This window comes from Blennius ocellaris, assembly GCF_963422515.1.
Source record: "Blennius ocellaris genome assembly, chromosome: 12".
In the NCBI taxonomy this organism is placed as follows: Eukaryota; Metazoa; Chordata; class Actinopteri; order Blenniiformes; family Blenniidae; genus Blennius; species Blennius ocellaris.
The window spans coordinates 6,000,716-6,072,804 of record NC_137661.1 but is presented as its reverse complement, the minus strand read 5'-3'; the positions used below and the strand labels follow the sequence as shown (position 1 = coordinate 6,072,804).

Here is a 72,089-nt window from a genome sequence, read left to right as displayed (position 1 = left end):
CAGTGGAGGGTGCACATCCTGAGGGTTCGGTCCGTAACTACAGCCAAAATAACCTCAACTGCAAATGCCAGTGAGAGTTAACATTGAGAGAATTGAGCTTCTGGCCTGAGGAGGTGTTTAAACTTAATTTAGAAAGTCGAAACATCGAGTTGCACAAGATACTTTTTTTCTTCTGAGAAAAAAAAAAGGATAATACTGCAAATATATAATAATTAAATTAGAGATCACATGATGATGCTGAAAGGTTTCAAGTGTACATTTGAATTAAAGCCTAAGTTATGCAAATAAACACCACCTAAAGACTGCAATCCAATATAACTGAACTCAAAATCAGCTTCTCTGAATCCAAGCAGATAGATTACCCCGATTGCAAAAATGATGTGTAACGTGCAAACAAACACATGATGCAATTAAATGTAATTCTCATGCAGCCATATTTTATTCACAATGGGACACTGAAAATGAAAGAAAAAAAATCTAACATTTCTGGAAAACATATGAGCTCATTTTGAATTTGAACTCAGTGAGACTTACAATAAGACCATGTTAACCATTGTGAAGCATTGCAGTATGTGCAAATACAAACCAGTAAACTGAAATCACTGCTTCTTCTTTACATGGAACCCGGACATAATGATTGTTGTGACCCATGGATGCAGCAGTAAATCTATCTTTTTAGTTGGTTTCCCAGGTTGAACAACAGCTTCAAGAACTTTCACATTTATACTGCTTATCCATGGTGGTTGTTGAGGTAAAATGGTAAATTTTCTGTGGTTGTAATTCTTGTTGTTACTGTTAAAAATAGGAAAAAAATGTGTCCTACGTAATAAACTCCTTTTACCCATCATTAGACACAACTTTCAGCATGCAAGTACTCAAAACATACTTTACAGATTTTATAAACCTGTATGCTTCACTGTTTACATTATTTAGTGAGCACTTGTATAGTCACACAAAACCGTAAACTTCATTTTTTATGCAGTTGTTATGTTTCCAATTATTCAAATATTGGGCGCAATAAAACAACTAAGAATTAAACTATTCATGTTTTTAAATCAATGATTTTATCTCAACAATTATTAGATATTTTTATTTGTTCAAATTCAAATTATTATTGTATGAAGTTTAATTTGTATATGCCATTAAATGTCCATTTAATGGCATTTTGTTAAATGATTCACATGATGATTCATTTATATGATGGTTTGAGAATATGTAAGTTTATCAGTAAAATGCATCCTGTGACATTATTTAATAATGTAATTAGTTGCTATACTATAGAACCTGTGAGATACTCAAACCCTGACTGTTTATTTCAATTAAAACAGAGAACAGAATTATGTATAAAATTAAATTAATGAATATAAAATGTCACATTTTGTTACAGATTTTCCATGGGGAAAACAAAGGGAAATTCAGTAATCTTCCATGTAAAATTTATTTTTGTGTCATCAAAACCATTATATGAGGTGCAGGTGCTGCTTCATTTCAACTCGGTAGCGTGCCAGGAGAAGCGGTGCGTCCTGTGCTTTGCTGTGTCTGAGCACGTCTTCCAACTGTCTGCCATGCCTCTCAGCCTATGTGATGGTTTTTATCACATCATACGAGACCACTGAAGCATGTGTGGTAGGAGGTGTGCTTGTATAGTTGTTGTCGAGCATGTCTAGATTTTTATTTTTTTTCCCCCCTTCAAACCTGCCGCTAATCCTGTTTTCTGCTCCCGTCAGGCTGGGATGGTGTTCATATGTCAACACAGCATAAACACGCTCTCTGAAGACACGCACACTTTTTTTTGCAGCTGAGTATGAAAACATGAAAACCACCAGAAATGTGACCACACACAGTCTCATTTCCAAACACACGCGCACACACACACGCGCACACACACATGCACGCACGCACGCATGCACACACACACACACACACACACATCGAGCAGTCCTCAGTCAGGTGTCGACAAAACCAGCTGAGCGTGGGAATAGTGAAGCATGTGCAGTTAAAGATACTCGAGGTGAGAATACATCAGAACAAAATTCAAACTGAGCGTTCCACTTGGTTGTGATAGAAGATTGACTGCAATAAAAACACGTCTTTCTGAAAATCACTGGCTTTGTAATTAAAGTTTTCTCTGTAATTGCTCACCGATATAGTGCGAGGATCAAGTGTGGGATGAGTAGGAGAGACGTTAAGCGCACAATTGATGAGCAGAACATATCTTCCATTAAAACGCTGTTGTAGCAATTTCCCCATAACGGCTGACAGATTCTTTGTCTTCTATCAACACTTGCAACATAACACTAGATAATACTGTTTCACAAATTAGCACATTCTGATCTTATTATAGAAGCTGAGTTTTATGGGCTGCCTTTGATGTGTTGAGCATTGCTTTTATTTCACATTTTCCATGTGTTCAATATGACATGCTCAAACGATCTGGGAAGTAATGAGAGGTAATTGCCAGCTCTAACTATCCCTCCATCGAAAGGCTTTATTGTTCTTTATTGGAGACCATTTACACCCAGATAGTGCACTCTGCTAAATTAGGCTTGATGCAAATCTTTGTTAATGAGCAATATGTGAGCACAGTGTGTTCAGTTGTGTCTCGATACAGCGATTAACCACTGCGCTTACTGGTGTAGCGCGACAACAACGGCTATCCTTGAAGCCGGAACGTCCGATTAGTTCATTTAAATCCGTGTCAAGTTTAACAGAACGATGGCTTCTCTGTTTACCAGCTGTCCTACATTTTTTCCTGTCACAACTGTCCTCCTCATCCTTCTTTGAAAAAGAGGACACGCTTTACCCAAGGTGCATCACGATCTGGCCTGTGTTTGACCCCATCCGCCATGTTGCGATGTCTGGCTGTTAAAGTGGGAGGGGGGTTGTTGTTGTTCACGTATCAGTCATTTTTATCCAATCAGAATCCTCCACGACAACTGTTCCCGCTCCTGAGACGCCATAGCTCAGTGGCGCGATCGGAGTCGCGTCGCGAAACAAACTCAACAAAACATCACAGAAAAGGCGTCTCCGAAATGGAAAAAAAAAATCAGACGATGTCCCACTTTTCAGAATACTTTTTTTTTTGTCCCCTCCACTGGCACATCGACATTTTTTCTGCGTTTAGTCCACATTCAACCAGCCCTTCTTTCTTCTTTCACTCTCCGCCTTTGTTTCGTGACAACTCTCACTGTTTACAGGTCACTGGCGTTCCAGTGAGTTTGTAATGAGTTGACACTTGGTTCCTCAAAAAAACACTTTGCTGGCCTTCGAACTCACACAGCTGCAAGAATGTTAGCACATTTTCCAACACCCCCCGCCGGCTCACCTTTGTCCGCCTGCCACCTGACATTAGACTGCCTCGCAATGGTCTTGTTAGAAGGCCACAGTGAGGTCAAGGAGTAAGACTGGACACCTGATGGTAGATAAGAATGGCTAAAGTTTATGTGTGAACAAGAAATTAATTTGCTTCTTTGATCTAATTTTTACGGCTCGTTTTAGTTCTGCATCGACACAATGTTCTCTGACTGTTTCTAAAGTAATTTTGGTAAATTAATATATACTGTTTCTATTAACGCAAACATTTTATTCATTTGTTTGAGCTACAACATTTTAAGTTTAACCATTGTGTTCAGGAAATATAACTTTGACATTAACTTTTATAATTCTTCCCTTTAATTTGTATCATATTTTACATCCTCTCTTTGTCTGGATCCCTGTGGTCAGTCTGGCCTCTAAAATAGTTCAGTCGTTTATTTGTCATTCCTGAACCCCTAAAAATCCTGCATGACCCACCGGACAACTCATGCGAACAATTATTGTCTTAAAAGAACAACAGAGAACAAGTCACAAAAGGAACAGATGAAAAATACAATATAAAATTCTTGCGGCATTTTGTTTAGAATTAACTATTGGTTGTTTCTGTGATCGTTTTCATAAAAATTTAAAATAAAAAATGGATAAAAAGGGTATAAAATGTACCCTTCAGTGGAACAGAAAATGCAGATAATAATAATAATAATAATAATAATAATAATAATAATAATAATAATAATGATAATGATAACAATAATAATAATAATAATAATAATAATAATAATAATAATAATAATAATAATAATCTAATTGCATGGGGCCCTTTTGTTTTCCAAACCCATGTCTATGGTGTTTTGAGCTTCATGTTTTTTTAGTTTAGTTTTTTTTTCCATTTGTTTTTTGTTTTTTCAAAAGAGAACACAAATGGAATGTTTTTTGTTTTTCTTTCCGAGTATGGATACCAATGTGTTCGGTCTTGAACAGTATGTTTGCAGTACTAGAGATAAGGCAGAAGCTTTGAATGTGTGCGCTCTTCAATTCATCCTTTTTTCTTTTTTTTTTTCTTACACAGCTCTCAAACTTCTTCAACCATGCCAGGCTGTTTTTCCCTCCATAAATCAAGGACAGTGGGGAGGACGAGGTGTGATTGCTTTCACACCCAGGAAGTAATCACACCAGACCTGCCACAGCTCTGATTAAGACTGATAAATATCGACGACCAGTTAATGAGATGTCAGGCAAGAACAAGGCCCTTCCCTTCATGCCTTCCGATGACACCAATGGAGAGGAAAAATGACCTCGACAATGTCATGGTGTCTTTCATGACTACAACTCAAAAGCTATAACTTATATTTAGTTGGTGCGCGACATCATTGATGGCTCCAGCAAGATTATGAATGTGAAAGAAAGAGCACTGACCAGCAGATGTTTGTGGGGAAAAACTGTATTTATAATTACATCAAGCAATCATTCAGTAGAGCAAGTTTTTATTCCTTCTGCTAACAGATCAAGACAGACGTGTCGATAACAAAAAGTCACAATTTGCCGGTTGTGAACCTGCTACAGTGGCCACTGCACAGCTCATACAAGGTGATTACCATAACTATGACTAGTTCTTATTTCAGTATGAGAAAAATCTATTGAAATGTCTCATTAAAAAATGTAATTCTAACTATGCACTACAATAAACTCCCACAAATTGTCACAAATAAACCTCCCCCTATACACTGGGGACATTAAGTTTGCAGGAGACTAGGAACAAGTAAATTCATTATCTCACCAAACACTGCGAATGCACCGCGTTATCTGTGAACATAATTCCCCTGAGTAGCAGGCCCACGTCAAGGCTTTTTTTTTTTTCACCATGTGATTTATGCATCATAGAAGTAGTATTATGCTCTGTTTACAGTAAATTAGGGCTCGATCTTGATAACCGCAGCAGTGAGGACATCTTATCTCCTCACAGTGGCGTTTTGATGTGCATGTTCAATGGCCTTGCAATACCTGAAGGTTGCCATACCTCTCGCATGTGACAGATTCCCACCAATTGTCCAGCTTTGACCGTGAACTCCAGGTGACCTCATGGTCCCTGGGTGAAGTTCTGTTGAATATTGTTTCACTGGCAGACATGCTCAACCCATCAGACGGAGCGACCATGCAGCTGCACCCGATCCCCCAACAATAGGATGCTTGTTCAGTGCCAGGGAAAAAAAGGTGGGGTACTCTCTTTAGGGATGGGGCAATGTGAGCTGGTGGTCAAATACTTCAGGGGTGAGCCATCACGTAATCCTTTGTGATGTCTCTTTATTCAAAAGCAATTGTCTTCAGGTCAGAGGAATAGTCAATGACGTGAAAAGAAGTATTTATTTTGTGCTGCTTTTAAAGATGATTTCCATGTTCATTGAAAGACATCATTATTATGATAAATGTTTCTGGAATTGCCCTTGTGCGATTTATTGATTTGTCGACATAGTAAATAAAAGAATACAATGACAACAAAGCTGCTATAATTAAACATGAATACATGTCCTTATATATTTTTGGTATTTCGGAATCCTGGGTTCTTCTTTTGACACAGGTGCACCCACATGAATTGTTTTCTTTTTTGGAAGTGTTTCCCAATTAGTGAGTTGTTGGGCTGTAATGGTAATTAGTCTTTCCAGTCGACTGGTGTCTGTGTACAGCTCGGCTGAGACAGCTAAACGCCTCGCTATTTGTCCAGCAATTATGTCAGGTCCCCATGTCACCATACAGACGTGACCAATTAGCTGTGCCAAGCTGAAGTGAAAGAGAAGGATTATGGCAGAAAAGATGGGAGAGGATGAAAAAGTAGACAGAGACCGGGTGTGCGAGTGTTAGTGTGGAGCTAATAGGGCAGGGGGATGGGAGTGGGAAGTCTGTAGGGGCGAAAAAAGAATAAAGACAGAGTCTGGCTTTTGAAATAAGGGTAAGGATTGGGTTAGGAGGTTTTAATGCATTAATTCTCATTTACATTTTTTTTTTTCATCTGTTGCCTTGTGATCATGTTTTCATTGATCCTTTCCCTGACCGACATGTGGCTAAGACATGTAAATACGTCGTTATATTCATGCTAATTCTGCCTGCCTGACTGAGGAGGGATAAAAAATTAATCTTTATTGACATCCTAATAATTCCCCTGTGCATTTTAAGACATGTTTTGATGAAACTGTACTGCTGACAATCAATTTTCTCCGGCTAAAAGTAATGTGACACTATGTCAATACTGATTTTTAGTTCATCTTGGCATTGGCTTATATTTATATTAATCCGACAAGTTATCAGTCGCCTATTTGGGATAAGGGATTGATGTAATATTAAAACATTTTGGCAGTAATGGACGAGTATTTAATACTACTGTGAATTAATACAGCTACAGTTACTGATGTTTCTGTGAGCTTGTTACTCATTCCTTTTTTTAAACAGTTGGAGCTCTCTCTCTCTCTCTCTCTCTCTCTCTCTCTCTCTCTCTCTCTCTCTCTCTCTCTCTCTCTCTCTCTCTCTCTCTCTCTCTCTCTCTCGGCCCCCATCAGTTCCCCTTCAGCACCGTGCTGTGTGGCTGCCAATTGATGGGTCCAGTCTGTGAAGAAATTTCCCCTGTAAAGTATGATTCTTGTTTTTGTTTATGAAAACAATGTAAAATTACTGTGGGCTTAAAGTGTAAACATTTAAGGACAATGTATAACAAATATCAGTAATATTCTACAAGAGGTATCGTGAGCTCTTAGTAAAGTAACAACTCTGTGATACATTATTATTTTTATGTACTGTATATTATAATACAATTTTGAGGTTATGAACAGTATCCGCTTGCTGTAAGTAAATTGTCAGGGGATGATCAAGTTACAGCATCTCAACTGATTATTTGCACAATCAAGCAGCCACTGTGGCTTGATATATTTCTGGCAAAGTTACTTGATTTAATTTGAAATCAATCCAGTAGGTAAGATGATAAACAACCCGTACCTTCAGATTCTTCTTCTTTGCCATGGGCTTATGTAGATTATGCAGATGAGCGTAAGACACATTACACCTGCCATCTATAATCCTTTATGAATCTTATTATAAATTATAATTTATAGACATGCCCATTTGTAGCGTGTTTGAAAAGTATTGTAAATGCATTATGCATTAGACCTCCATAAAGTGTCTAATATAAATACATTTTAGCTTGTGAAGTACATCACTACTTTTTATAAGAAGTAAATATTGATTAGGATACAGTAGGCAAATTATCAAGTTACACTACATGGTGAGAACTGAAAAAAATAGAAAAACAAAACTTCCTTTATTGGGTGTATTGAAATTATATAGATTAATTTGAATAAATGATATGTCACAGGGTCTATTCTGTGATGGATGCATGATTTTATTTGATTTATTATTATCTTTTGTTATAATAATAATAATAAAAATCTCACTAGTGCCACAATGGCAAAGTAAAAGTGCATGATTTAAATACATTTGAACTGGAAGAAGATTATTTTCAGGCGCTGTTGAATCTCCAAGAAATTGCAATAAATCCATCATCTGACTACAACAGTTTAAAACCCAAGACGTTGAGGTGATAAAAATCATTATGCCTACTGCAACATAAAAAATATCCCACATAATCCTCTGCTGAAATTTATCTGAGTGACTTCAGTGGTGGAGCATTTTGAAAATATCTTCGCTTTGCAGAAAACAAGAGAGATGGGTGCAGGATTTATTTAATTGCACGCGGAAAGGGGGAGTCAAGGGACGAGACAGGGATCAGATAAGGTAGAATCTATGATCTGAGCATTTTTATCCTTTCCACAGGAAAATAAGACCGTTGGCTCAGTGCCGGCAGAGATGAATTTGTGGGCTTGAAAAAGAATTATGAGAAGTTATTGGCATGTCTCCACTGCGACAACAAGCATATATGACCACACACTCACAAGGAAACACACGCCAGAATCAGAAACCGCGACAGTAAATGATGGTGATGCTGACGGAGTGTTTGTTTTCTCAATTGGAACGACTTCATCAAAGAAAACATGTTGCTGGGATATCTGATTAAAGATACATGAAGGAAAGAGTATGAATAATAATAACTGGCAGTAACTGACAACCAGAGCTGTGACACGAACAAAAAATAAATACTTTGTTCCTTTTGTTGGTACTTTTATACCTTTTACTTTTATTCGACACAGTTAAACAGAAAGACTTACGGTTTCTACACCTTGTTTCATTAAAACTGGCTTCCCACTTGTTGTCGAGAGGATAATTTGATGGGAGAGACGCAAGGACTCAAAGAGAGGAAATCGTTTTTGATTGATGAAAATGTGATACATCATGAAATTAAAAGCCCTTAAAATGAAATGTTAGTCATTTATATACAGTCCAATTAGGTTAGGTTCTTTTTTGTGTGTGTGTGTTGATAGAAATCCATTACATGAATTCAGTAATCATTTATGCCATTGCTGATGGGTGCCGTTTAATCCATGAGGATATCCGTAGTATTACATACAACAATGTGCATGTGGGAACCCATATGTGTGCAAATAAGCATGGATTGAAAATCATCCAGAGAGATGTTGTTTATCACTGAATTTTAAAATCCAATGCTACTTTTTGTTCCTTTTTTTTCTTCAGCAAGGTCCAGAACCTCCACTCCCTTGCTTTTAATGAAGTAAAGGAATTGACTCAAGGTAATGCTAATATTTTTGATAAAAATGGGAGTGCCTTTGCCACCTTTCATAATAAGTGGAGCTATTGAACGACACGAGTGGGATAATCAACCGTAACACAACACAAAAGACTCAGTCAGGACCTCGGTTCACATTTCTTAAATAATTTAATTGCAAAAGGGTCTTTAAAAAATATTTCTACAAGAATGCATCACCATTTTTAGTAGTTTGTATCGTATGTTTGCACCATTAAATACATCTCAATGCTTTTCAGGGACTTCAAAAAAATGTCATTTCCTGGATCTATAGTCGCTCAGTTTTAAGAAGACTGGTTTTTAAAAGTGACCAAAAATGTTTGTGTTCTAAGTTTGTTATAAGACAGAAGAAAAGACAGTACTGTATATATTCAATTAAAACAGACAACTAAAACAACAACAGCACAAGAGCTGGAAGTGAGGAGATTTCCAGGAGGGTGAATGTGTGTGATCTGTCAATCTGTTGAGGACGCAAAACATGGAAACTGAATTATAAAGAATGTTTGGATATTTCAAAACTTATTGGCACACACATTAATAACAACATCTGGCAGCTAAAACACAGCTGATCACACTGATTCAGTACAAAACAATGTTTTTGTTTAATTCCATACACTCCAGCCTCTCGCTCTCTCTCTCTTTCTTGCAGGCACACACACACACACACACACACACACACACACACACACACACACACACACACACACACACACACACACACACACGCACACAAAAAGGAAAGCACACAAGAGCACGTTTCTTTCCCCTCTCTGACTTGGAAAATATAAAACATTCTCATGAATGTGTGAAAAATCCACTTAAAGATTAATCGTTTGCAGTTGCAGTTGCGGTGGTGTAATCTTTTAAATATGTGCAACAGTGCCAGTTGAGCTCATCGCTCATGGCTGGTCGACTTTGGTGAGCACAACTCCGGATCCCTGAGCACCATGTGCACCTCATCAATAGTTCATCCAAGCTCCAAACTGCCATTTTTCATGAGCAGGCATGTCTGCCATCTGATTGTGTTTAGACCCATTCATCCTCCCCCCTTTCTGTGTTTGTATGCCATCAACTGTGTCCTATTTGGTGCCACATGCAAGCTTGCAACCATGGGGCTTAGCTGATGGGATGATTGAGCTGAGACGAGGAACAAGGAGTAACATTCTGTATTCATGAGAAACTTTAAATAGAAAGGATTTTTGATGATATCAATTCTGAGTCTGACTTTTTCAAATGTGTTCTCTGTCATTGTTTTACAATTAAAGGGGCCATATTATTCTAAATTCTCTTTCTATTGGTTTTTCAACAGTAACATACCTCCCCATACCTGGAATAACACCCCAGAAGTGCAGAAAGTCCATCCTCTCTCTCCCTGGCTTGTTTCAATTTTTGAAAATGTGTTGCTCCAACGAGCCTATATGGCGTTATAGGGGTTTTAGCTCATCCTAATTAAGGTAGGCCCTCCCTTTGACCCTCCCACAATTCAAAGAGTCAAAGTACTTCCTCCTCTTCCCAAGATGGGCATGTGTGGGCGGAGCCAGTCCAACTCACACAGACACAGCAGATTCTGAATGCGGCTCCTATGATCCAATATTCAAGTGGATGAAAACGAAGGAAAAGCTGGATTAGGGGAAATAATCTTTGAATACAATGTTTTTGGACCAACGAGACCCATGTGAAAGTGTTGAAAAGCTGCATCATGCAACTCCTTAAAAACTAAGGGTTGTTTTGGAGAAAGAAATAAAAGTCCACCAGAAAAAGAATCGTCCTGGGTTTTTCACACATCTGCATTATGTTAGGAAAACAAAGTGTTGCTTATGCAAACATTTCTTACACCGAGGCATTATTTCCTCATTCAATAAAAACTATGAAACTATTTTTACTCATGTATTGTTCTTTTTAAAAATATGGGTTAAATTTTCACTGAATTGACTACTACGTTTATTACGCCTGGGGTGTAGTCAAAGGGATTAAATCAACTGAAGTTGACGTTGAATAAGAAAATACAAGCTAGGAAAAACATTTTGTTTTGCATAATGTTGCCCATGATAGCTTAAGGAACTTAATCGAGGCTGCCAAACTTGTGAAACACATAGTAAGGCCATTGCCATCATCAGTATAGACTTAAAACAATATATTCACATATTGCATTGATCAGCTCCTGACCAAATATTGTTTAAACTCTCTGGAAGACCACACCAGTGATGCAGCCCCACTCCTCAAACCCACTATCATCAAACACTGCTTTGTAAGTAGCACAAAATGTCTGGGCACAGTGATGCAGCTGCTATCATTTAAAAAAAAAAAAAGCGAGGCTCCACGCTGTCCGCATGACACAGCTGTTGATCCTACCCTGTACTAATCAGGCACAGCAGCCCATGCTGGGGACGATCACAAACCAGACAGGAAATGAAGAGAGACGGTGATGGGTTGACCTGCCTTATGCCTCTCTTCGTATCATTGCAGTGTCAGATTAACAGCTGCATGAATTGACCTGACAAGACAAAGAGCAATAGGTTCCTCTTCTGACATCTCTGAGCGCTCTGATGAGGATCCTGTTGCGAAGAGGGAAACTGCAGGTGCTGTGATGAAGCCCCACCTCTCGGGTGACTGAAATGACTGGCAGTTGTGCCGACTAATTAACGCCGGATCTTCTCACCAGTGAGCTTTTTAACAGTCACACATCAGATGGGCCCGGCTATATTTGAGTAGGTAAACATTGAAAATAATGTGCCTGATAGACAATTAAGAACAGATCTGTGCGTCATACTTGCTGTTTGTATGAAATTCTGAATAGATATGGGGAAAGTCTAATGTCTGGTTGGGGCGGTGGACACACAACTTCAACATACTCACTCTAAGTTAACACTCAGACAACGATGTATGTAGGATAAAGGGACACATTTTTTTGTTATACTATGATTTAAATAAGGGTGTTCATCGCTTTCACTCAACCTCCAGCCTTTCAGTCTTCTTTCTTGTCATCCATTGCCACCTGGTAAATTCACGCCGAATCAAACATTTCACAACAACACTGCATTTTTGTCAAAACACAATTTTTCTTTTGTTATCTCATTTTTGTTACAAAACATGTACAGGCTGTTTAGAACAACAACAAAAATACAATATCCAATTTATATGTACTTTTTTTTTTTTAATAATCATCAATTCATTAGGTGAATCCTCATGGAGTTTCTCTTCCTTCTGATTGTTCCAGTCCACTGCACCAATTGGCCTGAAGTCCTTCTGGGTATTCGTAGGGGAGGGGTGTGGTGGGAAGGAGGGGTTTGAGTGTGAGGTACAAATAAATACATAGAGCAGAATGTCAAGAAATTAAAAGAAGGACTTTGATTATTTCTAAATCCAGATAAGAGTAATTAAAAATAAGGTGTCCATCGTGACTTGTGTCTGTGTGTGTGTGTGTGTGTGTGTGTGTGTGTGTGTGTGTGTGTGTGTGTGTGTGTGTGTGTGTGTGTGTGTGTGTGTGTGTGTGTGTGTGTGTGTGTGTGTGTGTCCAAAGTCCTATCAGGGATTCATTAAAAAAGAATGTTTAACAGTTGTCCACATAATATAGCATAATTGTTTCAGATATATTTGCTCCTTATCACAATTCAGTTCATGCGTTAATTCTCCACGGTGGCAAATAGCGGAAGCTGTATTGTACAGTATAATTGTGTGCAACTTGACTCACCCACACAACCAGGCACACAAAATCACACATGCACACGCATACATACCTGCACACAAAAATACAAAAATGCACACAAAAGGCCAAGTTTTCTTCCCATATTGTTGCCCAGTCCTCATCTACCCCTCCCGTCCTCCAATCACGTGAAGCGTCCAGTAGGAAGGAGGAGGGGGTACTTCAGTTTGACCGGCCAATTGAATCCACAATTTCTCCAACAGGTGTAACAAAGCCAAAAAAAAAAAAAGAATGAAAAAAACAAAAACAAACAAAAAAAAAAATATTTGTGTGGACAAACAAAAATAAAAATATTTGTATGTGTACAGACACAATTGATGAACAGGGGTTCCCAAGCTGTGAAACTATCCTGAGTCACTTCAAGTCAGAATGAAGAGTCTGGATATCTACTGAGGATCCAGCAGCCAAAACAAGTGTCCACAACTGGGGCTGGCTTCCTTAGTCCTCTTTGACCTTGTGTCATCCTCTTGACCTTTGAACGCAGCCCATTATATGTCCTTCTTCAACCACATTAACCTTTTCTAGTGAGTGCCCTTTTAAATGACACACCTTCAATATGAAGATGGAGAACAACACACGTGCACAATAATACTACTTCTGTCAGGGGAGACGTCGCTCCTCTCTCTTGTGGTCTGATACACATCTGAATTTTTTGATGTGTGTGAAACTTTTAAGTTCTCCTAGTTTGTGTATCCAGCAGAGCTGGCCTAAGGGGTCAAGGAGAAGGGCTCTTGAACGGGCATCAGAGAGTGACGACTCAGTTACAGGACTAAGGCCAACTTTACTCAAAAACACTCGTGCATGCAGACATCAACTCACTCCAGAGCTGGTGAGGCACGCATGGGAAATAACTCTCCTCTTTCTTTCAAAACACACATTGTTTTTGAGGTGGGGTGAGAAACATGACACATTTAAAAAAAAGGCAGGAAGAGGAAATGTAAGTGGTAATGAAATAAAGAAAAAAAAAATATTCAGAGGCACTGCAAGCCAGTTTCATACTGTTCGATCAGCAGAGATGGGTCAGGCAGCAAGGGTTTTCCAGTGGCCCTCTCTAGCAGTTTCTCCCCCTTTTCCTGTCTGGCTGTCCTTCAACTGCATCGGTTTGTATATCCTGCTGCTCACACCTGGACAGGAAGTGTTTGGTTCATCTGTAGTCTCATGTCCTGAATGCTACCCAGAATCTTCTTTTGGTGACCAGCCAATGTTACCCCTATCCGCAGCAAGTCCCTGTGTAGTGAGAAGAAAACGGAAAAAGGTGAGAACAGATGGCAAAGTTGTAAAATCAAATAATTAAAACATAAATGTAGACAAGCATCACACATTCAAAGCAGAAGTTTAAATTTCCCTTTCCATCACAGGTGAGCACACACTACCAGGTGGGTGGGAACTGGAACAAAGGCATCACCATGGCAATAACCCATAAAATAATCCCCTGAGAGCAAGTCAACAAAATATTCTGTTAAAGCCAGTGTAATTTTTAATGCAACGTACTGCTGTTACCCAGCAGGTGGGTAAGAGGACTTGGAGTCAAAAAGCCATAACGGTAGTTAATGATTGAACAGCAAACTGAGCTACTGTTTACAGCTGGAAAATCTCACAGGGAAGCAACAGTTTTCCCCATTCTTGGAGTGTTGGGGGAGGGCGGAGGGGGGGTGCATTGGTAAATCCATTTTAGGTTATCCTCTACTGGATAAAATCGGTTTCCCAGTAGTGTACAAACACGAACAAGCACAGACACAAATACACACACACACACTCACGCAGAGTTTCACAGTATATTCTGTCAAGTCTTAGGTCTCCATGGGTTGTTTACCCACTGTGTTGTCATTTTGCTTTTCATCCTCATGGTTCCTTGTATTCCTTGACATTTTGTCATGCCTCGAACCTTGTCTGTATTCATGTGCTTTACTGTTTTTTCCGAGTCCAGTTATTGCAAGTCTGGTTCTATGTAGTTTCTGTCTGATTTATCAATTGTGCTTAAATCTGTGACTTGGTCTTCTCCACCTGTCCAACTTTTAATTGCTCAGCTGGTAACAGCACCTGCCTGACTACACCGCAGACAAAATTACCAAAACTCTGTCTTCTACTTGTGCCTTTGGGTTCTTGACCTGTGTTCTTCACAGAATTTCCTGGTCTTGTTGAATACATTTCCAAGGATGCTTGGGATTACTGCACTAGTCCCCACTTGTCCACCCAAGTCCAAATCAGGCAAATCCCCAGGCTTTCAGCCTGGTTTGGCATAGTTTGCTCATGTCAAGGGGGATTGATGGAGGTGTATCTTTGCAGGGGTCCAGCAAAACTGACTGTGCCACCCCACATTTTCTGTCCAGGAGTATCGATACTACTGAGCCCAGGCTCAGGACAATTAAATTCCCCAGTATGTACCGATAAAAGCTCCAGGCCTCCGACACCACTCCACATCTCATCTCTGGTAAGTTTTTTCCATGTTCCCAAGCAGGCTTGAAGCTGCAATAGACTTAAACCATACCATCGACACCATTTCTCACCATTGTTCAGGGGAGATTACGTCCCTCAGCTCTGTAATGTGGTCTGGGAGTACCAATATTTGCCAGCTTTGTGTTCCCAACTCTGAGGGAGTCCTGGGGACCTGTCTTTGTCTGTTCTTGAACCCGCTCTGAGGGGATCCATAAAGACACAGTGTGCTATATTCATTATTGTGTGTTTTTTTAAAATTTCTATTCTTCTATTGTGTAAAAGTTGCACTTTCGGTACAGAACATGTACTTAAAGCATTTCACTGCACATTATACTATTTATAATGCTTGACTTGACTTGACTTGACATTACTTTCTGTGCTCCGCAGAAGTCCAGAAGAACTTGCCTCTGTTTTATCTGGTGCCTGTCTCTGGGGGGGGGGGGGGGGGGGGGGTTCAAGAGACCCCACCTATGTCTGCTCCCATGCTAGCCTCATAGAGGGGTCCAAGTGGACCCACTTTATATGAACGTCTTTGAATGGGTCGATCAATTTCTGTGCCCATGTCAAAGGGGCCCAAAGGATTTGCCTCAGAGGGAATCCAAGAAGACCCGCCTTAAGCTGTTCCTGTGAATTCCACTGACTGATCTATGCAGACCATCCTCCATCTGTTCCCTTGCCCATTTTTGAGAAGGACCAGTAGGACCCTTGTCCATACCGTGCCCATCTTTCGGTGGGTTTAGGTGGACCCATCTCTGCCTGTTCCTGTGCCCATTCCATGCTTGTCTTTCAAAGGGTCCAGGAGGACCCTCATCCATCTGTTCCCATGCCAGTCTCAGAGGAGATCCAGGAGGATCCACCTTGATCTGTTCCCATGCGTTTTTGTGAGTGGTCTATAAAGACCCTCCTTCATCTGCTCTCTTGCCCATCACTGAGAGAGTTCAGTAGGACCCTTGTCCATTTGATACTGTGCCCTTCTCTTGGTGGGTCCAGGAGGACCCACCTCTGTCTCCTCCTATGGCCACCTCAGGGGGTCCACGAGGGCCCTCATCCATCTGTTTCCATGCCAGCCTCAGAGAGGGTACAGGGAGACCCACCTTGATCGGTCCCTGTGCCCATCTTTGAGAGGGTCCAGCATTGTCAGTGGTCTGTTTGCCATTTCATGCATGTTGCATGTAAATTAGTATGTGTTCATGTGCTCCTGGTTTCTCAAGTCTAGTCATTTCAAGTCTGGTCCTATGTAGGTCAGGTCAGGAATAAAACTGTAGTAAAATTCGAAAATGCACGCACACATACACATACACTTACACGCAGGACACCCATCTTCCCTGAAACATGCTGAAGCATCCTAACGAACCTTTCATGAAAAAAAGCATTTTTTAAATATAATTTTCAATTGCCGTCAGCACAGCAACTGAGAAATAAATGATAATAAATGGCGACAATTAGTAGGAATTACTGGCCATTAAGGGCAACAGAGAGGCCCAGTACACCACATCAGTCAATCTACCCAAATTGAAACAAATCACCTCAACCTCTATTACCTGTTTTGCAGATAATGAAGATGATTTATTCATCATAACATTCATAATTCAGTAATTTGATTGTTGGTAGCCTCCAATCTGTAGGACTCCCATTAAATCCTGCATTTAAATACGACCAAAGCTCTACTATTAGCAAGAAATTGCATATAAGTAGCTTTAGTGCTGTGAAAAATTGTGCATCGTTTTTTTCTTTTTTATTCCCTTTTGAGCTGGTAGGAGTGGGGTATTAAATCAGGAAATTCAAGGGATTTCCATCTAATGAGGTAAGAGTCATAGTCTATATTACTGAAGGTCCTGTAAATGTATTTTATTTGGCCTATTATGTATTGAATTATGAGGAAAGCAGAACTGTTTATTCTTATTTTCTATGTGAATATTCCAACGAACTTTCAATAAATGTCATTACCATCAATTTGGACATTTTAAATATTGACAAGGAACATTTTTTTAAAGGGTTGTCTGTAGTACTACAAGTCATATCTTTCTGTATTTCCTATACACGTTTGCCAGCACACACCAAGTGTTTTCACTGGGATAAATATCAAAATATCAAATGTCTTCTGAACTTTCGTTTTGCATCTGTTTTTCATTTGAACTTTGAATCGACTTCTCCACATATAATAATGATAATGTCCCATTGGTGAGCTGCTACACTATAGTGGTCCAAGGAGCTGTTCGAGGCCAAGGGCCTTGCTCAGGGATTGAACCTGCAAAATCTCAACCCCAGGCTCGCCTCTCTTGCTACTAGCCCACCACTAGGCCACCACTGCCCACTCATGTTGAATTTAGTCTTGAGAAATTGTTATTCCCTCAAGGTCATATTTTGACTATTAAGCTCAGAGAAGTCAATCACATCCGGCCTGATTAGCTCCACTCACTCTGCTGTCATCTGGGCCACCAGGTCAAAAGAAGCAAATCCAGCGTTGACGAAGTTGTCACGGTAGCGGCTCATCTTGATGGCATCCAGCCAGTCCCCCACAGTGGTGAAAGTGGTATAGTCTGGCACACAGCGGTCAAGCAAGGGCTGGGATACCCTACATTGGGAAGTGGGGGGAAGAGATACAGAGAGAGAGAGGGTTAAGGTCGTCAATCTATTGCCTCTACTGGCCAACCTCACCCCAAAACGCACCCCGCTGAGCGCCACCTCTCCATTTCTCTGCGTCTCTTTCCTCCCCATCTCCCCTTTTCTCCTCCACATGTAAGGAGCTGTGTACAGGTGGCAAGGGTACGTGCATGGTAATAAGTTGAGTTTGGACACTTTTAGGACTGTGGAGAGACTGGCTGGAGGCTTAAAGGGTGGATATTGGCACTACAGCTGGTGAGGCGGCATAATATGAAGTAGATATCAAGCTAAATCTTAAAAATGACCCCATATATTCAAATTTCATGCCAACTGACCAAAACAATTTTGTTGAGCGGAAATAATCACAAATACAAGTGTTAGAGCCATAAACTGTGCATAGAAGGTGCAGAACATACATCGTCTGCAGATTAACAATAATCCATCTTTGGATGATGTACTTTCATGGAAGTATTTTGTTGCTATTTATATTGTCATCTATCGTGTTGCCTTGAGATGTCAGTGTTTGTTTTAGAAATAAAAAGACAGGGAAAACAATTCAATTGTATTTGTGTTTTTATTTTTGTTGCACTTTTCAACCACCAACGAATGTGTTTTAAATGTAATCCAAGATTGGATTCCTTGTGGTATTTGTGACATTATCATATCAAATAAAACTTGGGCTGTTTGTATGAACAAGGTTCTCACAAACAGGCGATAAGTAATGTGCATTTTTGCACCAGGTTTTTGCAAGTACAGTACAGTCACACAGGGGTGGCTTTAGATGTTTGGGCACACGGACTGGATCTTGATCTACAAAATCGGATGACGAGACCAAAAGGGACTCATGCAAGTCAATCCCACAGAAAATGAAAGACTTTTTTTTTTTTTCTTTCAAAAATGCGAGCAATATCAATGGAATGTAAACACAGATGTCCCTCACATATGTCTGTGGTGGGACATCACAAGTGACTCATGGTACTGTGGAGTGTGGAAAATATGACTCACATATCTGCATGCGTATTTGTTGTTTCTAATGCGATTTTGTTTTTTTTTTAATCCATGCTGTCTGTTTTTGAAAAACCATCCGGGTGTATTTTGCACACCTGTTGACAGCTCAAGAACACTTTAAAAAAAAATTCTTGTGTTGATCAATGCAACAGATAGTGAGGCCACCTTGGGAGTTTTAATAAAACTGTGCAACTACTCAAAGTGAAGTAGAGCGGATGAACAAGAGGAGGTGGCGGTGGAGAGGATGACGGGGAGGTGCGGGGTAGAAGGTAAAGGAGAAGAAACAGATGAGGGAGCAAGCTAAGAGAAAGAACACCACTGTCTCCCCTCCTCTCTGCTCTGTTGAACCCTGTCATCCTTTTTGATGGCATTAGATTCATTAACAATTAAAAGAGGAATGGAGATAGAAAGCGGGAGCGAAGGGAAAAGGCATGAAGGGGGAGTTAATAACAGTGATACAGAGGCTCCATTGAGTGGTGTAGATGGAGTGATTTTTAATAAGGCCTGTACTTCAGAACCTAAGGCCTCGGGCTGTTTTTAACACCAAGCTCTGGCTTCTCTTAATGGAGCATTGTTGGTGCTACTTCTTTAAAGTTGGCCTCAATGTTGGCCTTCAAGTAGAAACAGTAGGAAAAACTGGATCAGACTTTAGGCAGATTTTAAGATTTTAAGATTTTTAACTGGAGAGAAAACTAGTCAGCTGCAGGTTTTTTCAGTTTCTGTGAGGTGCCGCATTATTTTGAACACTGGTTGTGGTTAATTTCTAACGTGAGACTATCCATTTACATAAGAGTTTAATATGGAAGTAGTCGACCATCCATAAAGTTATTTTTCTCCATGCATGTTATGTTGACTATATAACCTTTATAAGCCAAAGACAGACAGTGTTAGCTAACCTCCAGCCACCCTTCAGTACCGACCAGGATGGCTGCATCATTTCTCACTCCTCCGTTGTTAGGTTTGTCGGCAGGAGGCCACCTCTCCGCTGGCCCGTTTAAAATCTCGTTAGTGGCTAATTAAAAGGCGCTCCCATCTCTTTTTTTGCATCGCCTTAATCGAGCTAATTAACCGCAAGCCTAATCTTCTAAGAATGTCAGTCTGGTGGCCAACCGAGACCCTTGTTTCCCCCATGAGCCAACCCAAGACTGTTTGCAGCCCTCCCTCAGGACAGAAAGACCCTGATGGAGGAATAGGTAGGTCACCCCCCCCCCATTTTATGCTCCAACTCGATTCACCTTCTCGCTTCCAAATTCTTTCAAAGAAACAGCTTGCTAAGAAAGATAGTTCAGCTAAATGTAGATGATATTGATTGAACTTACACTTGGTGGAGAAGTGGCATCGGCGGCTGTATTGAGCGATGGTGATTCGGATTTGCATAATGGATCAACTTTAGAACTAAAAATTTGTATGAGCCAAAATGTGAACATTATAGCAGTTAAGAGATTGCCGAAACTTAATCAGAGTGGCTCAAATAGATTGTATCAACTATTTGTACTATTTGTCCACTGGTACTGACTCCCTCTTGTCTGGCTCAGGCAGTTCAGTAAAGACCTGAGTGACATTGTTCAATAAACTGATCATGCGTAACAACAGTGGTGTAGCGGTTGGCGCACTTGCTTCAAGGCAAAACCTTTGCCAGATTGTGCTATGGGAGCCTATCTGTGAGTTCATGTTTTTTTTTTGTTTTTTTTCCAGGTACTCTTTTTACTCCCAGTCTAAAAATATGCTTTTGAGATTCTAAATTCTGACTCTGAATTGCCCACATATATATATATTTTTTTTATTTGTCTGTACATTTCTGCCTTTCTAATTGCAATGTGACGGACTGGTAGGGTGTAACCTGCCTTTTCCCAGAGTCAGATGGGATCATTTCAGTATCCCGCAACCCTGAGCTGGATAAAGGTTTTGAAGATGGGTGTATATTATATTAAAACAGCCATCAGATCCTCATGAACACAGGACTTCAGAACACCAACATTTTCAGAGAATAATGGTCACACCAATTCATATGTGCAGTACAACAGCAGGGAGACTCTTGCTAAGAAGAAGCATTATGGTGTAATTACAAGTTTCACAAAACATACAAGAGCATATACCTTAAGTGATCACTGCTATTTCATACGGATTCTGTATTTCATTGCACATACTGAAAAATAAGTTAACTTACCCAGTGGACTGTGTGCTGTTGGTGACCACCTTGAGGCTGGCGGCGTTGCGAATGAGCTTATCCAGCGTGGCTACAATCTGGGTGAATTTAGGTCGAAGATTTCTCTCTTTCACCCAGCAGTCCAGCATAAGCTGGTGGAGAGCTGTGGGGCAGTCCATGGGCGGAGGAAGTCGATAGTCCTGCTCCACAGCATTTATCACCTAAGAAATTGGAACATAAATCACAATGACTTCTAATCACAAAGTGTTGAATATAGAGACAGGGAAGTGGATGCAAGGATAGGTTCATGACAGCATAGAAATAAATATCAGTGTGGGAATACAAAAGAAAACATGTCAACATGAATGCAAGACATTTGCATATTAAATATAATGGCATGTGTATCATATATACTGTGCAAAAGTTTAAGGCTGGTATAGAGCAAAAAGAACTGTGACAGTTTGGTCAAAAATGAAAAGTTTATTTTCATCTCTCAATACTAATTGCAGAGTGTATTAACAAGACTGATATCTGTGTTTGGTGTGGCCATCTCTGCCTTCAAAGCAGCAGGATTTCTCTCGCATCAAGGTTTCAGTAGGAAGCACTGAGGTTGTCTGAAAGCATCTTTTGAGAAATGAGCAGGAGTCTTCTGTGTATTAGTCTGGTTCAACTCCTTCAATGTCTTCGTGTAAACCCTGAATCAGTGGGGACCATACCATCACTTCCTGGACCGTTTGTTATTCAAGCAGAAAGTTCTTCTAAAAAAAAATATATATCTTTGGAGTTGTTTCCCCACTGCTGCAGAAAACATTTAGTGCGAAACGCGAGCCTTCTTGCTGGTGTTCCATGATGGATAAGAAGCATTATATTATACCCGCCTCAAGCTTAACCACTGTACATGCATATGTTTGTGTTTGCATGTGTATACATGCATTGCTTCATTAAAAAAAAAAATTTCCATCACAAAGGGCTTAAGTCTTTCTATTTTTTTCAAGCTTACGTCTTGATTGCTCATGTCCCAGTACGGTCGCTCTCCATACGACATTACTTCCCACATGACAATCCCGTAGCTCCACACATCACTGGCTGAGGTGAACTTCCTGTAAGCAATTGCCTCAGGAGCCGTCCAGCGGATGGGAATCTTCCCTCCCTGTGGATATGCGAATGAGTAGGTGAGCATGAAATACTGGAGGGATGGAGCACAAACAGTCACACACATACAAGAAGGAAAGAGAGGGTGAGAAAAAAAAACATCTAAGGGAAACACTGATGCACAACACATGGGTACATGCTGTACAACATAAACACCACATACACAGAGGGTTAATCAATCACACATATACAGGGAAATGATATGTACAAAAATATGAGAAGCTATAATAATATTTCATAAAATAACAACTGTATTCAGTAATATTGTTATAGCTGTTGTTTGGACTGCTTTAGAAAAAATGAAATGAGAAAGCCGAACTGTAAATGAGATGATTGGTATCCCATACCAGCTGTGTCTCTCCAAACAAAATATCACACAATTTGACACCATCACTTCCTGTCACGGAGAGTGTTATTTCTCACTCTTAGTGACATTGCTTTGGGTGTTTTTCCCTATTTTGCTTTTGCCTCACTAAACAAGACATACATGATGGAAGCAACGACTAACGACCTCCTTTTCTGCTCAGAAAAAAAATGTCAAAATGTACACAAACAACCACTCTCCATCTTTTGAAAGGAACATAATTGAAAATTTAACAAATCCTTTCAGAATTGAGCCGAGATGTCTTTGATTGCATTGAATCTTATGAAAACAGGCATGCTTGGTCTTGATTTTTAATACACTTGCCTAAGTGAGATGGGCCAGAACAAAAAAACAAAAAAAAAACAAAGTCTTTCTGAGCCAGATTGATCCTGTTGGAATTATGCCTTTAATCCACATGAAAAGGAGCTAAGATAAGTGAGACACATGGAGGGTAATATGTTGCTTGGGGTATCTCTCAATGTTGATTTGAGACATGAACACACAAACAAATAGACACATGTAATGTACACTTTGACTCACCAGTGAGCTGGTGTAGGTGGGGTCTGTGGGGTCGTCTTCGAGGAAACGAGACAGGCCAAAGTCAGACACCTTGCACACCAGATTACTGTTAACCAAGATGTTACGTGCAGCCAAGTCCCTGTGCACATAGTTCATATCTGAGAGGTACTTCATGCCTGCTGCGATACCACGCAGCATCCCAACGAGCTGGATCACTGTGAACTGCCCGTCATTGAGCTAGCAAAAGAAGAGAGAGGGTGACAAAAATAAATTAGATCAGAGATCAACGTTGCATGTTGACATGAAAATATGCATATCTCTTATGTCTTTCAAATTTCAGTGTCCCCTACTTTCTTTGCAAGTTCTCTTACCTGCATCTTTTGTCTCCCTTGATATGACACTGTGATGTCCCTTTCTTTTCTATTCTCCTGGTTCTACACTACCTCCAGCTCTGTATCTTTTATTACTCTTTTTTTGCTGACAGACAATGTGTGATGTGACTTTGTGCCAAAGATTCAAACGAGATTACACTCTTTGTAAATGTCACCAACTCCTTGAATGCAGAATTTGTCAGATATCCACTCTGGCCTCTACTGCTGAGCTTAAGGTTTTTGTCTGATTGTGCTGCATTGCTGTTAATACCCCAGATACATGTTTGTAAGGTATACCTTACAAAAACATATAACCACCGTACGTAATGTTTTTGCTTGTCAAATAGCTTACCCGCAAAAAAGAGTCCAATGCCCCATTCTCCATGAACTCAGTCACAATCATGACTGGTCGACTCTTGGTGACCACACCTTCGAGACGGATAATGTTGGGGTGGTCAAACTGGCCCATGATGGAAGCTTCAGACAGGAAGTCTCGTCTTTGGCGGTCAGTGTAGCCCACCTTCAGAGTCTTGATAGCTACAATGATTTCCCGGCGCCCAGGCAGCTTGAGCCGTCCACGACACACCTCCCCAAACTCTCCTGTGAGAGCCCAGGTAAGACAGACAGAAACAGCAAGAGAGACAGAAAAAGAGAGAGAGAGCAAGAGAGATTTATAGAGAGAGAGAGAGCAAGAGAGAGAGACAGACAGACAGAGAGAGAGAGAGAGAGAGAGAGAGACAGACAGACAGACAGAGAGAGAGAGAGAGAGGGGGAGGGGAGAGAGGCATGATGGAAGAGTGGAGGAGAGTGGGGGGAGAAAGGGAAGAGGGGACAGTTAACTGGTTAGAACCAAGGAGCCAGGGAAGGGTAGCAGGACGGGTGAGACGGGGGCAACTGCAAGGGAAGCCAGGACTCTAGGCCAGTCTCAAAGGATGATAGTGAAAGGCGGGAGACATACAGTGGCTTTGTATTGTTAAACTATGGATTAAAAGAGACAATAAAGTGAGTGAGAGGCATGGTGGTAGATTGTGAAAAGTTGTAAAACTGAGAAAATAACACTGAAAAATGGGTAAAATAGGGTCATGTGAGGGGGGCAGAGGAGGAAGGGGTAAAGGATCAGGGGTGCTAAGCTTCAGATGGACAAGAGAAGCGGCCGCAGGAGGAGGACATTGGTGGAGAGAGGAGCTTGGGGGTTCTTGGGGTCATGGACGCTTTATGTTTAGAGCCTACACGAAGCGTGTGCAAGAGTAATTAGGCAATGAGGCAGGTATATGTCAACATAGGTGCAATGGTGACAAGGTGAGGGAGGTTGGGGTAAAGGGGTAAAGGGGCAGAGGGATGGATCGAGGAAGGGGTAGGGGAAATGGAGGGGACAGGGAAGACAGGGGTTGAGGGTTTGTCACTTTAAAGGTCAATGCTGGGAAGCGACGGGTTTCAAGTAGTAGCTTCAGCAGTAGAAGAGTTGTCGTAGTAGTAGCAGTAGTAATGGTAGTAGCAGCAGCAGTAGTACGGGTTTCCCATCTCTGCCTTCACAACGTCTTCCATTTCATTCAGACACAATTGCTAAAACAACTGAAGCTTATAAGCAAATATATTACTTTCAAGTATAGCACATACATAAAATATGTCATTGGCTTCAAACAATATATCAGACATGTTTTTAAAAACAGGAACACAACACAACCACATATGAGGTGTGGGGGCCAGGGAGGGGTCAAATACAATAACCTAGCCGATGCTCTCTTTTTAATTTAAGAGATTCTCACAAAATTAAAAAGTTGGCATGGATAGAGAATACTAATCCTGGACAAGAAGCAATTTAATATCTCATTATGCATTCAGGTAGAAAGACCTTTAAATATGGAAGCAGTTGACAACTATAGTCCTTAGGAACTACATTTTCAATCAGAAACAATTGAAGACAGTCATAATTCTTGTCATAATCTTTTAGCATTTGTACTTGAGCTGCAATAACAGTTGATTGGCCAAATGAACATCTTTGCACCGTGCTAGAAATACATCAAATGGGTGTAACTGCTGGATATAAAACAGAATAAAAGCAGAGTGTCAACAAGTAGGCAAAAACATCCATATCTAATGGATGAATAAATTGAATCTGTAAAAGCACATGCTCTGCCAGAAATGTCTGTGTATTCTCATTTGCCCAGGTCGGAGGCATCTCTAAACAATCGATCAGCTGGACTTGGTCATATATCTTGAAAAAGGTTTTTGCCACTTATCGAAGTGGCTTCATCATTGCTCTTTTTCCAGGATTAGACTCTTATTCTTTACTCCTTGTCTTTTTGTGGGGGTGAGGAGGTGGGGTGGGCGTGTGAGTAAATGATCGCCTCACAACATCAAAGGATTTACAACTACTCTAAAAGCACATGGCTTGATAAATGTCAAGAGGCAAGGTAAATGAGGCAGGCTAACTAAAAGGGGGTGCAGCTTGAAATACTTTAAACACAGGAAAGTGCTAGAGACATCTAAAGACTAAGAAAGGTGTTCCGAGGACGAGTGCGGTAAGGGAAGGAGCACAAAAAAAAAAAGGGCTAGCGATGAATTGAGTGAAAGTACCGCTTGGTGTGAAGTCCTCTAATGGTATGGCCTGGAGGTGACTAGCAGCCTTCCCCCTGTAGCTCAGGAGCTTTGGTGGGTTACCTGCGCCAATGACCTCCTCGATCTTCACGCAGGACACATCTATTTCCTTTGCAAACTCGCGCACAGCCTCGTTAGGGTCCTCATAGGTGAAAGGGTCAATGTAGACCTTCATTCCTGGCGTTACTATTGGGGATTCTGTAGCAGAAAAAAAATTGAAGCCCTTTTTAATCAAGCATACAAAAAAAAACAATTTTAATAGTGCTTTAAAGCTGAAGCATTTAGGCCACAAGGTTTATTCTTTAGTAAACTCAGCCATTTCTATGTTGAAGATCTATATGGAAATACTGCTGTTGAAATGGTGAGTAAAAAATCAATCTTAGCAAAGAGACTTACTGTACTGCTGCAGTTTCTCTGTGTACTCCGATTCTGAACCATTTCTCTGTTTTCTGTTGAGAGAGTTGAAAAAACTAACTCAATCACATGGACACCAGACAGCAAAGTGCAAATACAGGAAAAAAACAAACCCAAACTGACCAAGAGATAAATGATAGGTTGTCCTCTGAGATGTATTCACAGTGTGATTTGTCTTGGGAAAGATATTTACTTCTTTTTGCACCGCAAGCAAGGAATGCCCTGACCGGGATTGTATCAGTGTCTCGTGATGAAATGATTCATACATGGAGACAGTCATGCATGTCTGAACAATAGGATATCGTACCATTGTCTGAATCATCAAGTGAAAACCATTCACTCTCACAAGCCACCAAAATGAGCAGCTGAGGCGAAAGCAGACCCAAAGAGCAAAGTCAGCTGTCTTGCCTTCCTTGCCCCGTAGACATAACACTGTTCATTTTAATTCCGCTCGAATCTTATTTTCTCCTCATGGAATCTCACACTCTTGCTGGCATTCTCGCGTTTCCCCTTAATTAATTTATCTACTGTCTCTTTCTCCTTTGTGCTCCACTCGCAGTGTCTGCACCATCCTGAGCATTTCCCTCTGCACTGTAGTGGGGGTGGGGTGGGGACACAGACAGGGGGCTGGGTTGTTGAAATTACATGTTAATGTGCTTCCTTTGTTGTTGAACCAATAACCAGGGCAAAAAAACCCGATGGTGCATCTGATTTCAAATTCAAATTTTATTCTGGTAAATGCGTCGCTGTGTTTAGTGTTATTACTATTTTCTCTCTCTCGTTTTTTTTTTCCTTCTTCTTCATTGGTCGTCAGAGAAGTGGCTTAACCAAGACCCCGAGAAAGACACAATGTAGCAGTGTGAAAATAGAAGAGAGTGAAAGAGGCAGGAGGGAGAATAAGAGGAGAGGGGGGGGATCCAGGGAGATTATTATTCAGTCTAGTGTGACCGATGCCCACGCTTGTCAGGCACTGCCTGAACTGGCTTGTGGAGGGAACCCGGTGGGCGCCAGTCAGCAGTGGGTGCCAACCTTTCACACGCATTCGCTCACTCACACTCAGACGCGTGTGCACACACACACACGCACGCACACACACACACAGACTGCATTTGCTGCCTGACAAATGAGTGGTACAAAGATGAATGACTGTGGTTAGACCCAGCTGATCAGACTGTCAGACTTTTAAAAAACGTATGAGCAACGGCTTGTATCTTCCTAGTCAATTGAGCTCGGTAGACGGGGGCACATCTGGGTTCTTTGTGGTCAGGCAACCACACAGTTGATTGTGAGTGCTGGGCCATGAGGGCAGGCCTATCAGGCCGAACAGCTGCTCCGCCATGCTGTGTCCAGTGCACAAAGTAGCATTTTGGCCAAAGCTGTTGACAATTCACAGATTCAGCGGGCTAATCTGGCGTTCAGTGGCCTCACAGGTGGCACGGCAGTCCACCGAGACTATCCTAGGGTGGTTTGTAGGATATTTAAACAAAGTTGACATTTGAAGCTATCGCAGTTTCTAAAACTTCATAAAGAAATGATGACATGATTTAGTGGGTGATGCCTGTGTAAAGTCTTTATTTATGATAATTTTTTAAGCACTTTAATGTGCTATCCTTAAATATAATATTCTTCAATGTAAATCCTGCTGCTAATCTTTTATGTTTAGGTGTTATATTCTCACCTGAGGCAGACAATGGCAATGACCACAACTGCAATTATGAAGACCAGGGTAGCTGTGGCCGATCCAACGATGAGGGGCAGCTGCTCCTGCCATGACTTGGGAGGGTCAGCTTTTGGGAGTCAAAACAAGAAATGTGGTTATGTAAAGAGCTTGGTGCAGACCGACACCCACACTACAGCTGCAACTCAATTTCAACCAAAAAACTGTCATGTCATATCTGTCATAAGTAAAAGTACTTAAAAAATCATCAACTCTTTAGTAAATATTTATTATGATGCTTCTAATGTATTACTAAGTGGAAAGAATTACAATCTCATACAGAAATACTTTTGGACTTAAAAGTCAAATTGGACTTTTGTTTGGCTTTCCAGTTTGTGATAAGGTGAAGCTAGTTAAATAAGTGATGCCGATATTGTAACTGTTGAGTAGTCAGTGGTAGATTTTTATTAGATCAGAAGTTGCTTTTTCTCCGTATTATTTAATGAATTTTGGCATTAAAAAATAGACATATTGTTCCCTTAATCTGTAAGTATTTGATCCTCTGTCATGCTCATACACTTATGCACATCATTATTAGAGAGGTACAGCTGATAAGACACCACTATCCCAATATATCCCTTGATGATAAAGTACATATGGAAGTGACGTACTTTGCAGGTTGGTGCTGAAATCAGCTGGGGTGCTGTAACGGCCATAACCGGCCACTGTTCGGGCACGGACTTGAACCACGTAGGGGGTGCCCGCCTTTAGACCTTCAATGCGAGCATTGCTCCGTTGCGCTGTCATTGTGTGAGCAATCGCCTCACCCTGATCCTGCACAGACATAAAAAAACAAAGAAACAATATGCTTAAACCCTGTATGCAATTGTGGTTTACTTGAACCTTTTTCTGAATTTGGGTTACCAATTTAAGTAGACTGGCTTATAAAGAAAAACCCACAGGAATATTAAAGGATAGAAAGATGGACAGAAACGTATTGTAACTGCAGTAATAATCTGACGGTACTGTAGTTCTCTTCAAAAGAAAAATTCTAAAACTTTCAGGACGTTTAGAAAATGCTGACTATTTCATAGGCGTAGAAAGGATATAAGATAAAAGCAAGGAAAAGCGGCGTTTAGAAAAGGTTAAAGCACTGTACAAACATGGGTAAAGACTGAGACGAGACGAAGAAAAAACAAGTGAAGAGGTAGAGGGATGGAAAAAGGTGAATAAGTAGATAAGGGCGATCACATGAGGGTGAAAATGGTGGCTTGCCTCACAGATGCCATGTGTTTATCAGTAGAGGCATTGTTTTCACATTTGCAGAGACTCAGATGAAACGGAGAGCACAGTAGTCAATGAAATTGGATTGAATTAGAGGCGTTCACTTACATTGCTGCTTACCTTCTCATGGTACTTAATCTCATAATCCAGAATGATTCCGTTGGGTTTGTCAGGCGGCAGCCAGGACAGACTCATGGTGCTTGCCGTGGCCGCCATTAGGTGAACGGTTGGCACTGCTGATGGAGCTACATCGGGGAAAACAAACGAAGGGAACCATGTTTTATTTATTGTTTTTCTGTATGATGCCTTTTGAAGTTCTATGGCCTTTGTGTTTCCACAGAACACCAAATACAAAAAGCCCTAAGCTGTGAGCTTTGTGAGAAGCTTTGGCCAGTAGTTAGTATGCAGAACCATTCCCCACTAATGCCAAATTCTCCCTTCCAGAGCCCTCGGGGGAAAAAGAGAGGATGTCTAATTCTTCTGTGACAAGGGAGTCAGACAACAAAACTGATGTATAAAATCTCCGGTTTACTCTGTCATACCCTGCTGTATGCAAGGTGAAGGAGCAAGCACAAATATATGGATAGAAACTTTACATGCATGTATTAAAGGCAGTTTTATCTCCAATTTTGGAATCATTATATGTATTATGTGTTGCCTATGTCTATGGACACACAATCACTTTAGAAAACACACCAGCACTCCACCCACCTGAGCTTTCCATGGTTTCACATGTGCCTATTAACGGCCAAGCACTGCCAAGTCTGCCTCCCTGTATGTCTTTACTATTTTCTCGGTTCAGGCTTCTGTCCCTCTGACTTAGCCTCTCCCTTCAGACTACAGATTTTGTTTCATAGCTTCCACAATTAACCTCCTGTGCCATATTTCCTTCATAAATGAAGCTCCTCCCTATTTCCTTTCCTCACACAGTGGTCCCACACTCAACTGTGGGACAGTGCTGGCCCAGAGGGCAGAGACGAAAGACTTCGGATTGGAAGTTTGCAGGTTTGAATCCCACAGCTGACAGGTCACCACTGTGGCTCCCTGAGCAACCTTCATCACCATCATCTCCACAGAGAATCCTGATGTGGCTGCCGACCACATCCTAGACACAGGATGGGTGGTAAATAAAAAAATCTGGTAAAAGGAAATTCCCCAAGGGAATTAATACATGTTTTCTTTTATTATTCATTTTCTCTTAAAACCTTGTACTTTTTATACTGTTCTTGCTACTATTTTCACAACAATCAATATATGTGCAACTTTTATTTCAGGATGAGATTAAATATATGAAGCTGGTTGGAAGACGTGGTGTCAAAACCAGTCAAATATGTCGATACAGGTTTATAGATCTGACCAGTAAGAAAACGTCACTGACACCCTGCATTTTCAGTTCAAAATGTTTGTTCGGCCCAGTGTAATTCAGGGTTTCTTGCGATATACTATAATCATTCAGCACAAAGTCTGAGCCATGAATTCTGAGGGAACGTTTCTTCCTTCCTCCACATCCCAACTCTTCCTGCTTTCATTAAAATCTCTCCTATACCGAGATTTCAGTTCTTTGATCCCCTCCCCTCACATTTCCTTTCTCCCCCTGCTGCTTGTGAGTGTGACCAGACAACCTTCTGTTTTTCTCTCTTTCTTTCATGCCCAAACCTCCTCTTCCGTGTGTCTCTCCCTCCCCTGACAGCCCCATCCATTCCATCTCTCTGTGTCTCTCTTTCTCTCTGAGAAGACAATACTTCCTATGCAGATCCCCCAGCTTCGCTATCCGAGGGATTAGGGGCCCCCCTCTGGGAGGAGCCCTAGCAGTAACCATGGAGGTGGCCCCTGGGGCTTATCGCCACAGCAGTATTTATTTTGCTTCTTAAAAAGGTGTGTGCCCATGCAGGAATGGTTTTTGGGACTACACGAATGGATAATCTGATCACACTGGATGCTCTCTTGCCCCATCCTTTGCCTTCACTGCTCTTTCTCTGCACTCAGCTGACCCTCAGAAACCCTGAGTGGACAGTGGTGTCCGTGTCGGCCCAGTGCCAGACCCCCTCATAAAACAATGAGGCCTTAACATAAGGCTCTGTGAGGTCTTTGGTCCGTAGGGCCTCAAAGAGAGGGCATTCCTTAAGCAACTGCTCATGCCCCCCCCCCCACCTCCCCCCAACACTCCCCCAAAAGGTTTAGAGGTGAGGAGGAGAAGGCCAGGGGAGAAGAAAGAGATGACAGGGGAGGAGAAAGGGATAATCCTTGGTGTTGTCTAAGCCAGGCGAAAGAGCAAATTTAACATAGCGACTAAACATTTCTAAAGCATAACTTAAAAGCCCTGTGAGATCCTGTGTAGACTAAGCTAAAACGTGCTGAAACCATCTGAAATCTTTCAGGGAACGTGCAATGTAAAATCATTATTGAATTTTCATATTGTTAACAAAATCCAATAAAACTGGACATCCAACATTTTTTGCTACTACTGAGTGTCAACATATAAAGTACCCAGGTTTAATGTCTACATAAAATTTAAAAAAAATAATAATTTCATTGCAACACCGATTGCTACACTGGCCTAGTTACCACTGTTGCTCTGAGCTACAAGAGCAGTGGGTTGGAACCAGTGGGCAGACATAGGAAGGTTCAACACTTTGAATACACACAGCCTCGCTATTGCTATTTGCAGCAGTGTTAGTACAGAGCATGATGTGGGCGTGTGAATAAGGCCCCTTTTCTGAGCTCATTCAGTAGAATGTCTTCCAACTCAATCCTTGTTCAAAGCAAAATATGTACCACACTCCTACATGCATACAAGAAATTGATCTTTGCTTCTTAGGCTTGAACACATTCTCTGACATTGTGATGTTTCTTTTCCAGCTTTTGAAAAGTCACCATTGCCTACAAGATCAATTCTGATCTTTGACAGGAAGACTACAGTGGTACCTACCAGCCTGATTTGTGGTGATGTTCACGGCAGAGAACTGAGGTGTGTAGGGGCTCTTGTTGGAAACGCCGTTGACTGCCTGGATTTCAAAGCTGTACTGCGTGTGGGCCTGTAGGTTACGGACTGCTACGCGGCGTTGGGTCAGGCCCAGGTGACGTGGGGAGATGTCGACATTGTCGTCGCATCGCGAGCACATTCCCCTCTCAGGAAGGCACTTCTTGCAGATGACATTGTAGAAGATGTCGTCCCGACCACCCAGGTCACGTGGCTCACTCCATTCCAGCACGAGCGAGGTTTCATTCACACTGGAGATGACACTGCGTGGGGCTGATGGGACAGCTGCAGAAGTTAAGTGTGGATGAGATGAGGAAAATAGGTTTGGAATACGAATGGATTTAATCTCCACACGCAGTAGGTGTGAAGAAATTTGTCTTGTTGGCAGTAGAGAGAGACATTCTGACAAAAGACTATGATTCAAATTGGAAAACACAGTTTACATATCATTATTCACAAATACATTCATTATTCTTTGGCTGCTATCGAATTCATGACCCAACAATTTCCACTGTGTTGGGGTCTCACTACATTTCTCATGCATTAACTGTAACATTTTATTCTTCCACATAAGAAAAGACTGTTCCAGCAGTTCTTTGGGACAAAAAGACGAAAGGAGTTGAAATTCATATTGCATGCTTATTTTGACTGTGTCGGTGGGTGTGTGTAAAGTGCTAGGGGGAATGAACAAGACAAACTATTGGCAGAGTGTCGGCAATTCTTATCCAATTACCGGCGCCTTATCTCTCACTGCACTGGGGGAGGATCACCCCCCAACCCCCCATCCCAGGAACAGAAAAAATAAGTCTACTTCCTTCTGCACTATTGCATGAATCGTTCTTATATACAGCATGTATGCATTTTCTCTGTTAACACGGATGTTTTTTTGTTTGTTTATTTTAAATCTTTTTCTCCTTGTTTTTAACAGAGCAATCGTATTGCGAACACACAGACTTCAAAGAATGTATGCAAGGGGGAAGGATGATGAAGTTTCGCATGAAGTTGGAAAAATCAGGCTTCATGAAAACATGCCACCACTGGGACACTTGGAAGAGGCAAGTTCTGAAGGACATTTTGCTTTTTGCGCTCCATTTCAGGTCGAGAAACATCAGAGCAGATGAGACATATGAAGCTGCTGCGTAGTATCATAATGACTTCATGACAAGTTGATATTATGCAGCCAGTTTAAAGATGTCTTCACTTACTTGTGCAGGACGAGTCAGGGGAGTCTGTGTCTGAGCGGTAATAACCGTTTCGACATGAGCAAACACTGGCTGCTCCTGAACTGGCACGGCTGTTGGCCGGGCAGGGCACGCAGAAGCTGTCCCCTTGTTTAGATTTGAAGGTGCCAGGGCTGCAAGCTGGCGGCCAAGAAAAAAAAAAAAAGAGAGAGTTAGAGAGAGAGGGGGAAGGAAAAAAGCGTGAATAACAACTTAAACTGTTGACACTGAATTTGGCAGAATTTGATGTTACAATTTAATTTAAAAAAAATTATCATTTGCTACCTGTCTCGTACATATTTAGTATGCATGCAGTAACAGCAGGACGTGTAAACCTTAATTACACATTTTTTGTTGAAAGGCCTACATTTGAAACCCTATCCAAGTTGTATGGTAAAAATGAACTGATACAGTTTAATGTCTGCCTATGCTTATGTCTTCATGTGTCTCATTTGTTTTTGTGTTCTAAATTGCATGTTTTTATTGCATGCGATGAGTGAATTTTCAACAAATTGTTGAAGAAAAAAAGAGAGGGGCTTCTGAGCAGCATGTATCCATGCTCGCAGGAGGACACTGTCAACACAAATTACATACTCAACCCCTTATAACCGAAACACAGGCTGCTGTTGACTGAATTCTGAGTTATATGAAAAACATACACACCGGGATTCGGAAAGCACACACACACCACATGCCAATGTGTAAACACTCTGACAATGACTGAGCAATGAAACAGCGTGCCGAGCCACATGAATGCATTGAGTGTCTTTCCTTCATAAGTATGCATGCACTATCTTTACCTCAAAGTCGCTATGAACCGGAATGCAACACCAGAAGAGTTTTACCTGAACTCGCCTTTGATGACACGAAGCCTGGATAATCTGATAAAAACAGTGCTTGCTTTTGAAAACTCTGCCTCTCCATTTATAGCTGTTGTTTGGAGGTTTGGGACTTGGGTTATAAGTAACAGACAAGCATGGAAACACTGACAGCAGCATTGAGCTCCAGAATACTTTGGCACGCTATGTACCTTATATAAACTGTCTTGTTAAAAGATAAATGAGTGCTGCTGCCTTAATAAAAAGAAAAGAAGCAGGGGAAAAAAACAAGAGCAGGTAAGACAAGGGAAGTTTATATGGGCCAGTTTATGAGCTGACCCACCAGTATGTTAGCTTGTCAGTGTCAAGGACGCACTGCAATGTTTGTTCCTCGAATTATTAATTATCAATACAGCCCCTTTGTTCCGATGAAATGCTCCTGGTTGAAAAGAGCCACGACTGGAGGCTGAATCTGCAGCACACCATTTACTGCCTCTGCTGTTTTCCCTGTCTTTGAAAGTTCAATATTAGCACACCAGCAGTTCACCGTGTACATTAGCACTGAGTGTATTTGTTCTTCCATCATTAATCAGAGCCATCCACTGCACAGGCTAATAAGAAGAACTTTGTGATAAACAGACAGGAAATGACCTCCAGATTTATCAGGTGCGACAAAGGTATCAGAATCCATGCAAGTTAACTTAAGGTCGTCCAATCGGCTTTGTACAGATTAACCCACAAAGGATAAAACATTAACTTTTGTCCAATAACTTATGTGAAGATATTGAGAGAAAATTCATTTTGGAGGATTTTTGTTTTTTCAAAAATGCTTGAAAGTGTGATCAATCACTTCCACAGAATGATTTGGGCGTCCACTTCCATTTGTTTTTAAAATTTCGCCTTAAAGGAACTATGAGAGACTGAAAGAAAGAGAAACAATAGGAGAGAAAAGAAAAGGGACATTGAAGAGGTATAAACAGCCATGCTAACCCCCCCAGACACACACACACGCACGCACGCACGCACGCACGCACGCACGCACGCACGCACGCACGCACGCACGCACGCACGCACGCACGCACGCACACACACACACACACACACACACACACACACACACACACACACCCTTTAGAAGTTAAATTTAATGGAATCTGAAATTGTGAAATGCGAGGCATGAAGGAATACTGAGAGTGAAAAATGCACAACAAATGAAAGAAAAGCAAAAAAATAATAAATAAATGCTCATCGATTAATATTAATGCTGACACACTACTGTAACTCTAGTGGCTCATTAATGAGAGAAACGGCCTTCAGATTAGGAAAGAGTTGGATAAGTGAAGACGAGAAGTGAGAAAGAAACCGCTGGAGGATGCGCTGCTTGTTGGAGTGGGAACAGAAAAGCTGAGAGGTGTCACAATGAAAGGATGAGAAGAGAGCGTGGAAGAAAAGAGTGGGAATGGAGAGAAAAGACAACATTACTTGAGAAGAGGGAGTGTGAGAAAATAGGAAGAGAGGGAGATTCATCCCATGTGGTTTCCACTGATTAGAGAACATTTTATCAGGATCCATTCACCAGGGCTTTAACCTTGAGCTGGCAGGAACAAACAAATAACTCTTTGAACACCAGGCTTCTCCTTTCTCAAACATACTACACACATTTGTATTCAGTATTCAGAGTTTTCCAAAAACTTGCCAAGGTAAAATATCCACCAGGCCTCATCATAAGTATGGATATTAAAGAAAATGTTTCTCCAATCCACATATTTATCCACAGCCAGTGAGGGTGACACACAAAACTGAAGATGGAACAGACACCTTGCGATCAGCCCTGTTGATCAATAACCCTGCCAGCTCTTTCTCTCTGACGCTGCTCTTTCCATTTGACCTCCACACTCTGGGCCTAATTTTACACCCCCATTCCCCTCAGCAAACACACACATATGCCATTTATCCTTCACTCCTCTCCTGCTGTCACCTACACTCCATTTCAGTCGAGACCTTGCTGTTGAAACTCACCTTTCTCCCAACCTCTGTGAACTTGCCATGTTTTCCATCAGACCTGGGTCCATTCGCCTCCCTGCCTTTATAAATAGACAGCCTAACCTGTATTTCCATTTATTTACGAACCAGCTGCAGGGCAAAATGAAGGTCGGTGTAGTGAACAGCCACCATCTGACAGTGTCATTTCGAGCGCACTATTCTACCTTGTAATCACTGGATTAATGTGTCAAAGAAAACGAGATGAAAAAATGGCCCACAGAAAATGCGAAAGCAGGAATGTCTAGCAATCAAAACTATAACCTGTAGCTGAAACAATTTAGATTCAATCTTTCCAACAATCATTACATGTCCATGGCAATCATTTGTCTGGAGGAAACGCCCTTCAGAAAGTCTTTGACCCCTTATTACTTACTCATTATGATTCACACTGCATATGACTTTCAAATACTAGGTGCCTGATATGCAAATGAGTGTTTTCTCTTCCATGATAATGGGACATTTTATTGATCGTCATAAGGAAATCCCCTCCTAGACAATAATTAGCTTCTAGGTACGCATACAATAAAGCTTGAGCCTTGTACATCTACAATCCTAATCAACCATCACAAAGCAAGAGTAATGAAATCTTGGACTGGTGTAAAAATATCTGCAGTGAAAATATTCACCTTGGCATTGGGTGTCCTTCATGGCGGGTTCAAACCCAGCTGAGCAGGTGCAGGCTCCAACAGGAACCATCCATTCTCCATCTCCATTGCAGTACAGCTTCAGCGGCACTGACACCTCCAAGGCATTAGGGACACAAGTTCCTGGAGCAATGACCAACGACGTAGCCTCAGCCCCAGTGGCTGTTTCTGGAAATACTGCAAAGTTGGCGATTGTGGTGGAGCACTTCTTGTAAAACACTCTCACTGAGATGAGTGACATACAAGCTCCAAGGTCCTGGAAGGCCAAGTAGAAGCCGGCTTTGGACAGTGGCCCGAAACTTCGGACTTTTGTGTTCACCTGTCCAGACTCAAGCATCGAGAAGCTCGCATCTGGGGCAATGGTGTCCACCTTCACGTAAGGGTTCTCCATCCAGAAAGGGCTGGTAGCTGTGGCTGAGTCCGAATCAGATTCATAGTAGAAAAGGTTGAAGGTCTCTTTGCAGGAACCCGGTATATTGGGAATGCTGTTGCAGTCGCGTACTGTGAATTTCATCTCCACATAAACCCGCAGCACATCTTTCCGTGGGATGAAGTCACTGCGTAGCCAGTTATTCTGGTTGACCTCACGTACATTGCAGACTTGGTATGTCCGAATGGGGTTCATGGCATCATCATAGCCACTCACTTCCTCCCACTGAAAAGAAAGAAGGTGAGGAACGTTAACAAATCAGAGGTTGTACATGTATGTTGATATATTTGCAAGGTACTCATGTAAGTTCACACATAAATATTTTGATTTGTGCAATAAACATTCAACCAATCCCCCAATGTACAATCTACCTGCATAACCTCCATAATTGTACTCAATCAGTTATATTAACTAACATGACATATGCAGAAAGGACGAAAAACAAAAGGGCAGAGGTTGTGACCGAAACATGAAAAAAAAAAAAAAAAAAAAATCAAAGCCATCAGAAGATTTTCACTCGTGGTATGTTCCCTCCTCTTGCTTTCCTCATGATGACGCGTTCATCTCTGATCAGTGTAGCGAAAAGCCGGGGACAAGGACTCCAAATTCATCACAATTACAGCAACCTGTCACCTCCTCACCACTGAGCCACCGCTGCATGTTTACCTCATATCTGTTTGGAAGTAGCAGCCATTCGGCTTCACAACCAATTACGCTTCAATTATAGAGCAATGACTGCAACGTCCTCTAATAAAGGCAGGAAAAAGGCGCCAGTTAACCTTCATGCTTTTCTGTTTTTACACTCTTCTACATCTTTCAATGCTACAACAGTACCCAGGGGGTGAATTACTCAGGATAAAATGGGATTACATTTTCTAAACTTTGATTACGAGCTCCATTAAATGAGTGCAAGCAAACTTGACTATAAAAGCTTTGCTTAGAGACACGATAATCTAATGCATTCTTCAATCTGGAATGAGGACACTATGATTAAATTATTTCACTTCAAACAGCAATTCCTGTGTGTATAATACGTCTATGCATGCAGAGGGATCTGCTCTCCTTTCCTTTCCTTTCAAACAATAGACTGGTTGTACTTTTTTATTTTTTTTATCTGAAGTGAGACTGGATAAGTCTAATTGTACTGCATCTTCCAAATCCAACTGTGATTCAAAGTGTTTAATACAAGGCCCAAGAATGCAGAGACTGTCAAAGGCAATATGTATGAAAACAATAAACAGTAATAAGCAACAAGGTATTGTACATTGCTTCTCCATTATATACTAATTATAATTGTTTCACTTTCTTAGTAAACCTGTGAACTCTTGAAAACGTGATGTTTCTTTCTCAGTCGCCGCCACCCCCCCCCCCCCCCCCCCCCCCACACACACACACACACACTTAGGCCATCATTAAAGGATTGCTTTTTTTTTTTTTTGAATGTTCCAAGATATCGCTTCAACAAAATGTTAGAATTGTTAATGATTGCACTCTTGGGATCCAAGTTTGCTTGAGAATGTTGCTCTTCTTAAAAGTGTGGTAAACAGGAAACAATTTATGCTTTAGAGCCAGTTGTTTCCCATCAGAGCTCCGAGCGTCTTAATTAAGGCTGTGATATGGATGTGGTGGAGACAAGGCTATTCATCTAAGGCCCGGGAGGCTAGAGAGAGAGAGAGAGAGAGAGAGAGAGAGAGAGCAGGGAAATGGGTGTAGTTTGGCTGTGGTATTAAAATGATGGCCTGATGAGAGCAAGAGAGAAGGAGCAAGCGACCAGTGGGAATCAATAATCACCAGCCAGGTCAATGGAATGACTAAAAGCATGAGGTGTCAATGGGTATTTAGTTCAGTGTAATAAATCACTTTCTGCAAAAGAGCAATGCAGCCAAGTGTGTGTGTGTGTGTGTCTGTTTGCGTATGTGTGTATTTCGACAGAGGTCATCTCCTCAAGACATGCACCAGTGGGCAAACACTCTGAGTGCCTGCTTACCAAGCTTGAATGAATTAAGCAGGTCGTGTGAGAAAGGGTCAAGTTTCTTGGCATTGATTTTCAGCGAGATGAATCGTTACGTTAGATTGGCGATCCACCTTATTTCCACCCTATCGTGCCCCGTTTAATCAAACCGTCACATTTTGCTATCGAATAACAACAAACAAAGCTTCTGTGATGCACCTCCACCTGTGACCAAGTGCATCATTTTTGCAAAGCTCTGACTCTTCAGATCAAGGGGACAGATACAAAAGTGAGGTAAAACTTTCCCCAAGACACTCCTGATGGTCTGTCTTGACAACTTTCATTTCAGTCTCTAACTTGTTATAAATTAAATGTGAGCATCACTTTTACAGAACTCAATGTAAACCTTTATTGACATATTGACATAAAAAACCTGATATTCCAACAAGACCACTATGAAATTGCACCCTTAATGTCACTGTTAGTTGTTGAAGTAAAGAGGCTCAGGAGGGATCATTTTAAGGAACTTTTCTTTTGTTTATAACATGTTTTAACACGCTAGGGGTATGTGAAGGAATCACCGATGCACCAACAATCATTATTATCCCAAAAAGTAATCAAAGCTGGTCTGTAGGTTTATTATGATAAAACAGCCCTCAGAGTATCATGCCAGGCCTGAGGGAAGTCCTTCTTACAAAATGTGGAGTTTCCCCTTTATTCTCCATATGGTTTAGAAGATAAATAATATGATTGGTTGACATAGATGTGTAAGATACAATAAACGTATAATTTGTAAACAACCTTGAACAGCTAAAGTGCTGGTTGAGATGAATGTGCACATGATTGCAAATACCAAGCCACAGAGGGGTTTCTTGCATAAAGGCTACAAGGTACACAACCAGAGAAGACAGAATCCTTGAAAAAAAACCTTCAGGTCAAGAAAAGAGGTCAAAGAACAAGAAAACATACGTGTGATAACATCACACAAAATAAAACACAGTAGTATAGTATTTCAAGACAATTACTCATTAAACATAAAAGTGTATTTTCTGTGTAACTTTGAAACCTGACTGAAATAAATCAGAATCAGATTTAACTGGACAGTATATTTGTGTGAATGTGTTTACTGTTTGTTGGTGGCTCGCTTCCTAAATGTTTATTTTTTTAGAAATCGATTTCTCTCTCTTTCTCTCTCTCTCTCTCTCTCTCTCTCTCTTTCTCTCCATCTCTCTCTCTCTCTCTCATCCACTGCATTTGTTGCACTTTTTTGTGGTATTTGACCAAATATTTTATTGCATTCCTCCTCCCCTCAAACTTGGAGTTTACTGCTTTGTTAGTCATCCCAGTCACAGCATCAATCCCTCTTAAACACTCATCACCCTTAACTAAAACAACCTGCATTGTTTCCATTGCAGCACTGAGAGATCATAGCCCATCACCGCCAACCCCCGTAAAAAAAGAAAAACTGCAATAGAATGTCTATTAATATAGACACAGTACAACAGGAAATATTCTGTGTGTGTGTGTGTGTGTGTGTGTGTGTGTGTACATGCATGCATGTGTCTGTTTATTGTACAAGGAAACTAAAAAGGTTGGATAAGCCAAAGAAGGAAAGCTATGGTAACTACAGAGAAACAAGAACCTTCTATGGCATATCCTGCTGCGAACCAAGAAGTTGAAAAAAAACAAAAAACACATCTCAACCCTTTTAATTGTTAATGTGGGAAATCTGTAGTGGAAAAGGCTTGCCACTGTATGTACATCTCTTGAAAGGGAGCATCTGTTGGAGGTTCTATTGGGAAAAGAAACTGGGAGGAGTTTTTAGGCCCCCAGTGTTTTTAGCTGGTTCAAGCACCAGTGCTGCATTTTATCTTAATAATAGAACCAGGGGCAGAGGGAGACAAGGAAGATGGACAGATGGGAGGAGGGATGGGGGACGTAGAAAGAGAGCATGGCAGGCTACGAAGGGGTTTTTCATGTGGCTTGCAGCGTCTGGCTCGGTTACTATTTCGTGACTTTGAAGGACAGGGATTGAGAATAAGGAGGGTGGGTGACAACGAAGAGCTCAGGAGGAATTTTCCTGGAAGTGTAATTGAGTAGAAATACAATAAATATATATACATGGGGGCCTACCATTCAAAAAGCAAGTGCCAAGTCAAAGAACCACACAAAGGCGTGGGGAGGAGTGTTGGTGGTCTTTGAAGTACAGCTGAGGAGGGGTCAGGCCTCTTTTTACTCCTCCTTAGCCCATTGTAAAGACCACATGGGAAAAGCAAGATGAGGCTGTCACTGGCACTCATGTGAAGGAGATATGGGTGCCCTGACATGCACTGGGTCAAAGTCCAGAAATATTTCAGTGTTTAAAAGGTTAATTCACAAGAAAATGGATGCCTTTCACATGTTTGAAGTGCACTGAGGCAGGAGGGAAAGAACTTATGTGACTGGGAGGGTCAGTGAATTTAGATTGCGGCAAGTCTTTTATCTGCTCACTGATAAGCATGGCTATCCAGTTGAGTGGCGTCATATCCTGAACAGTAACTCGATGGTAATAATGTGTAGCTCATTGCATTTCCACATCAATTCATAAATGTAGTATGTACGTATGCGTGTTTGAATTCACCACTTGTGTCTCCATTCATGCATCTGCCTTGATTTTTCACACAAAAATGTTGCCACCAAAATATTCAGTAAACTCACCCCAGTCTCAGGGTGTGCAGTCCAGGCTAATTCCGTTGTGGCCCACTTTGTGTCCATCAACGTCTCTGTGAACGGAAGCAAAGAGAAAAACAATCAGGTCAGACAAAGAGGAACAGGGAGACCGGAGAGATCAATAGAACTTTCAATAGTTTTACAACACTGTCATAAAAGTTGTAAAATGATCCCAGGAGCCGATAAGAGGCTTTAACCGAAGCTTGTCTCAGATAACAGGATGAATATCCCGGCAGAAAGGACAGGCTTCGAGCAAAATTCAGTTCAATTAGACAAAGAAGGGGCTGTACATGTGTGGAAACAAAGATCCAACGATTTCAGGTGAGTGAGTCAGTCACTTGAGGTGAAAGATGTTGTGAGACATTTTATTGTGACTTCATATTTGGACGATTAGTCTCAATTAGACGCTTGTTTCAAATAAGGGAAAGGAAACATCAAGTCTCACCGACAAGCAGTTCCGCTTCCCACAGGGTGTGAGACTCATAAGCTCACTTGATAACACTTTCACACACACATATGGTTAGTATCATGTTGCCCCACAAGATATACAACCCACCAGAATGCCAGAATGAAGGCGAGGCCATAAATGTAACAAAAGTGAAGCTCTTAAAGGGGAAAAAAGGTCAGTTTGCTTCATTTGGATTCACTCCACGTCAATACTTGAGCATTGAAACATTATATAGTTTTGTCGCCAAATTCTTGATACACATGTAAAAGTATGCACAGAGGTGAAAAAAAAAAAAAAAAACTTTAACAGGAAACAAATCCCTTTTGCCCTCTCCACTTTGCACTCTCTTGTTTCTGCTGCCAAAGATGCCACCTTCGTCAGAGCAGAGACGGAGGACCATAAATGTGTTTTACTGCCTGGCGCTCAAGGCACAATATGCAGTCGCCATTATTATCTCAACCACTGTGCTGTTCTACAAGATAGTAAAAGATGATGAAACAGTGGAGCCTGAAAATGAGAGCACACTTGTTCCTGGTCATGGAAGCAAGTGCAACATGTTCAAGTGAACCATCTTGGTTGCAAGGGGAAACAAAAAAAAATCCCACTACTCAAAAAACTGCTAAAAACAAATCATTTTTCAGTTTCCTGATGGTTTTCCCAAATGTAAGATGGAAGCATATGTTACTGGGGTTAAACATTTTTTTCATTGCATCCATTTTTTCCCGAATATCTACTATTACCATAGCTGCATCTGTGAGCATCAGAAATGCAAAGTGATGAATTATGACTGAATGTACAGGCAGCATGCTCCAGCCGCTCAAAATTCCCATTGACCTCCACCCCTCCAGACTTTCAATGGTGGTATCTGTGACAGGTACGTGCACTTTTTGAACTCGTACGACATCCAAGAGAGCTCCAGCCAAAAGGAAGTTATCTTCCCATCTGAACACACACACACTCAAGATTTCCATATGTAATTTATGCTCATTTCCCTGAAGGAAAATAGTCTGACAGCTTGGTTGTGAGCTGGCCCGTGCATTGAGGACAGTCTGTCTGAGAGCGGAGTTCCGAGAACGAACGTGAATGTCATGTACGCACAGCAGCACAGGGTCAAATCCATCTCGCAGCCTTTGTCACAAACAGTGCCATCCTTCTCACCTCTGTCAGGCTCCAATATCGTCCCTGCTCTGATCCTGTTAATGCTTCAAAACAAATCACCAATGCAATCTGCTCTTGCAAAGCGCTGTCTCTATAACCAGACACACACCAGAGTTGTCAGTCTAGCAAATAAGGGCTGACGTGTGTTTTCATCTCGGAAAATATGCCAGTGCATATTAGCTGCAGGACTTCCCCCTGACTCATACTGTGACAGTGTATGATTTGGGACTTGTTGATGACAGCTACGCAGGTAGAAAAGCCGGTGTGGCAAAAACGATGCACCTCTCTGGTTTTTATTATTACAACTGGGCTTTGTGCACGGCAGGCTGGATTGTCATTAGAGCTGACCTTGCTGAAAGTGACAACATGGTGAAACACATTGACAGACAAGGAGGAAAAGTGAGAGGAACCTGAGAATACCATGGAGAGAACGAGAAGCACAGAATACAAAAAGGGATATGCAAAAAGTGTGTGTGTGTGTTTGTGTGTGTGCACACACAAGCACCTGTGCAGCCTGACTCAGTGGTTTGGACAGTCGGGAGAGCGTGTGCACCAGTAGCCCCGCCTCTCTCTGTGAATCTGCATTGTCTGACCAGAACAGGATTGTGTTGCATGACAGTGTATTGGTGTGTCTGTGACAGAGGGCAATTGGTGTGTGTGTGTGTGTGTGTGTGTGTGTGTGTGTGTGTGTGTGTGTGTGTAAGCATGGTGAAAAGCCCTGTATTGTGTCCAAAGTGGAGCGCCAATCCTGAATCAATGGGCCAGAGCCAAAGCACTGGATGACCCCGACCTAACCCAGACGCTCCCCTATCAGTCATTTGTCAGCATGGGTGTGTGTGTGTGTGTGTGTGTGTGTGTGTGTGTGTGTGTGTGTGTGTGTGTGTGTGTGTGTGTGTGTGTGTGTGTGTGTGTGTGTGTGTGTGTGTGTGTGTGTGTGTGTGTGTGTGAGTGCATGTGAATATTTTCTTTTCTTATTTGTTCCTGCGCACTATTTGTGTGTAAATAACAAATAAGGTAATACAAGCGTATCGCAATATTCAGGACTGCATAACAAATTCAAATTCCCATGGAGCAGAGAAAACACAAACACAAAACAAACCAGAAAATGAAGTGCTGCATGCTGTCGCACAAAACAACCGCTTTTGGAGCCAAACCGACAGACGTAGGCTATATAGATGATAAAGGACAAGAGGTAGCCGGAGTGAGACAGATTAAAGAGAGAGAGGTATTTTTTTTTTTTTTTAAAGCAAACAACCTCAAAAAGCTTCTAAGACCACACTGGCAGCTTGCCTAATGGGCTTGTGTGAGAAAAAAGGGAACGAGACAACAAGGAAACCAGAAGGACAAGTTAGGGTAGAAACCACTACTATGAACATATAAGACCTTGCCCTGTACAAAGAAAACGTTTGCTTGCCTTTTAGCACGATAACTTCCATTTTACTATTTTAAATCCAGGAAGTTTGAAAAAATAAAGAGGAAAAGGTTGGAAAAGTGTTGAAATCTGTCAAAGTAAGATCCTGATTCTCTGCTGCAAAACACACACACACACACACACTGGCTGAAAAACATGGACGTGGAAGATATCTATGTAACAGGAAACAGAAATGTGGAAGGCTATTTAATCCCATTCTTTGTTCTTATTGTGTTTTCAAGCTGTGCAATGATGGATGTGACCTGCCATGTACAAGGGACTGCTTTTCAATCTCCCACTGCTTAAGGAGAGGATTCAATTAGCCAGGGAATGTTTGAGAAACCTGAGGATTGCTTTGGTAAAGTGCTACTTATGATAGAGGTCAAATGTACCTGGGATTATCATAACAACAACAGGGGGAAATGGCAGTGACATTTGTTTGCCCCGCCTGCTCACAACGTGTGAGAAAACTTGTAGGAATACAAACAAGCTTGGGGAGATCATAACGCAGGGAAATAAGTGCTTACACGCACGTACAAGCAGGTAAACACACACACACACACACACACACACACACACACACACACACACACACACACACACACACACACACACACACACACACACACACACACACACACACACACACACACACACACACACACACACACACACACAAAGAAAAGAAAAGAAAAAAAAAAACAACCCTACACTTTAATCCCGTAATGACAGGGCAGGCCTAATAACAGTGGAGGGCACTGCAGTATTCGTCCCTATAGCCGCATCCACATACATGCACACAAATACACACACGCACACACGCACACACACACACACATACAGAAACAATAGTGCACACTCGCACATGCACACATAGCAGCCAGAGAAGCCTCTTAAAATATGTCTTTGTTCAAACAGGCAGACTTCTTGAAAGAACGAAAAAAAGAGTGGAACTGAAGGAGGAAACAGAAAGAGAGACTATTATTGAGAAAGAGGAATGTGTAGTTGTTTCACAGGGCTAAGTCCGCGGGTCGCGCGGAGCACACAGACGCAGGATTGCACTCAGATCTTGCCGCAACTACTTTCAAGAGCGGCATGCTTTATGTGTGACTCTTTCGGATGACAACTTAAAAATACTATATGCCATGGCCGCCTTGGAGATATTAACATCACAGACACACTGAACAGCAACATGAACTTGTTTGAAATGCAAAATAAATGCTTTTTCTAGAAGTGACAGCCTCCAGTTGGATGACTTTTCTCCTAAAAGTGCATCTTAAAAGTACAATGTTGTATCCAGCCCCAAAAATCAGGACACTGTGAAATGGAAAAAAAAAAAAAAAACGGACGTGAGACCCATAAGTGATTCCTTTCCCAAAAATCCTTCCCTTCAGGCTTCTCCACTAGTTAATTATCTTCTGCCCACCTCTTCTCAGAGTTCCTTTTGTTGTGCTCTTCCTCAGTCAAACAGCCGAAGCACATGGCAACCTGGCATGGGGCGGCCACTCCATTAAAATACTATGCTGTCTGGTTGCCAAACACTTGAGCCTCTGTTTAGCCACAGAAACAGTGAAAAGTGTCAACACTGAGAGCGAGGACCCCACGCTCAACTTATTAGCGCTATTAGCCTGATTGCTTTGTGAGCTATCATTGTTGGCTTCACTTTTGTTGTCCGATGTGAAGCTGAGGCAGAGAAAGAGGAAGAGGGACACAGGAAGAAAAAAAAAGGAGAGCAGGAGGAGAGATGCCATTCAAATTCAAATCATCTGAGCAGTCTTTTTGCCTTTGTGTGGGGCCAGAGGGCGATGATTAGGAGAAGTCCCCTCCATTTTATGGCAAGACATCCCCTTCAGCACCCCCCCAAACACACACACACACTCACAGTCACGGTAATTGGTTGCTGCGACATGGACAAGCCAAGGAGTTGATTCCTCTGAGGAATTCCTGAACGGACTCGCCTCCCATGACAACCCCTCCCCATTAGGACATACACATGCGGGGACACACACACTCCGTCCTGCTACCACTCACTGTCAGTCATCCCACAATGGCTGTCACACAAGAGGTTAGTGTCGTGTGTGTGTGTGGTGTCGTGTGTGTGTGTGTGTGTGTGTGTGTGCACGTGCTAACATCTCCAGTGCTTTGGAAATTATCTTTTAAAGTATCTTTCTGTATTTCACTTTCATTTTATTTGTTAACATACACCCCCCCCCCCCCCCCCCCCCCCCTCCCCCGCGCGCGGTATGATCAATACCAATAAGGAAGTTTGATGAAATCAAATGTTCACCCCATGGGTTTATCAATGGAACCCTTCCCTTAATTGTTTTCTTGTGACAAATATACCTTGAGGCTAAACGCTTTTTTTTTGGACAGCATGGTCCTTTTTTTTCTCTGTCTGCCTTTCCCATTGTGTCTCCAGAGGCTGTTTCTAACTGGCAGCTCTTGCCTGGTGATGCTGCAACGTTGTGATAAATAAACAAAAACAACCATGTTCTCTTTTTTTTGTTGTTGTTGGAAACTTTGGGGAAAAAAGCAAAGCGGGGCCAAGAAGTTCGAGAAAGAAAAAAAAAAAGAGAAAAAGAGCTTTGATCGTAGCAAGGAGCACATTAAGACTGTGCAGCTGCTATTTGAAATTACATATAAGAGCGTGTGCATGTGTGTGTGAGAACGTGTATGTCTACCAAGGAGGGCATTGCCTCTTTCAAGGGCTCATGAAGTCTGGTCTAGTTCCTGTACTGCCACTGGAATGGACTTCTTTGTCTCCCTCCCCACCTCCCTATTCTTGCTCTCTTTCTCCCTCGCCCATTCTCCCTGTCTTTTTCTCGTCTCCCGCTCCCTTTACCCCTCCCTATCCCTTTTTTGCTCGACTAATTACAAAGCACAGAGGATCTGACGAACAGGTAGCCCCGAGGGCAGCTGTCTACAAAACCAGGTGTGCCTCGCTGTGTGTGAATACATGTCAGCAGACATGTGTTTGAATGAGTATGTGCATGTTCGCCTGGATGTTTAGTCTTCTAAAACGATCTGCCTAAAACTGTGCTGCGTTGCTATTGTGCCTCTTCATCTCCTGAAGTCTGAGGTGGAAGTTCTGGGGGGTTTTAGTCCAGTGCAACCTTAAATTGTGCTCAATCACAAATATATTTATTGATGTCAAATCATACTGAAGTACAAGTACAGAGTCATCTTTTTAAATACATAAATACTACCTTAAAAAAAAAGTTTTAACCACAATTATTTGCATTGTCAATAGAAAGCTTTGCTTTTCCTCTATAAGAAACTAGATTTACAGCCATTCCATTTCTGGATCAAGCAGCAACAGTGTAATAGTAAACAAGATGACGTAGTGCTTGAGTCAATTTAGCAGAGAAACATTATGTTAAAAGAATCAACGTATTGGCTGGAATTCTCAAATCATCTCATGATCAGTATTGGACGATGCATGACTTTGCCTCCACTAATTAGTTAATAACCAACCACAAGCTAAGATCCAGCATTCTTCATTGTCTCACACTGTCATTGAATAGCTCAGTGTTTGGATGGCTACTGAATAACTCACAGCCCCTCCGACAATTGTAAGGAAAACAGCACAGAGACACTCAAACAGGCACTGTTGTGCTTGTTTTTATTGGATGACAAGTCTTTTTGTTTTTTGTTTTTTGTCCAAGAAGAATTCATAGCTGTGTTGTTTGCCCACTTCTTCAGAGGAGCTCTATCTATTTTATCTCTGTAGTTCGGATTCAATGTGTATTTTTTTTCTAATTAGTTGCTTACTTTTGAATTATATGAAACGATATACTGTAAATTACTTATCGAGTACAAATAAACGACCACGGGCCAAAGACACTTACTTACAGGAACAGACCTCGTGTTTCCAGCTGAATACTTTCAGCTTTTGGACCATATAGTTATCACTTCATTTTCCATACCGTGAGAGCAGCACTTAGCATTTTGCTCTCGGAGGGGAATGTTAAAGCTTTTGTTCCAATGGCCATTTATCTTTTTGTCTGTCTCTGCTCCCCCACCCCACTCTTACTGAACATGTGCATAGTTATCATCACATGTGTGTACTGCTCCCACAAGACAGATGATGCCGACTGTCGTGACTTAATAGTGCAGTTCTTAGCCTTTGCTTGATAAGACCGAGCGACCTTTTCTTTTTTTTTTTTTTAAACAGATACGCCTTTCTGTGTGACAAGAACTCTGCTGGGGTTTATTCCCTTGTGAAATATTTCTGTGGATGAGTCAGCCCGGACCCTACAGATTTATGACACTGAAATGTTTGGCCTTGCCATTTGAAATCTAATTAGGGCTGCCGGGGGCTTCAAATCACCTCTCACTGAAAGCTTTGCATCGGACCACGTGCTTTATACCGAGAAGACACTTTTCTTCATTTACAGTAGAGGAGACAGCTATCATGGGAAACAATTTCACGTTCCGCACTCATGCAGCTCAAGCTATTGTTTAATAGTATAGCATTGATTTTAGCAATGGATTGTTTGGCATATTTATCATTTCAATCTAATTTTCAAATGGTGTGTTCCTCAAATTGAAAGGATTACTTTAAGGGAATTGCCCTGCCGATGTGAAATGGGCACCGCTTCTCGAAGGACACAGGATGTTTACATCACCTATCATGGAAACCATTGCCTCAAACTTGACCATAAATGAAGTAATTTTACTGGAAATTCTGCACACCTCTCCCACTAGGTTTTACAACGTTTTACTGCATTTTACAACGCAGTTTTAGTTTTCTGTGTTTTTTTTTCCCTCCATCCATTAAAATCAAACATCAAACGCAGTTTAAACATAACACTAGTCAAGTATTAGGTTTCTAAATGCAAAGTGGTGGGGGTTTTGCAGTGTGTGCCGCCGTGCGAGACGCTGAGATACCATCGTGCGATTTCCTGGCAAATGACTCAGCCAACTGCGACTGAAAAAAAGAAAATGCAAACAAGCAAGTGAGTCGCTGGTTGGCTTTCACCTCAAGGATCTACATATGGAAATGCCGATCTCCTTTGACTGTTTGTACGCGTGTTTATGCTTGTATTAGTGAGAGGCAGCGAGGAAGCTCGACAGCACAATTTGCTTATACGTGTGCATGTGGTTACGTGTGATTGAGCTCGCGTGTCTAACTTCAGCTGTCACTTTCAATTCAGCCCACGATACCTGGAATACAATTTGTATTTAAAGCACAATAAAGCCTAACTCCCACCTCAATGTGCCGTCATTGATTTGCCGAGGTGATGAGAGACAAACAAATACAATGCACATTCAAACACATGAAGTCGTGTTGTTGCACAGTTCAAAGTTTTACGAAAAAGCTTATTTGACACACCGAGCAGCACCACATCTTAGCATCGGCTCTCTCATTATCCCTGAACTACACCTATTTTTAATGCATACTATGCAATATGCATTTTACTCGGGGACAATTCTTTCTTTATGCAAGGGTTCAAAGTCTTGCTCAAGGGCACCTCAGCAGAAAGAGTGTGGAAAAAGGCACAGGTTGCTATTCTGAAATGTGCTGTATGTAAATGAATATTGAAAGTTATTGAAGCACATTTTCCATAGTATTTTGCACTTTGTCAATGAAAAGCTGCACACATTCCCAACATTCTTACCATTTAACACAGATGCATACCAACAGTTACTTTTCCATTTTAACAAAAAAAAAACATTTTTAAAAATTGATGTACTTTGATGAATATTTGCAGGAACATAAAAGTGAGTTTGTAGAGTCAATTCTTTGATGAGATAAGGCTTTGCTGATACCTTTTGATTTGCTGCTTTGCATTGGACAAGCCCTCGAACCACTCCAAAAGCTCCTCAGTGGACAAGCCTAATGAACACAATGGCAAACCAGCCACTAATAAATATAAAGTGCCTCAAAGGTCAACTACAAGAGGGACAGATACATTTTGATCTAATTGGTCTTGAAATAGGTCTTGTTCTTACAAGAGACTTGAAATTCAAACAAGGTGTCAAGACCCCTAAAAATTACAATTAAATTCAGTGTAATGGAAAAAACGCAGCTATGACATGAAGACACCATTGGTATGTGTGTCTCCGAGCAGAACTTCACCTAATGCCTCTTCTCCTCTAAAGGATTTGAGAGTCTTAGTTGGGGAAAACTAATATAGTGACAGGTGAGGATCAAACCTCTGTGATGACTTAATGAAGTAGTGCATTGAGTGTGCCAGTAAGGTTGTGTGAGGCATCAGTCTGGCTCTATATGTGATCAATAGGTCCATGACATTTCTACAGATTCTTTTTGTCCTTCCCTGAAACCTGAGACATCTTTTTGGGATGGTCCTTGTTGATATAAAGACAATGCTGATGCTAGAATTTCACAAATATCATAGCCAGAGTCTGGGTGTGTCTATCAATTAACTTTTTAAATACTGTTAGGACATAAAACGAATCTCTATTTGGTTTAGGTGAAAGGAGAAAGGATATGAAGAAAGACAGGCGGAGACAATAACAGAAAATGAATGAAGGATCTCCTGCATTGCCAGCATTGTACTTTCCTGTCTGAAAAAAAGAGCACAAAATGGGTAACTCCTGAATATGGGTTTATTTGTCAAGATAAACCAGGGAGGGGCATGTGGGCATGGAAAGAGAAAATGATTCCCAGCTTTGGGTGTGGCTGCTTGTGAATCAAAAGAAGAAAAAGAAAAAAAAGAAAAAAAGCAATTCACTGCTCATTCATACACACATTGCTTGTATGTCTTGTACAGAAAGACCAGAAGTAGAAAACGGGGATGAAAAGGTGAAAAGTAGCAAAGAAAGAAAGATAGAAATGGTTATAAGAGATGAGTGTGCAAGCAAATATGTGATATTTAAAATGGAAACAAAAAGAGACGGGGGTGCAGAGCAGACAAGTTGGAAATAAAAAGAAAGAGGAGCCAGTGAGGTAACAAAGAAGTGTGGGGGGGGGGGCAGAACATAGAGAATACCAAAAGGAGGGAGAGGAGAGGATGGAGAGTGAGTACATGCTCTCTTGTATTCCCCACAGCCCCTGCGCTTCTTTCATTGCCACTGTGTTTTTGGCATGCTGACATGTGGAGGCCCTCAGAGGCTAAGAGTGTGTGTGTGTGTGTGTGTGTGTGTGTGTGTGTGTGTGTGTGTGTGTGTGTGTGTGTGTGTGTGTGTGTGTGTGTGTGTGTGTGTGTGTGTGTGTGTGTGTGTCGTCCTGTGTATGTTATGTGTCTGCCTGAAGAGTCTGTGTTTAACATGCAGCCTAATGGGAACTGTTATTGCTCATTGCCTCACTGCAGCCGAGGGAGCCATTGTCGTCTTCGGTACCATCATTTTCTGTTTTCCTACGCTCTCATTTTTTTTGGTCCTTTTCCCTTCTCTACTCCCCTTGTTGCCTCCCCCTCTATCTTCCTGTCCTCCTCCGTCACTCTACTCTCCTCGGCTGTCCCTTTGCTTACCAAAGCATCCATTCATAACAGCTCGATAGTTCAGGCAACAGACTGTAGAAGATAGCGGCACAGATTCCAAGGCCAAATATATAGAGACAGTGATAGCAGCACCTTGTCCTTGGGGACCTGTGAATTTCAATGAAAGTGTTTCAGCAGTGCCGAAAATGATATTTGCATGTGCACACATACATTCACCTGTGTGAATGAAAGAGTGTTTGCTTGTAGGAGGGGAAATCGCTGGTTAGTGTCTCAGAGATACTGAACGCACGCACGCACGCACGCACACACACACACACACGCGCGCGCGCGCGCGCACACACACACTGCTGCTGTTCAATGGGAGATGAGCTATTGTGCTGCCTGTGCAGTCAGATTGTGCGTTAGCAGTTACCTCACAGCTCTAATAGCAGGTTTCAGACAATTTAGTGTGTCAGCAATGGCTGACTCAACAAACAGGACTCAAACACAAGGGAACAAAAACTCCTACTGTACACTTACTAATGCTAATGCATACACATTATGCATAATGCACACAAACAGAAAATGAGACATGCTATTAAGACTCGAGTATGCGTGTGCGCGCGCACACACACACACACACACACACACACACACACACACACACACACACACACACACACACACACACACACACAAAAACACACACACAAACACACAGAAATCCTGTTTGTTCATCCTGGGTGTCGCGTAGAAAAAGCTGGAACCGGGCACTGAATAAAAGCCATGGCTTTTTGAATGGCTGAGCACCACAAGAAAAGGGCTTAGCACCCAGCTTTGCCATTCTGTTTCAACAGCCACTGAGTCCCCCCCTCTCACAAGCACATGGCCTCTCGCTCTCTGACTGCCTCTGCTTTTCACTCCCTCTGTCCCCTCTCCCATTGTTTCTCCTTATACAGTCACTGCTAATACAGTCATCTGCCAACATATCAGATCACCTTACAGCGCACTTCCAGAGGAGCATGTAATCATTGCGTTGAATCTAATTAAATATAGCTACTTCCTGCTACACCCGGAACAGCTGCCCTAGCGTCTGCAGTGAGGGGCAATGCCCCAATGCGGTCCACATTTTCCACATACCAGTGGCTTCCAATTACTTTAAAACAGTTTAAAAAAATACTGTGGTGGTAGAAACCAAAAGTCTTTGAGGTTTGCTTGTTTCGCTTCTGCTTCTCCTCAGAAACTTGTGCAGACAGGATAAACAAAATAACAAGAGCTAAAATAGGAGCGGGGGACTACCCTACTCGCGAGGACTCCAGCAAGACATGTAAGAGCCGTCTTTCGGCTCATCAAGGAACCACCGGTGATTTATGAAGATGTTGCACGGTAATTATCAAGTCAATTATCACTGCCAGTCATGTTAATTTCCCAGGTATGCCCTCATTTACCTATGATGAAAAATTGAGAAGAGGGAAAGGAAGAAAAAAAAAAGGTGAATGGGGAATTTTAGTGAATGAGTAATTACAGTGTAGTATGCCCCCCCCCCACCACACATACACATCATCACACACACCCCCACCCCTCTACTTTATCCTGTCTTTACAAATTAAACGATGAGAAATACTGGGTGAGGTTTTTTGGGTTTTTTTTTCACGTGTACTTGTTGAGCAGGCAGCGGGCTTGTTACAGTTTACCCATTTGCCCAGCCATTAACCATTCAGGTCAAAGATACAGAGAACAAAAAGGAAGGTTGAGGCAGTTAAAGGCAGGAATGCAGCCTGCCAGGTCGGGGATCTGTGGGTCCGTGTAACAAAACACATTCACATACGTACACACCCTCTCTGTAACAGCAACACAAATCCATAAACACAAAGACAACATAAATGCCTCCGCTTCCTCCGCTCTCGTCCGCTTCACCCTCACATCCAGGTTGGGGAGCGGTGCCTTATCTCGAAACAAAAGAAGGATTCATGCAACATGCAACTTGCTAAAACTAATGAGAATGAGAACAACAACCTCGTTGCACTGACACACAAGAAATGCTGTTTATATAAAACGCCATGTCAGATGAACTGGGCAGGTCAGACGCATGGTATTGTCTTTTCACTTCCCGTGACAAATCCTTTCTTCCTCTCGCTCCTTTGTTTCTATCTTTGTGACAGTTTCTCTAGTTCATTCATCTGCCACTCCTTTACACGCATCTTTTTATTTTTATTTTGCTCCATTGGTGTGGGTGAGTCAGCTGTAAATGCCTAACAAAGTTCTAAAATATGCTCCCACTACCTAAAGCATGCCAACACTATTCGCTTGCATAAGACAACTGGATATAGCCTCACTTCTGAAAGGCTTTTTCATGTCATGCAATATGAACAATGATGAATTGTGGGGAAAAAAATCCCTTGACTTGACTGATTGCTGAAAAAAAACACTTTATATTTCTTTCAGAGATAAAGCAAGATGTTATTTCTGAGGCAGAAGAAGCAATTGTGTGTTTATTTATGAATGAGCCTCATTAACTTCGAGTAAAAGGTGCAGGGAGACATCGGCGTTGAGGCGGAAGCGTTCTCTGTTTCTACCTTTGGCTCTCCCTCTGCATGCTGTCACTAAGATTCTAGTTGGAGGCATCTTCTTAATCGCCACTGAGTTAATTAATCTCACACTTGGCTGCTGTAATAACTTGACTTATTAGACCTTCTTCGTGCAAATGGACTTCGTCTCTTTAGCAGCTAAAAGCACCAGTAATGAACTGGCCAGGAGAAAAGCAGTGGAGAGCGTCTATTAAGAAGAAAACTGAAAAATGCTACAGCCAATGCTCTTATCTATGCATATGTATGACTATACAACTAAATGTTATCAGTTCATCTTGGGTTCTTGCTGTGTCACTTTCTTGCAGTTCAAGTTTTCATATAACGACATAAATATGATGGCGATCGATGCATGAGAAATATACATAATTATGTGAATATATAATAAAGAAACTCTCCTTTACATTTCAAAATATTACATCACCATATTAACTCATATTTACATTTTACGCTAAATCTTGTGTTTTCATATACAATTCTGAGCATTGCTAACACCATGAGAACATAAACTCCCTTACATCAAACATTTATATGGCAAATAAGTTTCACTTTAAAAAAAAAAAAAAAAGTGCAAAAGCTTATTTTTGCCTCTCATCCCTAAAACTAATCCCACAAAATACAGTGTTTTGTGGAAAGTTGTTGGTTGTTATGACACCTTTGACAAATAAATGTAAATCAGATGCAATTCAAATGCAATTTGCAAGTAGTTGCCAGACGAGAGAGTCTACCTGATCTTTTCCCCCGATTGGCATTGCATGGTCAATCTCATGATCGGGGATTGGAAAAGTCCCAACCCTTATTATACATTAATGTATTTAACCAATAGAGAAACTTCTCCATAGATAACAACAACCCAAAATCCCAGCTCTGCACAATTAAAAGAAATTGATGGACGAACAGACAGACATCCAAGGCTTCTGAGGTCCATATGGCAAGGGGCTTTCAGAGGCCCACTTCAATTATATAAAGACCTCTGTGCATTGGCATGACACACCGAGGACCCGAGACGGCAACACTAGAGAAAGACAGAATCAATCATACAGCAGTTAGTAACGCACACACACCAGGGAACACGCATGCAGGACAGAGAGAGAGAGAGAGAGAGAGACAGAGAGAGAGACAGAGAGAGAGAAACACAGAGAGAGAGAGAGAGAGACAGAGAGAGAGAGAAACACAGAGAGAGAGAGAGAGAGAGAGAGAGAGAGAGAGAGAGAGAGAGAGAGAGAGAAGATCACCCTAGGTGCAGACAAAGTGCGCTTTCTATTTTCCTCCAACACATATTAACAGAACAGGAACTCATCCTGTCATCGCTCCATGATAAAAAATGAATCCCTAAATAACCGCAACACGATAACAGAACCAATGGCGTCATCATCCACACTCAAGGACCTTCACACACGCTACCAAGTCCACTAATCCCAACGCGGCCCACCAGGGCTCGCCTCCTGTTGTGTCTGAAGGTGCCCTGCAGTGTAAATCTATGAGACACTGGCCAGGACAGGAGAGTACATGGGAACCGGGGAAGAGAGGCACAGTATCTGAAGTTATAGGACAATTGAGGTTTGTTTGTTTTGGTTCATGGCCTCATTAACAAATGAATTTAGGAAGGGATTAGGGAGCTTCTACATCTTTTTTTTTCCCCCATCAAAGATATATAGAGTAGATATTTTTTATTTTGTCATCTGTGTACATTTTTCTATTCCTGCGTTTCTCTGGGGATATGTTGGAGGGAGGTAGGCTACCCTGGCTAATGTATTATTCACCCTTTATTGATGTGTAACTAAAGTTGGCGGTTTGGAGGGAGTGGGGTGTCACCAATTACTCTGCAATACACTACCATCATATGCATGCTCACACACACACACACACACACACACACACACACACACACACACACACACACACACACACACACACACACACACACACACACACACACACACACACATGCTCTAGCCACAGGGCCGCCAGGCAGCCATCGATTAATGTGTTAATGTGCTGACACACAACTCATGTTAGCACACACACATTTTACTGCATTTGAAACATGGACTTTCACTAAAAATAGAAGTACAGCTCATTTATGAATTCAGTAAAATTGCATATATATATATATATATATAAGGATAATCAATAATTAGTCAACATACACACCTATTTGTTTTGACAGCTCTTTTAGTTTTATAATTATTATCTTGTTGCTGTTTGAGACTGAGAGACTTCAACCAAAAGACGACTCTCGTCTGAAGGCAGCCACAATCTCTGGTGATGTGATGTTGACATTGTCTAACAAATAAAAACAGGAGGCTCATCTTAAACCAGGTTCGTCTAAGTCAAGTAATGGTTAACTTTGTTCATAGCTGACCTAGAACTTTCCCCTACTTACCCACCTGCCTTTTTGTGGTACTTATAACACCGCCTGTGGCAAACTTAGCTAGTTAAAAAATAACAATCCCAGTGTTTATGCCTAAGCTCACCCATTAGCACATGTGTTCAGCAGGGTTCAGTTTTGTTGTGGCCTGTGGCAATAAAATCTGAAGGGAATAAACAAAAACGAGGTGCCAGTTTGTTTTTCTCCTCGACTGGAGACATTGGAAACAAGATGCACCAAAAATATCAGCATGTTTCCATCCAGCTCAAATGTGTTCCATCTAGAGTAGCTTCAGAAATAAAGAATTACGCAAGTTGAACCACTTGGTGGTCCAAACGATCTAGGTGGGGCTGGTAATGCTCCAGCGACAGGGTGTGGATCAGCACCGACCTGATTAGTCATCAGCCTTGACCCTGGTCCAGCCGTAGTGGCAAGAATACAAATGAATCTCTGGGGCTGTTGGCCAGTAAATCTTACTCAGGACCAGTGTTTATGGGATTCAAACCGCACCACACAAGGCCGCTTCACTGACCCTGAACAGTGACTTCATCATTAAAAGGAAGGGAAAAACGCTTATGGGCATGGTGTTTACCAAATGGTAGTTTCAGTAATTATATGTAGTGATGTAATGCTGTTGACATATATCAATTATAAAAGGTGTTATGGAGTCAGCAGTATTGCATGTGTTGTGTTTCAACACTTGTAACAAGCCACTGATTAAAAGACAATACTCTTGTTAATAGAACAAGAAAGTTAATTCTACGAAGCCCATGCTTGGGTAAAGTGTTAATATTGGAACTATGTGAAACTTATTGTTGCTTTTCCTCGTTTAGATTTCGTCTAATGACTATCAAGGCTCAACAAATCCAGGCTGCTCTATTATTGGGTTAATGAACAGGTGAGGAATTACTTAGACAGATGGAGATGGAAATTGATTTTTTTTTAAGTGTTGCCTCATTATCCCATGTGGGGCACTTTATCCAGTACCACAGAAACACAACACCATGCAATGTTGACCGGGTGAAGTCAAGGTCAGATAGGTATTATAGTTTGTTGTGTGCGTAGACCAAAATGGGGGCTGGCGTTCTAGAATTGTGTGGATGCTCGGCCATTAGTGAGGGACTAATTAGGGGAACCAAGTGGTTTCCAGTACCGGTCGAAGCCAAGATTCATAAATAAGTAAGTGCAGGGGCAGCTTGGTCGCTTAATTAACAAAGCGTGAAAAAAGGGCGTGAATCCCGAGGGACACAGATCCAATCTGGTTGCAAGGATGGGCTATCGGCAGCAATCCTGTCTATCTTAGTGGCATTGATTGATAGCAAGCCAAATTGAATCTCTAATCATCGCCATCCTTTTAGGTTGTTCAACCCTCGGGATTTACAGAGGCCAAAAGTGGTATGGAGGGTAATGCTTTTGTATCCCTTTTCTGACACTGGTGGCATAAACACACCACCCCCACAACCTTTCACTTGTGCTCACTTGACCATCCCCATCTGGCCAGGGGTTATATGACCCCTGTGTGAGTTCTTGCTCCCGCTTTCATGTCTCTGCTCATTGTTTTCACACTCTAAGCCGCTTGGCTAGGTATTTAAAACCCAGACACCTCACGCAACTCACACTTAGACACCCTCTGCCACCGAAAGCGACATATTAAGTTACAGCCCACTGAGGCACTCTTGCCTTTCTTTATAGTTGCCGTTCCTTCTAAACTAATCTTTCATATTGTCCAAACTGTCAGGCAAGGAACATGTTCTGTGAAAGAGGCCGAGGCAACAATGGCTTGTTGAAAGAAAAGTACATGTCAGACCTGTCAAGTCAGTCAGTGTTCGTCTGAGAACCACTTTTCCCCCTCCGTTTTGGATACAGAACACCATTTGGCTTTTTCTGAAATACGATAATCAATTAAGTCAGTGGAACGGGAGGAAGTCATCTTCACAGTCAAATGATTATCAAGTGGATGACAACAATGGGCCCAGTGAACGCATCTGTCTCCCAGGCATTTATTGTCATTGTCACAATTTTGATATTGTAGGAGAAGGACATAACCGACAATTGGAAATAACACACCAACTTCAATTTACTGTAACTGTAGTGCAAGAGAAGGGAGTTAAAGAAGTACAGGGCACATAAGCATTGATAGATGAAAAGATGAATGAATGAATGAATGAGACCCCAAAGAAGACAAGGAGACAAGAGTGGCAGTGTGGAGAGATCATATGCTACAACCAAACAGGTAAATGGTAAAAGGCAGAAAGGCTTTTAAAGGTAAAGGATTCCTCCAGGCAGATTCCTGTTAAAGGAATAAGACGTTCTGGTCGGCAGAGCGCATGCATGCAGCAAACCTAGAGATTTTGGATCACGATTAACTTGTGCATCATCGTTGAGAGTCTACAGTCGTATAATTAGTGCTTTTACATCAATGAGAATACATATGGCTCCATATTGTTAAAAACTGACACTATTTCTACCAATTTCAACGACATTAAAAACACACAATGCTCATCAATTGGTAAGCTTAAGATCACAACACATGAGACTTGTGTTTACTCACTTAGTCCCTTTGCTGCTTATTGAACTCTGATTTTTTTTTTTTTTCTTCCGTCTGCCATTCACTCCCCCATTCTGGCAATATCTAAGACTGCATCTTGAAATTGTCACACAATGTTTCCATTGATTGGCACTGGCTTGGTTGTCGGATTCATTAAAAAGCCACAGGCAGATTCCTTCCAGACTACATCAAGGCATGGCATTTTCATGTGGGTGCAATGTGAAAGTGTGCACACAAGACATCGAGACAGAGGGTAAGCGTTAGTGAAAGGCACTGGTGGAATGCAGTGGATCTCCCTTCTCAGGTGATATCCTGTATTTGGGAGGAAGCTGCATGGTGTGAAAGTGAATACTTGGACGTTAGACTGGTGGCAATACTCCAAGTCAGGAGATTACAGTTTCGCTGCTCGGATGGATCTCACAATTTCAGAGCCTACTGCTGCTTAGCACGCCATGCTCCTTCCTTCTCTTCTTCCGCTTCCTACCTGTCTCTACTCATTCTCTCTTGCCTAACGTCAACTCAGTTGACCTTGGCTCCCCGCAACCTCTGGCCTGAATAGTTGCTTCGCTCAACACCTTTTGAAATTAACTGGCAGGCTAATAAACAGAACTGAGGAGTTTTTCAAAGTGAGAACCCCCTGAACTCTCCCTCCTCCAGTATCTCCATGAACTCCAAATTGGAGGGGCTTGAATAAATTATGACCTTTCTGACTTTGACTCAGTAGGAGGAGGCATGGAGCCGAGCAAGAGTTGGACTGTGCGTACACATGGCTCACGCAGCCAAGCTCGTCGCTCAAACTCTAACTAAGGCATGGGAGGTTCATTCATCCTAGCAGAGAGAGCATCCAGTGACCTGAAATCCACTGCCAGATATCTTCTATTGTCATGCACAGCGTTTCAAATCCATCGTGCTCATATGTGCGTCTTGAAAAAAGTACAAAGGTCACCATGTATAAACTTATTAAGATGGATATCCTGCTGTTTTCTTTTTCTTTCTTTAAATCCCTTAACTCCTCTGTCTGACACACATGCAAACACAATAGGACACACCATAAAAATGCCACATTTATGGGGAACCAAAAGGAAGAGTCTTTGAACTGTCTGAATTTTTCAAGCCCCCTTCTTCTCCTCACAATCTCTGAGCTTCCCTGCTGCTCTCTCCGGACAAGGAGAAAAGCGCTGATCGATTGGCTCTGACAGGAATGAAGCGAATGGAACAGGCTGATTGATTCATTAGCAAAGAGGTGCATGGACATGAGCTTTACTGCTCAGAAATTGGGGGCAAGGGAGACGCTTTTTGTGGGTGATTGTGTGAATGCATGTGTATTGAGTGGAGGTAATGCCCGTGTGTGTGTGTGTGTGTGTGTGTGTGTGCCTGAGGAGGGAGAGAGGGAGAGCAAGGGGTCAGAACGGAGTTCCATAGGGTGTGAGAGGGGAAAGGGAAGCTGTTTATGGCCTGACTTGGCACAGAGGGAGGGGGTCAACCAATGTTGTCCGGCGCTTTCATCTGGCTCATTGCAATTAGTCATTCACAGCACTTCTTGTCAAATCCCGAATACAATTACACCTAACAAGTACCATGTCAATCCAAAATGGACAGAAATGTACATTTGAACAAACATGAGTATACTTTCAACTAGGAGCTGAGTTTACATGGAAGTAAAACCAGATGTACTGACAAACACATTGAAAGTCGCACTACAAAAATAAAGGGTATAATATAAAAAAAAAGATACATGCACTAAACAGCAGCTGTCAGGGGATGACAGTACGTGGAAGAACAGACTTCCTAGCAACAGGGAAATGACACATCTGTGAACTTAAAGGCAAACCCACAGGGTGGCCTCTCCTCCCCTCCTCTGTCTGTCGCTGAAAACACACATCATAGGTGTTATCTGTGTTGCATACACACACTAGTTTATAGCTGTCTGCCATCTACCAAATGGGCAGGTGTTAGGAATGGCTAAAAAGTGACACGCAAAAAGCAACACCTCTACATTTGCTAAAGTGCCCTCGTGAATTGCCTTGAAAACAGCCATTAAGGCTTTCTTCGACCCACCTCGCACTGTCCTCTAAATATTGCACTCACTTAAACATTAAAGCAAACGTGTCACTGAATCTCGTTTTTGGTGTTAGTGAAGGTTAAATATATGCTCCCCACAGCTGGCACTGTCTGAGGAAGGCCGTGTGGAACCAGAGAGATTATGTAAATATCTTGACAAAAAAGGTCACATTTGATTGGAGTTACTGTCACTGCAATGTGTTGGATTCACCCTGTGCGAGCTCAGCCAGAAGAGTGCGTTAAAGACGTTCTGAGTAAATTTGGTGAACAGTTGATAAGAGAGCCGGGGACGCTTAAACCTGCCTCTGTTCTCGAGGAGACAAGAAGAAAAAGGGAGAAATATTTAATAGAAGTGGGGAGCACTCCTCTTGCCCGCCGGCCTTTTGAAGTGCAGATGAAGTGCAGGTGGTGAGTGTTTTTGACACCGAGGATGAGAAGTGGGACAGAATAAGGTGTAATAGTCGGCTGCTGGAACACTGTATTCACTGTGAACGGGAACACTCAGCCACAGATCCATCACCAAGTAAAATATACATCATTTAAACACTTCTGTCCTTATATGTGCATTATGGCTAATTAGGGCGGACACGTGGGCCCATCACATCAGTCATGACTTCAACTTTTCCTTTGAACCAGTGCCTATCATCACACATGCGTTTCCTCGGGACGGCTGCTTGAAAATTAGCAAAAGCTGTTTGCCTGCTTTTGTAAGAAGCAAGGCCTGGAGCAAGGCTGTCTGCCTCAAAATGTCTAACCATTAACTGCCCAGCTATAGTGGAACTCAACAAAGAGCTTCCTTTCCCTATTTCCTGCATCTTTCTTTTTTCTTATATTTAACAAGAGCAGTGAAGTCTAAACCCAGGTAATGTGTCCTTTCTCTCTTCCTCGCGGCACACTGTGTTACAGCTGTGTCCACTCTCCTGACAGATGTAACTGGCCACGTTTAAAGACAAATATCAAAGATCACTTTCTGCTCTGTTGGCAAAAAAAAATTTGTCATAAGAGTTGGTGGGCTCGTAAAGAGCTACAGACCGCCGCGAGCAGAAGTCTACCTTCCTGAGCTCCACCCTTTTAAACCTTTTGAGCTCCTTGAACTGTGCTGCCTTCTCCTGCTCACAAAGTCGCAGAGCAGGATAATGGCTGCCGTTTGTTCATACACTCTATTTGTGATCTTCCATGGGGAACTTCGAAAGCTACATGCAAATACTACACAATGCAAGTAAGAGCAAAGATCCTTCAAATGCATGTCACAAATCCAGTCTGACAGCGCTTTTGACCTGATGTGTTTGTTTCAGCATTTCTGTGTCAATGAGCCATGAAAAGTTCCACAGCTGGTCTCTTTAAATATACGCATGTCTTTACAATATATTCTTTGATTCACCACTGGAGCTCAATAACCCATGAAGGCTGACTGGATGAGAAAAAAAAAACTATTGTTCACAAAGAAAAATAAATATTTTCATACCCTCCCTCCCCACGCACAATCACACACGCACACACGCACATCAAGATGATCCATAGAGACTGTGTCATGACCTCCAGACGGGGGTCATGTGACGTGGGCTGAGCATGGGCATGTGTTTTCCAGGCACTCACTTACAATCTCCACCATTTTGCTGGTGAAAATTTCTGCCGTGCTTTATGGACATCCTGTGCAGACAGGATCTATAAAATACCCACTCTGGTGGTCATTAATATTATGTCAAACATGTCATCGGTATTTTGGTTCAGCTCCGCTGCATGAAATACCCATCATCAATCTCCACACACATACACCGGGTATAAGCCCTATAATTTTTTTTTCCCCATGCGAAAACACCTAACAGGTTAAAATGGAGTAATATACTGTACATGCAAGAGACTGGATATTAAATTGTTTCCCTTATGCACCGTCTACAGTCGGAAGAGCTGAATTTGAAAGACGTTCGCTGAAACTTTGTAAAATGAATGTGCGTATGGACAAACTATTCCACCATGCACACACACTGCATACACAAACGCTCACCAGCCCCTGCCCCTGCAACCTCTCAAATATATATATATATATATATATATATATATATATATATATATATATATATATATATATATATATATATAAACACACGGTGCAGATGTATCATCCATATTGCTCTTCCTGTAAGTGCAAAGTTTCTCCCTTACTCTCTTTCACTCCCTGTGTTTCTGTTGGTCTCTGCCTCTCTCTTGTTCGGCTTGGCTAACTACCGACAGCAGCAGTGTGTGTGCGTGCTTGCGTGCGTGTGTGTGTGTGGTGGGCAGGCCCAGACACACTCGTCCTCCCCTGCTTGCGACTCTCTGACACTCGGTGTCATCCCACAAGGCCCCGCTGGTGAATGCCAGCCGAGACGGCACATATGCCATATCCAAAACAGCCAAATAAGAAAATAAAAGTGCACATCAGATACATACACATAAATGTTTGCTGTCTATTAAAGTACATTTTTTTGAACCACCTCTCATAAAGCTGTGGTCCGTTTCCATTACTTACACAGGCTTGTTTACATTAGCATTAATACACAGCTGAGAGCTCATTACATTTACAGAACAAATAACTGTAAAAGCATGATTATGTCTGTCAGTGCCTGAATGCAGTAATATATATATATATATATATATATATATATATATATATATATATATATATATATATATATATATATATATATATATATATATATATATATATATATATATATATATATATATATATATATATATTGTAACTGTGATTCAACTTCAATTAATAGGCAACTAAAGCAATGTTATATGTTGCCCATATATATTTAACTTCAATAGAAATAACGACAATAGTTTTACATAATCAAGACTAATGGCTTGAACACGCAGCATCTCTAAAATGGTTGATTAATTTGAGTAATAATGTATGCGACTCAGATGTAGATGTTAACATTAACATACAGTGTATCATTGAATTTTGAACTTAAAAGAATTTTACCATATAAGAAGATAAACAAATACAATCACAGTATTTTCTGACATATTTCTCTCGGCAAAACGGTTAGCTACTGCTCATTAATCTTACTTCACGCAGAAAATGCTGAGCTTTCTTTATACCGTTAAGCCTAAAACAAACACATGAAAACTGTCTTGATGACATCATTTCTCTCAAACTTGGATTATTCTTCAATAACAACCTCGTCGGCACTGCGCAACAGAAGAACCTGCTCTGAAAACATGTTCGGGCTTTATCCCAGCTGCTTTATTTTCACCGGTCATCTTCATCCGCTCTCTGCGGTACAGAGGCTCGAGAGGGCCTGACATGGCCGCTGCTTGTCTACATGTGAAATTCCAGCTCATTGAATGTTTCCATGCCGCCATTTGAGCCATGAGCCATCAGTTGGTGTTGCATGAGCGCTCCTACAGGCCCGATGCATCTGTAAAGTCTGTCTGCTCTGTTGCTCTCTGGGTCCCCCCAACCCCCCAACACACACACACACACACACACACACACACACACACACACACACACACACCATGCCACCCTAACTCCCCACATATCATCATCCACCCCCTCTTCTTCCTGAGTGCCTTACGCCAATTTGAGCCGAAGTCAGAGTACATCTGTTCAACATGGCTGCAGCCTTGTGTAAGACCCAATGGCTGGCTGGGATCCCTGTCGAGGTCCATCTACCAGGAGACTGGCAAGAGTGATGGATTGGCACAGTTGTTGTCGCTTATGTCTTTATAGTTTCTTTCATTAATCATTGAATTGAGTGCTGAAATCCCCCAGCCTGCATTGCTGTACTATAAACTTTGTAGATGTTGGAAATTATGTACATAAGGGGTAAAGTTTAATCATTTAATCAAAACTATATAATAATAATAAAAATAATAATAATAATAATTATTATTATTATTATTATTATTATTATCGAGACATATATTTATTTAAAATGTGAATTAGTGTTGTTTTAATATAAATGTTATTGTAATAGTAAAAAGTCTAATAATAATAATAATAATAATAATAGTTGTAGAAATGCATTACTGCTGTTAGTCCTTGGTGCATGGCCATATTGCAAATGAGGCAGTCATCTTTCACCCCGACAATTGATTCAGGAGGCATTGATAAATATCCTTATGAATTGGTAATTGCTTCGAGCCAGAAGACTACTCGGCAGTCTCCTGAATCAAACCTGGCTCTGCGCTTCAAACGGCTGAGCAAGGCTGATTTTCCCGGTCAATAATAGTGCATTAATTGAGACTTTTAATGTTGTCTGTGTTGTGGCTGCGCCTCTATCTCTTGTTTCATCTTTGCCATCATTATCCAGTTACCGCGGATGGAGCTCGTGAAATGTTACATTCTATTTTATTCTATTATAGATAGATAGATAGATAGATAGATAGATAGATAGATAGATAGATAGATAGATAGATAGATAGATAGATAGATAGATAGATAGATAGATAGATAGAGAGATAGATTTCGTGAAGATCCACCATATACTACATCGCTCCATTTGTAGAACTGAAGAAGTGGGTTTGCTTTTATTTTGCAAATTCACTTTCACGCCTCTTCAGTAGTTTCCACTTGCTTTTGAATGGTCCGTGTTATAGCCACTACAGAGTCACTAATACTTCCCTTTGTCTCCTCAATGGCGCTCTTAAATACATTTGTTCGCTAATTTGCTTGTGAATGTCATTCAGGGGAGCTCCTGAAGTCAGGTTTGACAAAGCAGCTCCAGTCTGAGGCCACACAAGCTGAGGCTGCGCCCCCTCACCGCAGCGCTGGCCGTGTATGAAGGCCCCATGGACAGTGAGCGCGCCGGGCAAAATGGCCCTATTACTCCCTTTATCATGAAGGTTAATTGCGTTTTAGCGAGACGAGACCGACCCGAGCTAGTAAATGGGTCTAAATTGGATCTTGTGTGCGTTTTTTTTTTTTTTAATCTGAAAGAGTACAAATACCAATCATGACACAAACATGAGTACAATTGCGCATTAGTAGACTTTGAAAATTGAGCATTATTTTTTGAATAATGGCAGGACAAAGGTTACACACAAGCTGTCACCTTTTGTAACCCCCCCCCCCCCCACCCCCCCCCCCCCCCCCCCCCCCCGTGTCCTGCAACATTGTAGGTAACAAAGTATCCGGTGTGTTTCTATTCCAAAATGAACTCGTTTTGCGCTGATTCTGTTTGCTCCGACGAACACCCACTGGAAATATTAATTTCATAATGAGTATGAAGGCGAACGAGGGACCTCCCCTGCCGGTGGAGAATAAATCGAGAGCGAGAGAGTGAGTTTGATGAGACATGTGCCAATTGAAAACAGGCACAGGAAAACTCCTGTGGAGGTGTGATCTCACCCACATAAAAACATAAACATGTGCGCTACAAAAGCCCCGCTTGTGCGTAAGCGCTCTACGAAATATACAGCCATAAATAGAAAGGATAACACGGAGACTGAGTGGGGGAACCCTGAGTTTGAACTAGTAGGTTTTCTTCTTTGAAAGCAAATTTATAACTCGTGAAGTTGGTCTGAATAAAGCTTAATGTTTAAACTGCACCCACGAGTTACTATCTTGAGATACATAGATGTAGGTGACTCACACAGTGAAATAAACTCAAGTCAGTTAATTCAGTTCAAACTTATCTCCAAGAATCGAAAACCGGCAGCTTTGCAGTAAAAACAACTTATTGAACGCATTCTAAAAGACGTAATTGCTTTACTGTAGTCCGGTGCGTTAAAAATGGCCTATAGGGAAGAGATAGTGAGCATCGGAGCGCCTGCACGTTCAGTCACACTGCCATAAATATCATTAAGGGACCCGGAATCATACTTGTACCCCGTTATTATTTTTTTCTGTGCTTTGTGCCTCCATCGCAAGTAATTAACACAAAAGGAACGAGTAACGACCCTTTGCGCCATACGGGACTGTCATCGACGCAATCTGTCTCCACAGCAGCACACTGACATGCGGCTGAAAGGTTCACCAGCCAAAGTATTTCTTGCAACTACTGGGGAATACCAGAGCCACAGTTGTACCAGAACAATCAACTTTGTATTAATTACAAAATATAAAATTTAAACTGTATTAACCGAAACGGTACGAGATCTGAGGAGTTTGGAGACTTGAAAGAAGCAAAAAACAAACAAACCAAAAACAACAACCTTCTAATAAATTATATTAGAAATAAATAAACAAAGAGCTGACAAATTGCAATGTCTTGTGGGAGTCATTGTGCCACACTGAAAGCACCAAAGTTATTTGGGACAAATTCACATTTCACAGTTTGGGGGGGGGAGTTTCAAGTCAAAAAAGTATAGAGAAAAAATATAGACAACTGAACTAAAGTACTGAATAAAAGGGAAGCAAAACATGAATACGTAAGGAGCTTCTCCCTTGAGTTGTGTGACCCGGAGACCCAGAGCGACGCACGGTGGGCCCGGGTTAAGAGTCCCTCGCAAGGTCGCTCGTTTCTCCCTAACTTGACATATACCCAGATATCCTGGAAGAAAGTTCAGGCGGTGGCCATAAATCACTCTGCTGTATTAAAAGCTTAGGTTAAACCCCCGCCAGCCAGGTCAGTTGAGTAAAATTTATAGCGTCACTTATGTATAGAATAGATTGCTGTAAAGAAAGAATTTAAATTTCCAACGTGTGCCCATAGAAAACTTGCCACTGCACTGTCAAAAAAAACACCCCACCTACACACACACACACACACACACACACACACACACACACACACACACACACACACACACACACACACACACACACACACGTCTTTCCTTTCTCTATCTGTTCACTGTATGTGTCTTTCACTCAAACTCTTATATTCAGCACAAGAATCTTCTTTCCAAACCAGTCAATGCACAGTCAAACCATGTGTTTTAAGTCAGCGGGTCCCATTCGGGTTGGGTGACCTCCAGGGGTCACAGGGAGCGATCCAGGGGGTCCTTTGGAAAATAAAGGGGCTACAGTTTTGCTCATGGGAAGCTAGGATTTTTGGTTCTTCCTCTCTTTTTCCACTTCAGGATCTGGGACCAACAAAAAAAAGTCACATTCGCATCATGGCAAGTCGAACTGCAGCCGACTTCAGACGCCTGTTATCTATAGGAACTAACAAAACGACGAACCTTATCAGATAAGCTTTACACTATTTTCACCCTCCGGTGCTCGTTTGTTTCTTGTCTGGTACCGACAGAGGAAGCAGCTGCCCGGGGAGCAATTCAGCGAGGATGGTGATTTCACGAGAAGCTCAAAACGGCTACTGGCGTTTTCACAAATATAGGATCAAGAGGGCATAAGGACACATCTGACTTATACCAGGATTAGTTTTACCAGTATCATAAATAACACCCCACTCTACAGTAAAGCTTTTTTTTTAAATGATAATTATGCTCTTTGTATTTGCAGTTTATGAGTATTTAGTGGAAAATGTTATTTCCTTTTCAAAACAGTATAGCAAAGCAAAAACAATCTTACCTTACATTTTTTTATTGTTATTTGGTTTTGTTTGTCAATATGCAAATTTATCGTAGGGGGGAAAACAAGTAGACAAAGGCATTGTGCGAGCACGTCGTGGAATAAGCTGAGAAAGAAAAGCGTTTCCTGAGCCACTGGCCCACTGTCCTACTTTCCTACTGGCAATCACAGCCAACCGGGAGCCTCGCCTGGACTCCAGCACTTACAGTTGAAGCTTAGGGCCTCTTTCAACCTTATTAACACTACTGCGTGTGCTTGTTTGCTAAACACAGCAGTGATATATTATCATGGCTTTAAAGTAGAAAAAAATCAGAAAGGTGTTTCCCTATCTCTCTGTAATGAACGACAGATTGAATTTCTCATTGATTTTACGCGCGGCTGACATCGACACGCGGCTTAAACAGAAGACTGTCAAAGGAAAGAACTGCTGAAAAAAAATGGAAATAGGATTTAAAGATGTGTAGGAAAAAATAATGACGCCTTAACGTTGATAAATGAATGGAAACTCGTTATGAATTCGATAATGGAACGCACAGATTTGCGCTTAAAGGCGTGTTGGTTATTACGCTACATTTATAAAGCATATGTTCTTTAATGAATGTAGTATCGTGCAAAAAAAAAAAAAAAAAAAGCCTCATTGTGTTTTCATCAGAAGTGCAGTTAAACCCATCCGTGGTCCAGATGTCAAAAGGCCACACACACTCAAACAACCCTAAAATACGCGCGGCCGACCTGAGGGAAAGTGTAGGGAGGGAGCCGCGGCTCCCCGACGAGATCCAGCGGGCAACTAATTTCTTTTTAAGTGACGAAGAAAGCCCAACAGCCAACAATACCTGACCGTACAAAAAAAGAATAAACAACTATCAATGAAAGGATGAGCTCTCGTTTACGCATGACAATTGCGTACTGAAAAGCCTGTGCCTGCCACAGCTTCTCCGCCAGCCTAAAGCCAATAATGCCATTATGGACCCCTATAAAACAAGCCAGATGGCCACTTTGAAACGCAAACGTTAGTTTTAATTGTGAGGTGATGGGAGACAAAGAATTTGGCGATTCTGGTGCTCGGGCTTGGGGGTGCCAAGCCTGCGAGGGGCATGGGTGCAGGATTGCATGGTAACGCAAGGAATACAAGCAGCTTGCAGCGGATCACTGAGCGGTCTGGAGAAAGGTTTTCTTACCTTCAACGGCGAACACCACGCGCAGCAAGAGGCTGCATAAAAGCAGAAAGTAATCCATTGTCATAAAGCGGTCAGGTCGGACATGTAAATAGACCCACGAGAGAGAGAGAGAGAGAGAGCGAGAGAGAGAGAGAGAGGGGGAGAGAGAGAAAGAGGATGGGTCCGATCTGGCGCTCCACGCACCCACAGTCCCGTCCCAGTCTCAGCCGTGTCAAGTCTCCAGGATCAGAGTTGCCCCCATTCACCAAAACAATTATAAGGTGAAAATTAGGGGGGGGACCAGTGGTGAAAAAGAATTAAAAAAAAAAAAAAAAAAGAGTGAATATGGAAGCCCTTCTCCTTTTTTCAGACGAAGTGCATTATTGAATCAGAGAAAACACAACGGACACAAGTCTCCCAATCTTTTCCTTTCCTGGTGAGCAAATACACTGGAAACGTGTAGTCCGGTTAGTGGTCACCATTCGCAGAATATTTCCAGCAGCCGCCTGTTTCACTGGTACGCAATCAAAAAAAAATAAAAAATAAAAAAATGACAGCCTTCTCATAGACTTTTTTCTCTGTTTGTCAAAGCAGAGACGGAGATCGCCGCACTGGTGTCAGAACCATAGTGTTTAGTCCCACGTAGGCATGTGCACCCTCGACGTGCGTCCCGACATCAAGTGATATATTCCTGTATAGAAACAGCCGCGCTTTGACGAAATATATTCCCTGAGCGAATTTTGTCGGCTTGGGCTGCTGCTGCTGCGTAAAACGCGTCTGCTTTTGCTTCGCTCGGCTTGTGCACTGGAATGAAGCACACGGCTGTGGAGAAATAAGAGAGCACAGTGAGAGAGAGAGAGAGAGAGAGAGAGAGAGAGAGAGAGAGAGAGAGAGAGAGAGAGAGAGAGAGAGAGAGAGAGAGAGAGAGAGGAGGGGTTATCGCTGTTACCGCTGAAGCAGCTGCACTGAAAGGAAAAATGTCTACCTTGACAATCATTTGGTCTCACATTTAATATAAAACAAGAATTCATGCGTCTGCCTGAAACAAGGAGGTATTAATACATTCTTACTCGTCCTAAGACATCCGACCCTGTGTTTACCAGCACGCAATCTGCTCCTTCTTTTATTTTATTCATGCGTTATAGAGTTGTTGTTTGTTTGTTTTTTTTATTAAATAAATGAATGAATTTAGTCAAACTCGTTTTTGCTTAATGTCCTGTAAACCTTAACATAATACAGAGTTGTTGCATTAGCCTGTATTATCACCGCAACCAGTATTATTCATATATTTTGGGGATTATTTGAGTCGTCTGTCATTGTTCCATTCCGAGGGCTCAAGCCTTCAGCAGAACACACGGACGCACAGCGCCCCCCTGCGGGTCGCTTTCCGTGGAGATGGGCGGTAGTATCAACCCAGGGTT

The 72,089-nt window shown here is 41.7% G+C and overlaps 1 protein-coding gene across 4 annotated transcripts; it reads right to left on the bottom strand.

The window, feature by feature from the left end:
* Window positions 1-12,066: 12,066 nt before the first annotated feature.
* Window positions 12,067-70,774, bottom strand: ephb3b (eph receptor B3b; the record flags this gene model as incomplete). Of its 4 annotated transcripts, none has more annotated exons than XM_080505918.1 (16): window positions 12,067-13,946; window positions 17,575-17,730; window positions 20,935-21,134; window positions 21,914-22,063; window positions 22,970-23,185; window positions 23,672-23,919; window positions 25,897-26,115; window positions 26,314-26,366; window positions 28,010-28,118; window positions 28,660-28,822; window positions 29,393-29,517; window positions 32,202-32,537; window positions 33,458-33,613; window positions 36,960-37,632; window positions 42,056-42,120; window positions 70,690-70,774. In XM_080505918.1, the coding sequence occupies 16 exons, from the start codon at window positions 70,751-70,753 to the stop codon at window positions 13,838-13,840; spliced, it is 3,042 nt and encodes a 1,013-aa protein (XP_080362044.1). In that variant the 3' UTR covers window positions 12,067-13,837. The 4 variants fall into 4 exon arrangements, with proteins under 4 accessions (XP_080362044.1, XP_080362041.1, XP_080362042.1 ...); XM_080505915.1 differs by having other exon boundaries at window positions 29,381-29,517; window positions 70,690-70,753; XM_080505916.1 differs by having other exon boundaries at window positions 25,981-26,115; window positions 29,381-29,517; window positions 70,690-70,753.
* Window positions 70,775-72,089: the final 1,315 nt, after the last annotated feature.